The 72,089-nt window shown below is 45.3% G+C and overlaps 1 protein-coding gene and 6 non-coding genes across 7 annotated transcripts; 1 reads left to right on the top strand and 6 right to left on the bottom strand.

Moving 5' to 3' along the window:
• Positions 1 to 25,215: 25,215 nt before the first annotated feature.
• On the top strand, positions 25,216 to 29,358 carry LOC132456379 (uncharacterized). Its single transcript, XM_060050725.1, has 4 exons — positions 25,216 to 26,160; positions 26,412 to 27,474; positions 27,565 to 27,685; positions 27,814 to 29,358. Exons 1-4 carry the CDS (start codon positions 25,349 to 25,351, stop codon positions 28,869 to 28,871), a joined length of 3,054 nt encoding a protein of 1,017 aa, XP_059906708.1. The 5' UTR covers positions 25,216 to 25,348; the 3' UTR covers positions 28,872 to 29,358.
• Positions 29,359 to 33,831: 4,473 nt separating this feature from the next.
• trnag-gcc (transfer RNA glycine (anticodon GCC)) lies at positions 33,832 to 33,902 on the bottom strand. The gene has a single exon. It is a non-coding gene; the product is annotated as a tRNA-Gly (tRNA).
• A 925-nt stretch (positions 33,903 to 34,827) lies between these two features.
• Positions 34,828 to 34,898, bottom strand: trnag-gcc (transfer RNA glycine (anticodon GCC)). Its single transcript has one exon. It is a non-coding gene; the product is annotated as a tRNA-Gly (tRNA).
• A 934-nt stretch (positions 34,899 to 35,832) lies between these two features.
• Positions 35,833 to 35,903, bottom strand: trnag-acc (transfer RNA glycine (anticodon ACC)). Its single transcript has one exon. It is a non-coding gene; the product is annotated as a tRNA-Gly (tRNA).
• A 934-nt stretch (positions 35,904 to 36,837) lies between these two features.
• trnag-gcc (transfer RNA glycine (anticodon GCC)) lies at positions 36,838 to 36,908 on the bottom strand. The gene has a single exon. It is a non-coding gene; the product is annotated as a tRNA-Gly (tRNA).
• Positions 36,909 to 39,852: 2,944 nt separating this feature from the next.
• Positions 39,853 to 39,923, bottom strand: trnag-gcc (transfer RNA glycine (anticodon GCC)). Its single transcript has one exon. It is a non-coding gene; the product is annotated as a tRNA-Gly (tRNA).
• An 8,795-nt stretch (positions 39,924 to 48,718) lies between these two features.
• Positions 48,719 to 48,789, bottom strand: trnag-gcc (transfer RNA glycine (anticodon GCC)). The gene has a single exon. It is a non-coding gene; the product is annotated as a tRNA-Gly (tRNA).
• Positions 48,790 to 72,089: the final 23,300 nt, after the last annotated feature.

Below are 72,089 nucleotides of genomic sequence, written 5' to 3'. Positions count from 1 at the left end.
TATGTTTTGTGTGTATGCTATGTGAGACTGTAGGCAACTGCTGCCTGTCTTGGCCAGGAAGAGATGGAAGAGATGTTTAATCACAATGATGATTATTATTTTTCAATTAACCAATAGTAGTTGCCTTGCATTTTAAAATGTCAATGCACTTTTCAGCCCTGAATAACAGTAAATGTAATAATAATATTTAATAATTGATTTGCATGCATAGTATACTACCCTTTCCATTGAACAATTACCCCTTTAATCACAACTAGAGGTTGAGTGTGCGCAACACGTGCGCGTAAACTGTAGTTATTGTAACGAGCTACATCTTTGGGCATTTATTTTTTTTGTGGAGATTACACGTTACTGAAAAAAGTAACACTGTTAGTTACGCCATTATTTATAATGCCTTTATTCCCATCACTGATCGAGAGAAAAAACTGAACATTAATCAGGCATAATTTATTTGTGTATGTAGTTTTCTATTATTTTTCAGAAACTACAGGGAGTCTCGGATCGTTGACACGATTGACGGGTTGGCGACCACTGGTTCTAGATTAAACGGGTTACGCTACTGAGAATGTTATTTTTCATTTGAATGTTTATGCCTCGGCCAGAAAACTAACGAGCGACATCATTGCGTTATAATCGATTATGGTCGGCCACTGCATAGATGCATCGTCCATGTCCGCATCGCGATTATTTGATTAATTTAAACACCTCTAATGTGTTGTGTATCCATGAAGATAATAATCTGGAGTTTGTTTGCTGTTAGAGATAAGAGTAGTTTATTCAACCAAAATGTATACATGTATTGATTTGTTTCGCCCATATTTTTGTTTTTTGTCCTTAGATGAATTGCAACAGGCCACAGAGCCACTTACAGATTATCTGGCCAATGCTGGGTGTTTCAGGCCATTGAAAGGCATAGAGGACAAAGACCTTTTGGTGGAGGACATCCTCATGTTCCAGGTGGTCCATCGCGTCAGTGGAGCATTTGAAAGGTTTGTAACTGTGTTGTTAAGCAAACATAATTGAAGAATAACAAAAGATGTCAACATATATTTATTAGTAAAAGCCAATGTACAACCTTACAAACATTCCGAAACAAGGCTTACATGTGTCCTGTAAAAATTACTTAAAGAACATCAGGTTTTAGATAGTTGTCAAATACAAGACCTTTTTGCATAATCAAAAACTCTGTCTTTCCTTTCATGTACTGGCTGATAATTTATCCAATTTGAAAACAGTTATTTGTATCTTCTCATGATATTTTTTTTTACAGATTCAGGGAGGGGATTAAGACCCTTGGTGTTCTTGATGCAATAAGAATGCACCCAGCTGCTTTCAGACCGCTGATGTGTCACGAGCCATCCCTACTGACAGCTGATGTACTCGAAAATCTATTTGTTATTCGACTGTCTGCAGTGGGCAGCAACAGAAGAAGGGCAGAGGAATGCGTGGTTCCATTTTGGAGGGACTACCTGATGGATATTGAGGGTAAGTATTATTGCTGGATATGGAATACATACTGCACTATTTTCTCATTAAATTGCCTTCCTTCAGTTATGTGGTTTGAGTTGTATTAGTTTGTATCATCTACCTTTGTACAGTAGTTTTGTTAACTTTGAACCCTCTTTTCATATGCTCTTCTGTTTATCTCTATCTTTCCATCCTTTTTAAAAGGGCATGCTAGATTAATTTGGTTTTCTTTGGTGTATTACTTTTTCAGAGCAAGAGGGACCCTTGACCCTTGGTGGCATCCTTGCCTTCGCAATGGGAACAAATGAAATTCCACCCCTAGTCCTCTCCCCACGACCTTCAGTGGATTTTTTCCATGACCTTCCCCCCGGACAAGGCCGTCATTTGCCCACTGCAAAAACATGCATTAACTGCCTCAAGTTGCCATTAGTGAACAACTATGAGGATTTCAAGGACAGCATGGAATTTGCATTTAGAAACACGCAGGGTTTTGGTCAGGAATGACTCCCAAGAAAACAAGGAAACAAGTTATTATTATTTTTTTTCAACGTTAAAAATGTTAAATGTTCAATGTTTCAAACTAAAGCATACATTGTCAAGGTCCTTGGATTAAAGGTCACATATTATAGCACCAGGTGTGAGTGTGATTAGCCGTTACAAGCCGTTTAGAAAATCTGCCTCTTTTATCATCACAAGGGGGCGTGTCCACCTAGATTTAAGCTGGATAGATCAGTCTACCAGCCTACCCAGTGGACTGTAGCAAACAGTCCTCATCTATCCAGCACACATCTAGGTGGACACGCCCACTTGTGATGTCAAAAGAGGCAGATTTTTTAAACGGCTTGTAACGGCTAATCACACTCACACCTGGTGCTATAATGTGTGACCTTTAAAGGAGAAATCCGGTGTAAAATGTATCTGGGATATGTTAAATATGATAACGAGATGGGATGTTCGTTTAGGAGCTCAAAAGCGCATGTAGATGCATTCTTAAATTGTCTGTTTTTAGCCGATTCTACCAAAGCGCCATAAACTTGGAACCATGGGGGCATCATCTCATGGTAAAAACGAAATCGCTATTTTAAACCACTTAAAAGGCTAGAAGTAGCCCGACACTTCTAGTTTATACATTTTATACACACAATACCATCAGTAGTTCACCCGTCTACGCCAAAGTAGTATCTTGATAAGTATCAAGATAAGTATCTTGGCGAACACAGAGCTTGTGTGTTGTTCACGATGTCACAAGCTCTGTGTTCGTCAATCTACCTATCGAGTCTTGAATCCAAAATGGCTTAGACGGGTGAACTACTGATGGTATTCTGTGTATATCTTCGTCTAGAAGATAGTCTGTATGTCATCGTCTAGAAGTGTCGGGCTACTTCTAGCCTTTTAAGTGGTTTAAAATAGCGATTTCGTTTTTACCATGAGATGATGCCCCATGGTTCCAAGTTTATAGCGTTTTGGTAGAATCGGCTAAAAACAGACAATTTAAGAATGCGTCTACATGCGCTTTTGTGCTCCCAAATGAACATCCCATCTCGTTATCATATTTAACATATCCCAGATCCATTTTAAACCGGGTTTATCCTTCAACCCCCCCCCAATAGTGTCCTAATTTCCTTGACACTCCTGCTCTTTAAGAGAGTTCACCAGACTCAAAAAATAATTGAATGCCATGGTTGCCGTCATCGGTTAGTGGGTCTACATTTTGTATAATCCTGTTTACAACTGTTTCATTGAACATAAAATCATTTACTGGAACAACAACATTGTTTGAAGTCTCAAAATGTACTGGGGGGTCTTCATTCATTTCAGAGTTGTCACTCCCAGCTAAAATGTTCTGCATTGCCTCTCCACTGTTAAGAACACCTCTCAGTTGAAGAGGCGTTTGGTATCCCTGTGTAGAATATCCATGGTTGTTCCACTGGTTTCTGAATTCTGCAGTTGACCTTTGAACTCTTGGCAAATAGATGTAGTGTAGACAAAATAAGTGCAGTTAATTTGTAGAATTCAGTATGCCCTCATTTTCCATGAAGGAGAAGAGATCACTGTAGTAGAAGGAGACAACTCTGTTTGACTCTGCCCACAACGGCTCAATCCTCTGGTTGTGAACACTGCATCCAGTGATGACACTATTTAACCCTCTCCTTTCCAGCATGTACCGGGCAACGCCGGTGATCTCCATGCCATGATCACAGCGTACTCTCAAGGGAAGGCCAAAATTCTCTACACCTTGCCGAAAAAGTTCCAGTACACTTGATGCTCTATTGTTATTTAGGCACTGCAAGTATATGATGGTCCTACTAAAGCTGTCAACACATCCATGAAAGACCATTCTCCACCTGACCAGTTTGTGGTTTCCGTCTATATGCCTATGGGAAGAAAATTAAAAAAAATTACTACATTTTTATTGCAAGGGCTATGCTGTAGTACCAATATACTGTATATGAAGTTAATGTAATATAAAAAAAAAAAAAAGTACCATAATTGATTGGGATTTTGAACCGAATAAATTCTTCTGTGAATTACTCGACGCCTACGGAAGGCCCGACCAATTGGGTCAAGATGTTGCAGGCAGCGTCGCAAACGCTACTGCTGTATTCTAAGTTTGCATGTTTGAAGGCTCGAACGGACATACCTTTCCCCTGAACCTGGAGTGGTTTGAACGATCTCTCTGTTGATGTAACACAAGGCCTCATCAGACATTGCTGTATAGCTGAGGGTACCAATTTGTAGCTGCTGTCTGTGATGATAGTGTCCTCCTGCTGATTCCAAAGCATACAGCTATTCGTTCCCAATTCATGACAAATGACAAACAGTAGGCAATTTGTTGATGGAGTATATTGTATGGAGGGCGACCAGGATAACCAGTTCTGATAGTAGGTACTCCTAAGGTCAACATGTTCCTTCCCACTGACTAATTGTCAGAGTATAACCATCAAGCTCAGAAATCAATCTGTCCAAATTTACACTGTCATGTCCCAAACTGTCTGTTTCCCTCACAATTCTCTGAACACACTGCAGTGCGTCAGTGAAAAAGATCGCAATGTCTTCCTCATTACCATTTACTTCCACAAACAAAAGGTGACCGTGGAAAATAAAGTAAATAAGAAGAAATACCACTGACATCTTTTTGCCACGGTTGTTTCTGCTGCTTGATTTAAATGTTCCTGGTTACTCTTGAGTTGGTGGTGCTAGCTTTACTTTCAAAGCAGCAAGCCCGCTAGATAATATAGGCGGCGGGCGCGGAGCCACATAGGGACCAACCTGGGCCAGTGCCACTATGATTGACAGGCGGCCCACCCCATCAGGAACCGAGGAATCAAACCAACTTCCGTTTCATTCAAACTCACGTCCGTTTCATTCAAACTCACTTCCGTTTCATTCAAACTATTAAACTCCTTTTACATGTAAGTATGAGAGTCTATAGTCGTGTATGTGAGAGAGTATAGTAGTGTATGTGAGAGAGAATACTAGTGTATGTGAGAGAGTATAGTAGTGTATGTGAGAGAGAATAGTAGTGTATGTGAGAGAGTATATAAGTGTATGTGAGAGAGTATAATAGTGTATGTGAGAGAGTATAATCGTGTATGTGAGAGAGTATAATAGTGTGTGTAAGACCAAGTATGAATTCTGTCCCAGGCGGCCCCTCATAGGTTTCTGCACTTTTTGTGCAGGACATGAAAACTAAATAAATCAAAATCAAGCCATTGGCATTATTGATATGAACATGTCTAATCACAACTTGGACCCTCTATACTTAGTGAGCCAGACCCAAGCTACAACCGAACTGCTCTAGGGCACCATCCCACAGTGACACAACACCTAAGCTTTCTTTCTTTCTTTTTTTATAAGTGTATACAAAAGTAGCAAAGGCTCTTACATGGTATGTTGGCATCAGCATTAAACATGTTTGCATACAGCTTTACAGAAATACAACCAAATAGACCATACAGTGTTTCATACTTTAGTATAGTCTATAACAATCAACCTGACATAACAAATGAAATACATAAATAATAATAAAAGAGAGAAGAGAGAGAAAAAAAAAATATAATAATAATAATAAGAGGGAGTGTGTGAGTGAGGTGGGGATGGGGGGTTACATCGTTGCAAAGAAGTCCATAAACGGCTGCCACTTGTTGAAGAATTTGCTCACATTCCCCCTTCTTGAATATCTAATTTTCTCGACTTTCAAAAAGGACATAGCCTCTTTAATCCATTGTGTACTGGAGGGAGCCATTGTAGATTTCCAATTCAGAAGGAGGTGGCGTTTAGCAATTAGTGAGGTAAAAGCTATTATTTCCAATTCTTTAGTAGAATATAGAGTATAGTCTTCCGGAAGACCGAAAATGCCTATTAATGGGAAATGGGAATTGTTCTTGAGAATACTTTAGACATGGTGTGGAAGTAAATTTGCCATAAGTTCGACAGAGCTGGGCAAGAGAAAAACATATGCGTGAGATTGCAGGACGAGCCTCCACATCTATCACAGACATCTACCATATCTGAGAAAATCTGTGCCAGCTTTGTCTTCAAATAATGGCATCTAAATACAACTTTAAACTGTATCAAGGTCAGGCGTGCACAAATAGAGGTTTTGTGAATGACCCTCAGCGCAGACTCCCACCAGTCCTCCTCAAAGATCAACCCCAACTCACGCTCCCAAGTCTCCTTTGTTTTGGTAGGTAAATGTTCATCATATGATTGGATAGAACTGTAAACCTTTGAGATGAAAGACCTTTGCAAGGGATTAAATAGTAAAAGTTCACCCCATGGCTGCTTGGGCGGGAGGTGGGGGAAGTTTGTGAATAAGGATTTTGCACAGTTCCTCACCTGGAAATATCTAAAGAGATGGAAGGGTGGAAGGTTGAATTCAGTAGCTAGGTCCGCGAAACAACAAAAAATTCCTCCCCTATAAAGATCCCCAAAACATTTCAGTCCCCTATCATGCCATAAGGAGAAAGTGGGATCAGTAAATGTGGGTTTAAACACAGGGTTTTTTAACAATGGGGTTAAAGCTGTGGGGGCAGTGAATTAAAACTGTTTCCTAAACTGAAACCCTATCTTGAGCGTGTCGTTAACCACCGGGTTGCAGGTAAGGCCGGAGGGGTTGGTTGCCGCCGGGCCGGTCAGTAAAGTGTTAGATTTCAGCTTATTTCTAAACTGTTCAGACAGACTCTGCGTTGTGTATTTTCAGTCGTAGTATTAATTCTTGAAGTCGAAATCAAAGCAGCTTGACAGGTTGGATAGAGGGTTGAATAGATGGTTTATTCCAGGATGTAATACAGCGAGATACAGATTTAGGTTGAATAATCTATGGTGGACCCGGTGGTCGATGACTTGTTCCTTGGCTGTCGAACCCTCTTCTCGTCGAACCAAAGGGTTGGGGCGAGTATTATACAAAAAGGGGATACATGAATAACACGAAAACAGACGCACTCTCAGCACTGATAAGGTATCTGGCCCTGGCTATGTCCCGGAGGACCAGGTCGGTTCAACCTTGATTGCTATCTTTTTCCTCCTTCTCTGCCTTCTTTCTGCCTTTACCTTTCGTCATTGTTTCTATAATTTGTTCCTATGCAAAGCAAAAACTAGCGACCAATCGCTGCTTTAGAAAAAACAAATAAACGTCTCCCACGGAGCTCGGTATGCCAACAACAGATGATGGCACACTTTTTCCCTCTTCGATTAAAAAACAATATATGTGATTCCTCGGCGGGGATCAGAAACAATATCTGATTCCTCGGCGGGGATCAAAACAACATAGCACAAACAAAAAAACTCTAGCGATTCATGTAACCTCACCAGTGAATTCAATACAAATACGGTTTCACTCCTTGTCTGACAAGTCGTAAAACAAAACCCCTGAGCAAAACCAAACGTCTTAAGTTATATTCAGGACACGTATCAACATTGACAAACTAGGAAAGATGAACAAATCACTTGAATGACATGCTATTACAATATTCTAGGACTCTAACCCAGTTTAGGACTCTAGCCCAGCTTCTGGGACTCTAGCCCAGCTTCTAGGACTCTAGCCCAGACCAAAGGCCTTATTCAACAAACAAATTCAATAATTTCATGTGGCGTATATTCAGTGATTATTGAGCTCTTAATCACTAATACAGGTCCTCACTTCGTCAAGCTCTTAATGACACAACTTCATTACTCAGGAAATGTAGTGCAGCCTAATAGTAAAACAAATAATAATAATCACAGTTATGTGTGTGTAGATTATTTTAAGATTACTTTCTTGTTCTTTTCTCTTGGTCGAGAGTGTGGAATGAGATTCAGTCACCGTTGATTCCCACGTGGTGCATTCAGCCGCGTTGTGGATGCGGGTCCCTCAGCAGGGCAGGCGTTGATCAGACGTCTTCCCAGGCAGGGCGCGCGGTCTTCTCGATCACAGGGCAATCTTCAGAGGCAATCGTCTTCTCACTCCTCTCTCTTCAAGACGGTGTCACGGCACCAAATGTTAGATTTCAGCTTATTTCTAAACTGTTCAGACAGACTCTGCGTTGTGTATTTTCAGTCGTAGTAGTAATTCTTGAAGTCGAAATCAAAGCAGCTTGACAGGTTGGATTAAAGGGTTGAATAGATGGTTTATTCCAGGATGTAATACAGCGAGATACAGATTTAGGTTGAATAATCTATGGTGGACCCGGTGGTCGATGACTTGTTCCTTGGCTGTCGAACCCTCTTCTCGTCGAACCAAAGGGTTGGGGCGAGTATTATACAAAAAGGGGATACATGAATAACACGAAAACAGACGCACTCTCAGCACTGATAAGGTATCTGGCCCTGGCTATGTCCCGGAGGACCAGGTCGGTTCAACCTTGTTGAGACATAACAATGGCAGAATGTTGGGGATAACTCCTTGTATCAGTATGAGAGGCCCTGGCCTGTTCCTAGACTAGAAATGTGAACAAAAGAGAGACACTAAAATACACCAACATTCTACAAAAGCATAGAGAGAGACTGGGGAGCATGACCGTGCTTCCAACTGGTACCAAGGTACATCAGTTGACTTAGGCCAGAGTATAATTCTAGTTATGTTCACGGCCCAGTAGTAGAATTGAAAAGTTGGCAAAGAGAGACCGCCATAGAACTTACAGTTTTGTAATACTTTTTGTCTAACTCTAGGTATTTTGCCATTCCACAAAAAATGACAAATGATCGAATCTACCGTTTAAAAAAAACTTTTTGGCAAAAATATAGGCAAGCATTGAAAAAGAAATAGAAATTTTGGGAGGACACTCATCTTGACAGTATTTATTCTCCCAATCAAAGAGAGAGGGAGGCAACCCCATCTTTGAAAGTCTGTCTTAATCTGGGCTAAAAGGGGAGAAACATTTTCAGAGTAAAGAGATTTGAAGGACCTGGCTATGCTAACCCCAAGGTACCTAAATCCCGAAGGACTCAATTTGAAAGGAATGTCTGACTGGGAGAGCTGCATAGCTGGTTTATTGACTGGATAACATTCACTCTTGGCGACATTAACTTTTGTACCCTGAAAACCGGCCGAATCTATGCAGAAAAGAAACAATAGAAGGGCAGGCTCCTACAGGATCTGTGACATATAGTAACAGGTCGTCGGCGTATAAGGATAATTTCAACTCTGTGTGAGACCTGGTGATGCCATTAAAAGTAAGAGAGGTCTTCAGACTTATAGACAAGGGCTCTATTGCAAGTGCAAACAGGAGAGGGGATAGAGACAGCCCTGTCTGCAACCTCTATTTCGCAAAAAGTAGCCGGAATGGGCGTTATTAGTGGTAATACTAGCACAGGGAAGCGTATAGAGAAGGCGTAACCATGACATAAAGCTTTCACCGAATCCGAACTTGGCTAAAACCGCAAATAGATAGTTCCATTCAACACGATCGAAAGCCTTCTCTGCGTCAATCGCAATCACCACTTCAGGAGTGGCCCTTGTTTCCTTAGAGTAAATTGTGTTTAACAAAGTGCGAACATTATAATAGAGCTGGCGCCCCTTTATAAAACCTGTCTGTTCCTTAGAAATGATTGTCGGAAGGACCTTTTCGAGTCTGCGGGCCAAGGCCTTAGCAAGAATCTTTGTATCGACGTTCATTAAAGGAATTGGCCTATAGGAGGTACATAAATCCGCATCTTTGTCCTTTTTTAAAAGAACACTAATAGAGGCCTGTCTCAATGTAGGAGGGAGTGAGCCATGTGACAGAAATTCAAGATAGACAGAGTGGAGTAATGGAGTAAGTTTGGCTTGAAAAGCTTTGAAAAATTCGACCGGAAACCCATCAGGTCCCGGGGCTATATTATTTTGCATACTTTGTAAGGCTGAGTTTAATTCTTGAATGGTCAGAGTAGAGTCTAATTGACCAACCATTTCTGGGTTTATGGAAGGAAACTGAAGTTCGTCTAAAAACCTGTGCATATCAGTCGGATCTGATGAGAATTCAGACCTGTACAGGGATTCATAAAAAGATGAAAAGTTAATAACAACTGGGTCCTCCTGCAACGCTCCCGATCCGTCTTTAATGCGAGGTATTAAACGCGAGGCAGCTTGGCGGCGCAATTGGTGAGCTAGTAACCTACCAGACCTGTCGCCATGTTCGTAGTATCTGGAACGAGAATGAAGCAACAGGCGCTCAGCCTCGGTAGTTGTGATGAGATCTAGTTCAGTTTGTAAGACCACGCGCCTCCTTGAAAGATCGTCAGAAGGGGAGGTTGCGAGTTGCCGGTCTACTGATTCTAAATCAGATGAGAGCTTCTGAATATTTAACATCCTTAATTCCCTTATGTGTGCAGAGTATGAAGTTATCCGACCTCGCAAATACGCTTTTAAGGACTCCCATAGTAGTGCATTGGAGATAGGTTCCGAATCAGATTGGTTAAGAGCAATATAATCATCTATTGAGCTTGCAATGAATTTATGAAATTTGTCATACGATAGAAGTGAGGTATTGAATCGCCACTGGGTGGGATAGCGAGGTCCGGAGGAGATCTGAACGTCTATGGACACCGGTGAATGATCTGAAACAATGATTGGGTGATACGAGGCATTTGTCACCTTTGGCATAAGTTTAGCGTCTACAAAGAAATAATCTATTCGAGAGAAGGTCTGGTGCACATGCGAATAAAAAGAGTATTGCCTACTGCTCGGACATGAAACTGCAAAGAGCCTTAGCCATTAGTGATTGGGATGAGCCGGGTTTGGAACGGTCTAGTTGAGGATCAATAGCACAGTTCAAGTCGCCTCCAAAAATAAAAAAACAGTCACTCAGAGAGGGCAGATTTTCAAACAGCTTGTTCATAAAACCAGGATTATCAAAATTTGGTGCGTAAACATTGACTAAGAGGACAGGCACTCGAAATAGAGTACCTAAAACTATCAGATATCTGCCATCACTGTCCGAAATGATATTAGTCAGAGTAAATGAGACCGATTTACCTATCAAGATAGCCACCCCTCTGGCCTTTGAGTTGAAACTAGAATGGAACACCTCAGCAACCCAGGGAAATTTCAGTCTGACTTGATCTTTGTTCCTCATGTGGGTTTCCTGCAAGAACACAATGTCAGGTTTCAGCCGCTTCAGATGGGAGAGCACTCTACATCGCTTGACAGCACATCCTAGGCCTTTAATATTCCAACTGATGAATCTCACGTTTGGGCCCGAAACATTAGCCATGTGGAAAGTGGATGAAAATAAGAGGCAACCAGGTTCCCGTCCCACACTTCAGGGGCAAGGGGGGAAGGAGAGGGAAAGGTAGGAAAGGGGAAAGAAAGGAAGAGAGAAAAAAAAACAAGACAAAAAAACACAAAAAAAAACACACACACACAGGGCTAACCTATCGAACTCGTCCCAGAACCCACACCCTCCCCCCAGTGCACCTACCACTATCCCATCCCCAAACGATAGGATACCACAAGGAGTCATAATCCAAACAAAAAAACTCCAGGCTTTGGACCAAACAGTCATCTTACCCTCGCTCCAACTTAACTGGAGCTCCCGGTAACAATGGGAAGATAAAAAAAGCAAAAGACAGGGCGTGCATAATAAACAACACAAGGCTCAGAACCATCCGAACCATCAGAAATCTGCATGCGCCTAGGCGTAGTGACTTAGTATTTGTACTAATACTGCTTATTAGAACAACAGTAGTTATGGTGCCAACTATTTGCCAACTTGATTTATGACAAAATTTACTTAACCTGTCTACAGTAATGGTATATTACTCGGTTATTTCGTAGAACATGCTGTAGATCTATAACCGTTTCAGTTTCAATAATATATATACTTAAAAATAAAAAATAAATAATAATAATATAATTATTATTATTATGTAACCCAAATGTCCCGCTGCCTCTCTATGACCCTTGGACTCTGCGTTGTGTTGGATTGTTTGTATGATGGGTAGAGAAGGACCACGGGACACAGTTGTTCGGGATTGTGGAAGACGCTTGGCAATTTATTCCCCAACAGTGGAAATTCCTCATTAGTCGTCTTGGAACTTGCTCACCTTGGAACCTTGGAACCATTAGGGTCAAACATAAAACAAGATTTAAGAAAATACTCTTTAACCCAACAAAATGTAAAAAATAAATACATATAAACATAAACTTTATAATTAAATAAACATTCTCTTTCAAATAAAAGAAGAAAAGGACGATAACATTAAACTAAGCAGTAGACAAAATCATATTGTACGAGATCATATAAGACGCAAACACACACACCACATAACACTCAACAGGTAAACGAACATCCTATGCAACATATTGACCAAACAAACTGAACGGATGAGTGGTTTAAACTTATATTTAAAATATAGATCGTGCAAGACAACTACACACTGCTCACCTTGGAACCATTAGGGTCAAACATGAAACAAGATGGCGCACACACGAACTACGTTGGCCCGCAAGAGACACAATATTCAAATCGCGGTAAACAGCGCCACATGGTGGCCTGTCTAATTAACAACCTTACAATTACATAGAAAAGAATCTTCAATAACAATAATTACGATTATAATAATAATGGCCTAACTGTAATGTAACCTACTTATGTTTTAATAACTATGCTGTAGCAGACCTATGTTTACTTGAGTGCTTCCACAAGGCAGTGGCATCCTTCGGTGATGTAAATTCTGCTGATGCGGAGACGCGCTGGGTGTAGCAGCCCAAATCTTATGTCGGGAATGTTCCTGAGCTGGCGCCGAATGTCAGTGAAGGCTGCACAGGCTTTGGCTGTGCGTGCAGTGAAATCCGGGAAAATGGAGATGGTTGAATCCTTCACCTTGATCTGCCGTTGGGTTCTAGCACGTTGTAGGATGTCGGCACAGTCTGCATAATAGTGTAGACGTGCTTTTATGGGACGAGGGCGCTCACCGGGTTTCGGCTTGGGCTGTAGGGATCGATGCGCCCGGTCCACCACCGGCTCTTTACTTTACCTAAGGCAAAGGCGTCTTTCAGCAGGGCGGAAACCGTAGTCGCGTTAACCGCGCCGAACTCCTCGGGTAGACCTATTATCCTGATGTTGTTACGGCGAGATCTCGCCTCCAGATCTTCACATTTGCTGTCCAAAGTAACAAGTTGGGCCGAAAGTTTGGCCACATTACTTTGAAGTGAAAGCACATCGTCAGTGCATGTCGACAGCGAGCCCTCCATGTCCGTCACAGTTACCTTTAGCACATCCACCGCCGACCGGATGGCCGCCATGTTAGCATTTAGCTCCACCTTCACACTCTGTAGTTCGGACTTTATCTGAGCGAAATTATTCTTCAATGCCGCCTCCAATTCTGCCTTAAAAATGCCCACCACCTCATCTCGAAGAGTGGCGAGGAGTTCAGCCTTAAAGTCTGAGGAGGTCATGTTCGAAACAGCGGCAGTTTTCTCTGGAGTGGAGGGCTTAGCGGGCGCCCGCGGCGGGGCGGCCTCACTGCTCCCCAGGGAGGATGTAGCCTGGGGGGTAGGCCTCATTTGTGTAGGCGCCGGGTTGTTCGTATTTTAGGATTTGATCGGATCGCTCGCATGTTTCAACGTCAGGTTGTTAGGCTGCTTTCGCTAAACTAGCAGCTCACGTGCTTGCTGCGTTTGTGTTAAGCTTTTACTTATTAAGCTGTTACTTTTTGTAACTTTTAATGATATCATCTTGTTAGAAACGCGTATATCTGAGAGGCAACCCAGTCGCCAAAAGCATTCGTTGACAGTGTACGTTTCGTGAACACTGGATTACGTCGCATTTCAACATAAAATAGCGTGTTAAACACACACACACACGCACGCGCACACACACACACACACACACACACACACACACACACACACACACACCAGGGCGACGCTAACTTCCGGGTCGGCCAACATACGTCATCCCTCCACCAATCTACTGTAAAAACAAATGTTCAAGTTTAATGATAATGCAGATCTCGGGCAACAGCGCAGGGTTGCCAGGTCCTGCAAAAAACGTGCTGCCCACATACCGTTCAAAATCCACCCAAAATGTCCTAGAAGCATCCCAAATAAAAAATGATATTATTGGCCATTTTGGCCAACGTTTTGAAAGTATTAATATTTGAGGGAATATTTTGTTGTTGTTGTTTTAGCAGCGAAATGCACCGTGTGCGTGTGTGTGTGTCTGTGTGTCTGTGTGTGTCTGTGCGTGCATGTGCGTGTGTGTGCTTGTGTGTGTGTGCGTGCGTGTGCGTGTGTGTGTGTGTGTGTGTGTGTATAACACGCTATTTTATGTTGAAATGCGACGTAATCCAGTGTTCACGAAACGTACACTGTCAACATATGCTTTTGGCGACTGGGTTGGCTCAACAACAGTCTACCTCCCCCCCCCCCCCCCTAAACAATCGTGTCCACAATTTGCCGCGAAAGCCGTGAAACCCAAACCCCGAAACCCGCCTCCACAGCGGCACGCGTGGATACTGTAGGTATAACACGATGTTTTTACGTTGTAATAGTACGTCTCCAGTGTTCATGGAAACGTACACCGTCAACGTTTTTTCTTGGCGACTGGGTTGAATATTATTACTAAAGAACCGTTTTCCAAAGAACGAAATGTAAACCAATGCATTCTGAATGGGAGTGTTTCTCCGATTTTTCCATGCTACACAGAACGAAATGTAAACCCATGCAAATAAAGACTTCATGGTCATAATAATTTAAATATCATTAATCTCCTGAGTGTGTTGGGTGGTATTCTATTTTTTTCAACGGGGCTGCATCCAGTCACTTGACCGTCATGGTTGCTATGGTGATTGCTATCGACCGCCCCCTCTAATCCTTACATGGCTCTAAAAACCACGCGGCAAAGGAGCTGCCGTAAATTGTGTTGTTTTTGTCGTAAACTGTGGTCCGACGGTTAAAAAATAGACAGATATTCCGAGGTATCCTTAAAAGGCAGCTTGGATGTTTCGCTTGCAAGATTTTGGCCTGAAGTTCTTCCCAGACCTATACCCTAACAGTCCAACATGCATATCTGAGAATCAGGCCTCTCTTCAATAATGACAAAATGTTATGAGAGAAATACAGATTCACTTTTTGTTATCTCATAAGCGGCGTGGTGCCGGCTCCTTTTGACCACAGACTTCAAACATTGACTGTACTGTTGGAGGTCACGCCCCTTTTCCCTGCCTTTTCGAGATAGCTAGGGATGCTAAAATGTTTACACACATTTCCCGGGGCCCCGAGAACGACATATCCAAGATTTGTAGTTCTAGCCCATAGAGAAAAAAAGTTTTCCCAAATGGACTGTCATTTGGACAAAGCCCCTTCAGAAGTGTTGCCTGCGAGACCTAATGGTTCAGAATGTGGTGGAAAAACAGTTTTTGAGATAGGAAGGTCCTACCGCCCTGAAATTTGAATACCATATTCTAGGGCCTAACTGGGACCCCCGCACCGAAACTTGGCCCGGTCGGACCCCAAGTGCAGGAAGGGGGGGCCTGGACTTTCATAATCTTCGCTCGGTGAATGTAAAGGATGTTTGGTAGGATGTTATGACGAAGAATCATAATGTGAATGGGAATATTCTATTAATTAATTCTATTAATGTCTTGATATCATCTTTCGTTTCAACACTTCTGCTGCAGCCGCTTAAAGTCTCACTCCGAGAACCTTAAAATATGAATCAATCAATTAGAAGTATGAAAATATCTTCCCGGTCGTGCAACAGGGCAAACAAGGTGTCCTTTGACATCTACGTTTTGAGACGATTGCAACAGTGCCACACATGATCATATTTGAATATGTTTCGGGGTAGTAATTAGCTGTCGATTTTGGAGGCCTTTATCAATAATGACCAGCTATAGATTTGCTTCCCGATGGAGATTTTTGACAAATTACATGTTAATTAGCATCTACACGTTAAGCTGAGTCCAATGAGATCAAGCTCGCCCTCTTGCTACACCGAGATCATGTCCTTGACCTAGGTGTACCATGTAAAATACATGTTACCATTAGCTAGAGTGTCATGCTTGGTGTCATTGGACTCAGCTCAACGTGTAGATGCTAAATAACATGTCATTTGTCACAATTCTTTGTGATCCGATCAAATCCTAATAACTATAAAACTAAAGATCAGACACAATCACTGACTGAAGATTATGCAAGTAAAAAGTATATTTCTCGCTAGAAATGTTATTAGAAACACGTTTAACGGTGAATCGGCAGCTGTTCCGTGTTGAAGTCTCGTTCAATAAAAACCAACTCTCGTTGTCGAGCGTTCAATAAAAAACAACTCTCGTTGTCGAGCGTGCCCCCCCCCCCCCCTACAAACGTGTCTCCCCCCCCCACCTCAACAAACGTGTCGTCGTCCCCCCCTCAACAAACGTGTCTCCCCCCCCCCTCCCCGGTCAACAACAGTCTACCCCCCCCCCCCCCCTAAACAATCGTGTCCACAATTTGCCGCGAAAGCCGTGAAACCCAAACCCCGAAACCCGCCTCCACAGCGGCACGCGTGGATACTGTAGGTATAACATGCTGTTTTTACGTTGTAATAGTACGTCTCCAGTGTTCATGGAAACGTACACGTCAACGTTTTTTCTTGGCGACTGGGTTGTAATATTTGAGGGAATATTTTTTTTTTGTTGTTTTAGCAGCGAAATGCACCGTGTGCGTGTGTGTGTGTGTGTGTGTGTCTGTGTGTCTGTGTGTGTCTGTGCGTGCGTGTGTGTGCTTGTGTGTGTGTGCGTGCGTGTGTGTGTATAACACGCTATTTTATGTTGAAATGCGACGTAATCCAGTGTTCACGAAACGTACACTGTCAACGTATGCTTTTGGCGACTGGGTTGGCTCTCAGATATACGTGTTTCTAACAAGATGATATCATTAAAAGTTACATAAAGTAACAGTTTAATAACACAAACGCAGGAAGCACGTGAGCTGCTAGTTTAGCGAAAGCAGCGTCCCTAACAACCTGACGTCGTTGAAACATGCGAGCGAGCCGATCAAATCCTAATAACTATAATACTAAAGATCAGACACAATCACTGACTGAAGATTATGCAAGTAAAAAGTATATTTCTCCCTAGAAATGTTATTAGAAACACGTTTAACGGTGAATCGGTCCTAAAATATTGCATTTCCCATTCAGATAATTAAGATTAATAAAGATCATACACATTCACTGACTGAAGATTATGTAAGGAAAATGTAAATTTCTCGCTAGAAATGTCATTAGAAACGCGTTTAATGGTGTATCTGTCCTAAAATATTGCATTTCCCATTCAGATAATAACGATTAATATAAGCTACGCCGTGTTCCGGAGCCGCGGGGGATTCTGGGAATTGGGGTTGTCAGTTGACAAAAGGGGCTTTTGTTAACTTGTTTCGTTGTTAGGATTAAGTGGGTTTAATGGGTTCGGGATGTTATGTGGTTGTGTGTTGTTCTATTAACATTGTTCGTGTGTTCATTGTTGTCGACACCGTCACCGAGAGTGAGGTGACCATCGTTTCGTGCAGCTGTTCCGTGTTGAAGTCTCGTTCAATAAAAACCAACTCTCGTTGTCGAGCGTTCGATAAAAACCAACTCTCGTTGTCGAGCGTGCCCCCCCCCCCCCCCTACAAACGTGTCTCCCCCCCCCCTCAACAAACGTGTCCCCCCCCCCCCCACCCTTCAACTAACGTGTCCCCCCCCCCCCCCCCCTACAATCGTGTCGTCGTCGTCCCCCTCAACAAACGTGTCTCCCCCCCCCCCCCCTCCCCGGTCAACAACAGTCTACCTCCCCCCCCCCCCTAAACAATCGTGTCCACAATTTGCCGCGAAAGCCGTGAAACCCAAACCCCGAAACCCGCCTCCACAGCGGCACGCGTGGATACTGTCAACCCGGTCTCACGAAAAGTCGTGACACTGTCACGTTATTTAATCTATTGAAACGTGTTCAGGATCACGTATTTTCTAAATTTTCGTGTTTTAAAGCACAAATTTCAAACCCATGTATTTCAATTGGAAGTATTTGTCGTGTCACCAGCACGACTTCCTGTGCGGGAGCGTTCTCCCTAGTGTCCCTTAAGGAGCTCCGTACAGTACATTTATTGTTAAAAATTGTGAACAATATGACAGCTTTAGGCCACCCGTTTCTACTTTCACCTTTGATTCTGAGAAATTGTGACAATTCACGGATATAGGCTATTAAATGCAGGTGCGCTGCTCAGGCAAAGCGCAAAAGAAAAAAGGGTAGCTGCTTAATCTTAATCTGAATTGTATGTCTTGATGTTTTGATCTAGCCATAGATCTATTGTCTTGTTTTTGGCTATGTGAATGGAAGTCCGCGTCGATGGCTCGCAAGTCCAGTGTCGCGAGCGGACGTGACATCTAGAAGTCATACCGTATAATAATGGGTTTATCATTTATATTGTTGCGTAGGGGTTGATTATAACTCTTGTTTATTGTTTATACCACAGTCTGGGGGAATACTCGTATTCTGATTGGCTGCAGGGTGTGTATTATCTCCTGATATAGGCTACAGACACCTGCTAAGTAGTTCCAGTCAGTGTTTAGATTCTCTGCCCGAGCGTTTTTACTTTTATTTTATCATTATCATAAATTAGCCTAATCTGAGGAGAAATCTATGCCATAAACAGAAATATTATGGGTCTTTATTACACGGGTCTTCTCAATGCCGTGGAACGCTCCGTTCACTTGCATGGGTCCGGGGATATCTCGGGATTGGTTTCTTTATTAATCGAATGGGAAATGCAATAGGTCTATTTTAGGACCGAATCACCGTTGAACTTGTTTCTAATAACATTTCTAGCGAGAAATATACTTTTTACTTGCATAATCTTTAGTCAGTGATTACGTCTGATCTTTAGTTTTATAGTTATTAGGAAGATTTTATCGGCTCGCTCGCATGTTTCAATGACGTCAGGTTGCTAAGGACGCTGCTTTCGCTAAACTAGCACACACACACACACACACACACACACACACACACACACACACACACACACACACACACACACACACACACACACACACACACACACACACACACACACACAATGCATTTCGCTGCAGATATTCCCTCAATTATTATTACTTTCAAAACGTTGGCCAAGGTGGAATATCCTTTTTATTTGTGCTGCTTCTAGGACATTTTGGGTGGATTTTGAACGGCATGTGGGCGGGACGTTTTTTGCAGGACCTGGCAACCCTGCGCTGTTGCCCGGGGTGCTGAAATGCTCCGGAACAGATCTGGATCCACTATGGCCAAAAGACTTGTATGCCCCCCCCCCCCCCCTTAAATAAATTCTATGGCAGAATAAAGAATAAATTCATGCATTATCATTCAACTTGAACATGTGTTTTTACAGTATAGCGTGGTGGAGGGCTGACGTATGTTGCCCAACCCGGAAGTGAGCGTTGCCCTGGTTTCCCTTGACAAAAAGCCAACGGGTTTTTCCATTGGATTTTGGATTATTGCAGAAAAATTAGCATCTTTGAAGCACCTCCTCAAAAACTGAAAATAAATAAATAAATAAAAAGATCTGTGCTCCAAAGAACGAAATGTAAACCAATGCATTCTGAATAATAATAATAATAATAATAATAATACATTTAATTTAGAGGCGCCTTTCAAGACACCCAAGGTCACTTTACAGAGCATATAGTCATCATTCAAAACTATGTAAAACAGACTAGGAATAAAAGAAAAACAGAGGTTAAACATGAATAATAATAATAATTAATAACACTCAAAGACGCCTACAGTGAAGGGGGGACCTCACTAACCACCACCAATGAGTAGCACCCACTTGGGTGATGAATGGGAGTGTTTCTCCGATTTTTCCATGCTACACAGAACGAAATGTAAACCCATGCAAATAAAGACTTCATGTTCATAATCATTTAAATATCATTAATCTCCTGAGTGTGTCGAGTGGTATTCTATTTTTTTCAACGGGGCTGCATCCAGTCACTTGACCGTCATGGTTGCTATGGTGGTTGCTATCGACCGCCCCCTCTAATCCTTACATGGTTCTAAAAACCACGCGGCAAAGGAGCTGCCGTCCATTGTGTTGTTTTTGTCGTAAACTAGGGTCAGATGGTTAAAAAATAGACAGATATTCCAAGGTATCCTTAAAAGGCAGCTTGGATGTTTTTATTTTGTGCAGTTTAGACTTCTTCTATAACCTATTTTTGAAAGCAAAACACCAAGCTCATTGATTTAACGAGGCAGGGTTATTTGAAACAATTTATTGAATAAATATTTATGAGAGGTCATTCCTTCTCCTGAGTTTGCTTCCTATTTATGTCTAGTGTACACCCCTACTGTCAACAAGCATCACCCACCCCCCCCCCCCCCCCATATGGATTTGGAGAATTGCTGCCACGTCCCGGTGGTGGAGGTATCATATATATGAAAGAGGGCATTCAATTATACTACAATGATCAATTAGGAGGCCGAAGCCCTAAAGGAAGTGATGCAATAGGTGACTGAGTCGACAACATATAAGTAAGCCTTGGGGTCTCTTATATATCAAAGGGGGTCTCAAAGGACGCATATACGCTTCAACCTGTGGCTTACAGGAAATGACTCAGCAAGTGCTCCATCTTGTTGCACCCACCCAGCGGCTCGCTTGCAAGATTTTGGCCTGAAGTTCTTCCCAGTCCTACACCGTAGCCATCCAACCTGCATATCGGAGAATCAGGCCTCTCTTTAATAATGACAAAAAGTTATGAGAGGAATACACATAAACTTTTGTTGTCTCATAAGCGGCGTGGTGCCGGCTGCTTTTGACCTTTTGACCCCAGACTTCTGAGGGAATAGCTGCATCAATTCATTAGTCAATCAGAAGTATGTAAATATCTTCCCGGTGTCGTAAGAGGGCGAACAAGGTGTCCTTCAACATCTACGCTTCCAGGCGATTGCAATGGTGCCACACATGAGCATATTCAAACATGTTTAATGGTAGTAATTAGCTGTCAAAATTGGAGGCCTTAATCAATAATGAGCAGCTATTGATTTACTTTCCGATAGAAATTTGTGACAAATGACATATTATTTAGCATCTACACGTTGAGCTGAGTCCAATGACACCACCTTACGAAAAGTGAAATCACTGTCGTCAAGAACTATTTATTTCAGACGATCTGTTAAGTTAGGTTCGCCCGCTCAGTTTGATGTTCCATGAGATGTGACCATTCACACACTGTGTTTAAGTTGCGTTTTAAGAATTCCTAATAATTATGCACTGCATTGGCCGGGAATCAAACCCGTGCCTCCCGCGTGGCAGGCGAGAATTCTACCACTGAACCACCAATGCTCGCTTTTAGTCCCACTTTGGCTCACAAAATCCTCTCGAGACACATTTCCACCTGCAGGACTCATAGTGCTTGCTCACTTTAAGAAATACTAGAACACCACAGCCCCTCATTAGTACAGTGGTCAGTATCCATTGGCCATGCATGAAACCAGGAATGTGAAGATTCTTGGTTTAACTCAGTCCGAACGAAAAGAGCCAATTTATTTTGGTCACGCAAATGACCCAGCCTTATACCTTTGCCTGCAATCAGCCAGAGATTCAGCAGCAGGTGCACTACAATGCAGCCCAGATACTTTCCAATGTTGCAGACCAGGGCTTCATGCATGACAGGTAATTCTACCAATGAAACACCAACGCTTGTTAGCTCAAGAAGTTGTGCCCCCAGAAATGAATTGGTCAGACTCACGTTTCCACCTGTAGACCTCAAAGTTCTTGCACGTGTTGAGGAATTGGCATTTACAGAGCTCCTCGTTAGTATAGTGGTCAGTATCCCCGCCTGTCACGCGGGAGACCGGGGTTCAATTCCCCGACGTGGAGTTAGGGATTTTTACCCACAGTGCCGAACACATTCAACCTGGCGTTATTTGAGATGCATGAGGTGTCTGTGGGCAAGACGAGGCCATTGATAACTTGACAAGTTTAACGAAATTGAACCCACTATTCACTGTGTACACACTGTAAGAGCCATCTGTCAGGTCAGCGTCACACTGAAATATCTCTATCTATATATATATAAATACCCCTCATTAATCGATACTCTCTGACTACTATCTGAAGGGGGATTAGTATTGTCTCAGTTAAGAGTTGGGAAACTGAATTTACGTGGGTTAAACCCACTAGACTCATTACAAATGCTCATTAATGTTGATATGAATAATGCTGTTAATATAACAGTATTATTATATAGCTTTAATTATTACTACATTACAATATAACTTATACTAGCTACTCTTACTGTATAATCATATACAACTATGTAATATGCATTATTTTTTGCAGTGAAAATAAATCATGAATCCCGTCAGCTTCTTCCCCGGAAAGATGACGGTGACATTTAGGAGGGGACCATCTGGTCATCTGCGGCAGGACCCATCCTCTGAGGCCATGAGGATAAAACATAATCCTGGGCTTCAGGTCAATAGTCCCGCTGAGAAACCTGAGCTAGTGAAGACCAGCGCTCGCACTGTGGTCATCCAGCGAGGAGGGGATGTGTCGGACCGACAGGAGGTGATGGGAGAGTACCTGCTGCAGTTCGGCAAGTACCAGGGAAAATCGTTCAAGTGGCTCCTCGAGAACGATGTCGGCTACACCATCTACCTGATGAAAAAGGTAGACGATGAGGAGAGAGCCGGGACCTTCAACCCACAGGGAAACAGTAAGGACAGCCTGCTGTCTTTTCTGGACTATGCCAGGAGCTTCCAGGAAATACAGGACCTGAGGAACTACCTGATCTCCAGGAACCCTGCTGAACCAGTGGCGTCAGAGGGGGATAATATTGCCGGCTTTGGTCGCAGGGCCAAAACCACCTGGAGGCAGATCTGGGAGAGCAGGGCGGATGGTTATGCTGCCTACATCTCACGCCAAAAGTGCATCAAAAACAGCAAGATGTACAACCTGCAGCAGTACATCCTCAAGCAGGAAAGGGCTGAATCCTGTCCAACACCTGCAGAAGGCTCCACCACATCTACTGCCTCCACCCCAACATCAGGCACTCTAGGTCAGTTCACAACAATATTCAAATACTGACTTCATGATCTTTGAATGTACCTAAAACACAATGAATGTTTTGTTTAATCTCCTTTCCAACACCTGCAGAAGGCTCCACCACATCTACTGCCTCCATCACATCGACTGCCTCCACCCCAACATCAGGCACTCTAGGTCAGTTCACAACAATATTCAAATACTGACTTCATGATCTTTTAATGTACCTAAAACACAATGAATGTTTTGTTTAATCTCCTAGTGATGGAGGAGGACGAGGAACTGGAGAGACAGATGTTGAACCTGTCTCCATCTTTATTTGACACCGGAGTAAGTAGGTGGATCATCAAGGGTGAAACCGTAACTCTTCCGGTACTTGATCAAATGTCCCCGGTGCTTTCAGGCCCACCAGCAGCAGTCCAGGGAAGAGCAGCTGTGGATCCAACAAAAGGTTTTTCTTCATCAGTGCGGGCGGAGGATTCTGTTTACAACAGAATTCACCTGCCGTTACTATTATTTGTTATTAGTTTGTTATATTATTAACTAGTTTGTTATTTTGGCCGTGTTCTGGTCTGTTCTGATGTTTGTGTTCTCTTGCTCTCCAACTAACCAAAGGAATTAACATGCCGTTGAAGATGGTAAGTGTTTTGTGTTATATGCATGCTTCATTTAAGCTGTCGTTCAAGGATTTGGCGTGTGAAATACCACAGAGGCTTAGATACAGGTTCACATGCCACATCTTTGATTGACCAGTGATATTCTTTCTATATACTTTGTGGCAACCCGGGCCCGAGAATGTCTGGGTGAGGCAAGGAATCACCACACTGGGCGGCTGGTTCAAAGCCCGGTGGGCGTTTATTCCTCTGAACAGCGATCTCCCCGGAGGGCAATGAAAATCATACTCTAGCTCCGTGAGCTAGGAAACAGTAAATCAAGGGTAGGGCTTTCTCTGGCGGGTCCGCTCGGTCCGAGTGCGGCGCGGTTCTCCTCCCTTCGCTCGTTCGTGGGTCTGGTTACACTCCCAGCGTCTCGCACCAACTCTGCTTTGGGAACCAGGAAAGTGCAGGTTAACAGTGTGTTTCACTCCCCGCCCCAGGTGTTTCCCATCCCCCTCATTAGTGTGTCGGGGGTGCCGGCCTCTGGCTCCCTCTGTTGGCTGCCGCCGGTACACGCCCTCCACCACCACTCCCCTGGGCCCTCCAGCCCGAGGGGTTGGGGACGGGTTGCCACAACTTATATTGCTTCTGTGCTTTACCTGTTCTCAGATGCTTAAACGATTTGTGTTATTACATTTCAAATAAACAACAATTCAAAATTGAATGAAAAATGTTTAGTCTGTGCTACCAGTTAGCTGCAAAGACAACAGGTAAAGTCAGATTGCAAAGCATAAGAAACTTAAATGTGTGAGGAAAATGACACTGATTGTTTTTACAGCTCACAGGACGAAGCCACCAGCTACTGCTGCTAGACCTGCAGAACCGGATGACCCCACTGTGACTGCTGCGAAAGGTTATTATATTTGTTTCCTTCCCACTTCATCCTGGATGTCATTCAGATTGCATGACATTTATATGTTTTCCTTTTAATCCCATAGCCACAGCGAAGGCCCTGTTGCCGGTCCCTGCCCAGCTGCTCGCCATTGCCCCAGAGCTCGGGATAAGAGAGCAGGAGCCCGATGTGTTGAAACAAAGTATGACAGTAGTGCTCTTATACCTCCAGTGTATCTCACATAAATATCAGTTTCATTCTGATTAATCACATTTTCATTCATTTATATATAGTGCTCATGTTTTGTTACAACTTTTTTCCAAAGCACACAGAAAGGCAGTCTCCCGCAGTCCTTTGGAGTCTGGAATAAGAGCAGGTCCATCTCTTCCTAAAAGTAAATGTTTTATTTTCTTAAATGCTCTGAGAAATTATATCTTAAGCACATGTTGCCAACACTTTCCTGTTTGTATCTCACCATCCTAGATACATCATCCCTACTGAGTATTGCCCCTGTGGAAGCACAGGGAGACACTGTCCATGATGAAGGTAAGAATTCTTAACACTAGTTTAACCATGTCATTGATATAGAGCTCGATTTTATTTCCTTGTACTCTGAATATACTGTAGTGTTTAATATGTTTGTGTTTTACAGCTCCACCATGTCCTGCGCCTCCTGTCAGGCAGCCAGCAGCCCCAGGCTACAATCAGGATGTTGCACAGTGGAACTGCTCCCATCAGCAGCAGATCTGGATGAAGGATGAGACATTGGGTCTGTGGCCAGGGTCACGTCCAGTACGTCACCCAATGAACATGATTACCCTGTGGCGCTATCCACCTCAGCCTGAGCTCATAGACAATATTGCTGCACTGCCTTCGCCCAAATATTTTTAGCTCCACCCATTCTTCATTTGGAAGCCGGAGCATGCGATCATGGAGAGGGTGAGGAACAATTTTGTCCTGCCCTGCCTTCATGGTTGTCCCAACCCTCAGGTAGCTTCTTCTGGTGTTGGACGGCCCAGAGTGATCATCGGCACCAGTGGTCAGTACTATCTTTTTGCTTCACGGCTCACCTGTAAAGCCTGTAAGAGGTACTGGCATGCTGACAAACCCCAATGGCTGGAGATGTTGCCAAAACGCTTCAATAACATTGTGCCAGCCTTCCTGACGCACAAAAAAGCCATCTGCAAATCGGTGATGGATGAGCTGAGACGCAGTGGCAGATCACCGGAGGACATGACCAAGCAGCTGACAGAGGCGGTCCATCTTAAGTATGAGCGAGCTCATCTGGCCTACCTGCTGAGTGTGCAGAACATCAGGGATGCTGAGGAAGGAGCCTACGGCCAGAAGACCATCACTGGGCACCTCAGACAGGCAGACACTCCAGCTTCATTCGGGGGATATTCAGATGCTGATGGCTGGCGGGGAGTGTCTCTTTCTTCGCACTACCTGGTCAACTGCCAGGTCCAGGAGTATCAGAGGCAGGAGCAGCTCCTCACACTACTGCTGCAGGGGACCTTTGGACGGGCACTGAGGTCGGATCACACTCGGAAAGTGGCGAGGAAGGTCGTGCTGTCGTCTGGCACCATGTCTTCCTACGCCATCATGAATGAGAACTGGATGATCCTGAGCTGGGTGATGCTGCAGTCAGAGTGTGATCGGTCCCTTCATCTGGTGTATCAGGGACTGGCTCAACGCTACACTGCAGCTGGAGTGGAGAAGGCATGCTGCCACTGGGTGGACAGGTATAAAGTGTTTATGTTTAAAAATGTACTAGACTTACACACGTTTGTTTGATTTCACCCATTTATTCCATTTTGCACAGTTTATTGTGTCATCTGACTAATCTGAGATACAAATATAAAGAAATGGAATTCTAAAATAGAATAGAAAGATCTAGTTTTTTTAATATTGTAAATAGATGAATAGTCTAATAGTATTTCACCCAAAAATATATATTTTTCGACTGCAATAAAATATGTTTTTAATGTTTTAGGGACTGCTGTGCTGCCTTCAAGGTCCTGGACACCAGAGCTCAGGAGCACCTGTCATGGGACTGCTGGAAGACCACAGAGGCTATAGTCACAGAGGCCACCTCTGGAAACCTCGCCAACACAAGTGCCGCAAGGAACAAGTTTAATGTAGACATTAGCATCAAGTTAGACTTGTTTCATTGTATGCGCCGGCTTACCAGAGAGTGTGTGTCAGAGCATCATCCTCTGTACAGCTCCTTCTGCCAGTTCCTCTCCGCAGCCTTTCTCGTTGTGGACCAGGGGGATCTCGAGAGGCTGAAGGACGCTTACACCTTCTGTGGAATCTCTCCTGCCAATCCAACCAAGCAGCACATGAGAGATCACTGCAGGACACAGGTGCCACAGCCCAGAGAACTGCTGCAGAGAGTGGAAGACGTCCTCCATCACTTCCACCTGGCAAAGGACGTGAATGATGTGCTCCTCTATAAGGCCTCCATGTTCAAGGTGTGGAGGATTCAGCGGATACACATCTTAAGAGGCTGCTTGAGCGACCCTGAGGTGGAGGAGGGGATCCTCTACAGATACGGTGGCACCTTGCAGCTTAATTACACCAAGGGCGAAGGAGCGGCTGTACCTGTTTGGATCCCTGTTAGAGGCACGTCTCAGCAGGAGGGCTTCCACTGTCACCAGGCCCAGTGGGTGACTGGCAACCGGGTGTCCACTGAGCTCTTCCAGGCCCAGGCCATGACTGGAGTGGTGCGCTGGAACTTTCAGAGGCTTGTGGACCTGAAGCAGCCTGGTGTGGAGCTGCCAGCTGTGTTTGACCCCCTGCTCATTTGGGAACTGAACGCAGCCTGTCAAAGGGTGACAGGGGTGCGAAAATACCCAGCTCTGCACATCTCAAACAGGGACACAGGGGAGAGATTCGGGCTGCAGTACGTGGAGTCAGGCTGTCGTACTGTGGTTTTAAACTGGGACAAACACAGGACACAGCACAACACCTCTGCTGCTGTAACCGTGGCAACACAGCTGCACTCCTCTGCCCTGGATGAAGTGCATGACATTGTTGCGGGCACAGACTCTCAGGTAATCCAGATGAATCACACACTGTCAATTTCCAACCCACTGACAGAATGACTGACTGACTCAATCATTACATTTGATGCTGTATTTCAGGAGACCAGTGATGGCACTGTCCAGGACAACCCAGTGGGAGCAGTGCCGATCCTCAGTTTCCAGCCACCTATGCCAGCATCTGCCACGGCCAAAGAAGAGCCTCACCCTTTGATGGATACAGGTTACCCACCTACCATTCCTCATGCACAACAGTTAACTGTTAAAAACAACTTCACACATGGCTACTGTATACAATTAGCTTGTAATAATAACATAAACAATATAATAAACATATGCTTTATTCCTTAGACCTGCGAGGGGTAGCGCCACTGCCCATATCCTCCTCTCCTCGAGCCGCCCGCACTGGACCCATTAAGACGGGAGGCCTGGTTCAAGTCCTGGACCACGGCCGGTGGACGGCCCCCATGAGAGCAGCCATCGATGGGCTTCTGGCTAAACATCATGGAGCCAAAGCTCTTCTGAAGAGGGTGGATGCGGAATATGCTGCCATGGTGCAGAGGGCGTGCACGGATCCCAACAGCCTCCTTCATCCGACCACAGGCCAGCATATCTCCAGATATGTCAAGCATCTGGCCAAGCTGAAAAACACCAGCTCCTCTCTCAACACCAGCCCAGAGAAGGTTTTGGAGACTCAGCAGCTGTGGCAGAGTTTGACCACAGGCAGCAAAACAGTCTGTGTACCCGTCACAGCCCTGCCTCCTGCGACCGTCAACCCTCCAGCTGTGGCTCCCCCCCCGGAGGAGTCACTGAGCCGGGCCACAGTGGAGAAGATCGTGTCAGAGATCCTCCAGAAACAACAGCAGCAACAACCAAGGCAGGAGAGAAAGGTGCCCAGAAACTGTTTGTCCTGTGGTCAGCCAAAGTCCAGGTACCTTGGCGATGGATCCACTGTTCACTTTTTTTTTCAGTCCCCTGAGGTGAAGTACTTTTACTGCTCCGAACGGGTCTTTAAAATGTATAGAGAGGAAGGCCTCAAAGACCCCAGGATGTATTTTGTGGACTTTGCTGCCTCCCCCTTTTTTGCCAGGGAGCTTGAGGCTGTAAAAGAGAGGAGTGCAGCGTGGAAGAAGGTGGCAGAGGAGAGGACAAAGCAAAAGTCTGCAGTGCAGCTTCCAACAGGTCGCCTGTGCAGATTCTGTCACCAACCACTAAAGCAGGGTCCTGGCAGCCCTCATGTCCATGCCTGTTTCCCTGACATCCCAGGGAAATACATTTACTGCCCCTCCAGAGTGTTGTCCCTTTACAAGGACAAGGGCATGGTCAAGGAGATGACCTGGATGGAGTTCCAGCAGTCAGACTTTTTTGAGGCAGAAAGGGTCCGATGGGTTTCAGAGAAGAGGAGTTGAGGAGGAATAATAGTCCTCTTTTCTGAAATTAAATGATTAGACCTTGACTAATCATTTCATAATATCATATATGTTTACACTTTCTATTAAATATATTCTGTACATTTGTGTTGTTCCTTTGCTTATATATTATCTCAGTTTGGACTTTGGGTGTTTAATAACTAATAGTCCACTTTTCTATAATATTGTATATGTTTACACTTTTTTATAAATATATTCTGTACATTTGAATTGTTCCTTTGCTTACATATTATCTTGATTTATCTTCAATATCAGTTTGGACTTTGGGTGTTTAATAACTAATAGTCCTCTTTTCTATAATATTGTATATGTTTACACTTTTTAGTAAATATGTTCTGTACATTTGCATTGTTCCTTTGCTTGCATATTAACTTTATTTATCTTCAATGTCAGTTTGGATTTTGGGTGTTTAATTATTCAGCTCGTGTTCATGTACAATTAAATATGACACTTTCATCGAAGGGCAGCAACTTGTTTCTGGATTATTTGCTTCGTGGAGCATATTGTGGTGCCTTTCATGCATAATTTATATAATATAAATATTTTTAATGATGAATTGTTTTTATTATCATTAAGTTCAATTCAAACGTTTCAAGAAACAGTAAGTAAAAGTAGAATTATTATTTATCCTTTAATAACAAGGTCTTATTATCATATTATCGTCAAAGATTAATTATTTCCACATGTCCAAAAAGTGATTAAAATTCACATAGGCCTACAAAGTAGAAAATAGTTGTAAAGGAATTGTTTCGGATCATCTACACATGCTGTAGAAAGAATACAAGAGTGTTCTAAATCAAATAAGAGTTTGGTTTGTTTGGCTAACGTGGGATTCGAACCACCTCCTCTGGGAGACGCTCCTGCTCGACAAAGAGTTCTTCGACCGATCCGCGGCATTTTCTTCCTCGCTTCTGATTGGCTAGTAAGCGTTCTACGGCTATACGCGGCTGGCCCCCGCGTGGCAGGCGAGAATTCTACCACTGAACCACCAATGCTCGCTTTTAGTCCCACTTTGGCTCACAAAATCCTCTCGAGTCACATTTCCACCTGCAGGACTCATAGTGCTTGCTCACTTTAAGAAATACTAGAACACCACAGCCCCTCATTAGTACAGTGGTCAGTATCCATTGGCCATGCATGAAACCAGGAATGTGAAGATTCTTGGTTTAACTCAGTCCGAACGAAAAGAGCCAATTTATTTTGGTCACGCAAATGACCCAGCCTTATACCTTTGCCTGCAATCAGCCAGAGATTCAGCAGCAGGTGCACTACAATGCCGCCCAGATACTTTCCAATGTTGCAGACCAGGGCTTCATGCATGACAGGTAATTCTACCATTGAAACACCAACGCTTGTTAGCTCAAGAAAATGTGCCCCCAGAAATGAATTGGTCAGAATCACGTTTCCACCTGTAGTCTTCAAAGTTCTTGGACGTGTTGAGGAACGTATATTCACAGAGTTCCTCGTTAGTATAGTGGTCAGTATCCCCGCCTGTCATGCGGGAGACCGGGGTTCAATTCCCCGACGGGGAGTAAGGGAATTTTACCCACAGTGCCGGACACATTCAACCTGGCGTTATTTGAGATGCATGAGGTGTCTGTGGGCAAGACGAGGCCATTGATAACTTGACAAGTTTAACGAAATTGCACCCACTATTCACTCTGGGACACTTTTTAGTTTGTGTCAGGATGGCCGGTCTAAGGTGCTGCGATCAGGTCACAGTCTCGTCTGGAAGTGTGGGTTTGAGTCCCACTTCTGAAGGGAGTTTTGAGGTCACCTTACGAAAAGTGAAATCACTGTCGTCAAGAACTATTTATTTCAGACGATCTGTTAAGTTAGGTTCGCCCGCTCAGTTTGATGTTCCATGAGATGTGACCATTCACACACTGTGTTTAAGTTGCGTTTTAAGAATTCAAAATAATTATGCACTTCATTGGCCGGGAAACGAACCCGGGCCTCCCGCGTGGCAGGCGAGAATTCTACCACTGAACCACCAATGCTCGCTTATAGTCCCACTTTGGCTCACAAAATCCTCTCGAGACACATTTCCACCTGCAGGACTCGTAGTGCTTGCTCACTTTAAGAAATACTAGAACACCACAGCCCCTCATTAGTACAGTGGTCAGTATCCATTGGCCATGCATGAAACCAGGAATGTGAAGATTCTTGGTTTAACTCAGTCCGAACGAAAAGAGCCAATTTATTTTGGTCACGCAAATGACCCAGCCTTATACCTTTGCCTGCAATCAGCCAGAGATTCAGCAGCAGGTGTACTACAATGCAGCCCAGATACTTTCCAATGTTGCAGACCAGGGCTTCATGCATGACAGGTAATTCTACCAATGAAACACCAACGCTTGTTAGCTCAAGAATTTGTGCCCCCAGAAATGAATTGGTCAGACTCACGTTTCCACCTGTAGACGTCAAAGTTCTTGGACGTGTTGAGGAATTGGCATTTACAGGGCTCATCGTTAGTATAGTGGTCAGTATCCCCGCCTGTCACGCGGGAGACCGGGGTTCAATTCCCCGACGGGGAGTAAGGGAATTTTACCCACAGTGCCGAACACATTCAACCTGGCGTTATTTGAGATGCATGAGGTGTCTGTGGGCAAGACGAGGCCATTGATAACTTGACAAGTTTAACGAAATTGCACCCACTATTCACTCTGCGACACTATTTAGTTTGTGTCAGGATGGCCGGTCTAAGGTGCTGCGATCAGGTCACAGTCTCGTCTGGAAGTGTGGGTTTGAGTCCCACTTCTGAAGGGAGTTTTGAGGTCACCTTACGAAAAGTGAAATCACTGTCGTCAAGAACTATATATTTCAGACGATCTGTTAAGTTGGGTTCGCCCGCTCAGTTTGATGTTCCATGAGATGTGACCATTAACACACTGTGTTTAAGTTGCGTTTTAAGAATTCATAATAATTATGCACTGCATTGGCCGGGAATCAAACCCGGGCCTCCCGCGTGGCAGGCGAGAATTCTACCACTGAACCACCAATGCTCGCTTTTAGTCCCACTTTGGCTCACAAAATCCTCTCGAGACACATTTCCACCTGCAGGACTCATAGTGCTTGCTCACTTTAAGAAATACTAGAACACCACAGCCCCTCATTAGTACAGTGGTCAGTATCCATTGGCCATGCATGAAACCAGGAATGTGAAGATTCTTGGTTTCACTCAGTCCGAACGAAAAGAGCCAATTTATTTTGGTCACGCAAATGACCCAGCCTTATACCTTTGCCTGCAATCAGCCAGAGATTCAGCAGCAGGTGTACTACAATGCAGCCCAGATACTTTCCAATGTTGCAGACCAGGGCTTCATGCATGACAGGTAATTCTACCAATGAAACGCCAACGCTTGTTAGCTCAAGAATTTGTGCCCCCAGAAATGAATTGGTCAGACTCACGTTTCCACCTGTAGACGTCAAAGTTCTTGGACGTGTTGAGGAATTGGCATTTACAGGGCTCATCGTTAGTATAGTGGTCAGTATCCCCGCCTGTCACGCGGGAGACCGGGGTTCAATTCCCCGACGGGGATTTAGGGATATTTACCCACAGTGCCGAACACATTCAACCTGGCGTTATTTGAGATGCATGAGGTGTCTGTGGGCAAGACGAGGCCATTGATAACTTGACAAGTTTAACGAAATTGAACCCACTATTCACTCTGGTACACTTTTTAATTTGTGTCAGGATGGCCGATCGGTCTAAGGTGCTGCGATCAGGTCGCAGTCTCGTCTGGAAGTGTGGGTTTGAGTCCCACTTCTGAAGGGAGTTTTGAGGTCACCTTACGAAAAGTGAAATCACTGTCGTCAAGAACTATATATTTCAGACGATCTGTTAAGTTAGGTTCGCCCGCTCAGTTTGATGTTCCATGAGATGTGACCATTCACACACTGTGTTTAAGTTGCGTTTTAAGAATTCATAATAATTATGCACTGCATTGCCCGGGAATCAAACCCGGGCCTCCCGCGTGGCAGGCGAGAATTCTACCACTGAACCACCAATGCTCGCTTTTAGTCCCACTTTGGCTCACAAAATCCTCTCGAGACACATTTCCACCTGCAGGACTCATAGTGCTTGCTCACTTTAAGAAATACTAGAACACCACAGCCCCTCATTAGTACAGTGGTCAGTATCCATTGGCCATGCATGAAACCAGGAATGTGAAGATTCTTGGTTTCACTCAGTCCGAACGAAAAGAGCCAATTTATTTTGGTCACGCAAATGACCCAGCCTTATACCTTTGCCTGCAATCAGCCAGAGATTCAGCAGCAGGTGTACTACAATGCAGCCCAGATACTTTCCAATGTTGCAGACCAGGGCTTCATGCATGACAGGTAATTCTACCAATGAAACACCAACGCTTGTTAGCTCAAGAATTTGTGCCCCCAGAAATGAATTGGTCAGATTCACGTTTCCACCTGTAGTCTTCAAAGTTCTTGGACGTGTTGAGGAACGTATATTCACAGAGTTCCTCGTTAGTATAGTGGTCAGTATCCCCGCCTGTCACGCGGGAGTCCGGGGTTCAATTCCCCGACGGGGAGTAAGGGAATTTTACCCACAGTGCCGAACACATTCAACCTGGCGTTATATGAGGTGTCTGTGGGCAAGACGAGGCCATTGATAACTTGACAAGTTTAACGAAATTGCACCCACTATTCACTCTGGGACACTTTTTAGTTTGTGTCAGGATGGCCGGTCCAAGGTGCTGCGATCAGGTCACAGTCTCGTCTGGAAGTGTGGGTTTGAGTCCCACTTCTGAAGGGAGTTTTGAGGTCACCTTACGAAAAGTGAAATCACTGTCGTCAAGAACTATTTATTTCAGACGATCTGTTAAGTTAGGTTCGCCCGCTCAGTTTGCTGTTCCATGAGATGTGACCATTCACACACTGTGTTTAAGTTGCGTTTTAAGAATTCCTAATAATTATGCACTGCATTGGCCGGGAATCGAACCCGGGCCTCCCGCGTGGCAGGCGAGAATTCTACCACTGAACCACCAATGCTCGCTTTTAGTCCCACTTTGGCTCACAAAATCCTCTCGAGACACATTTCCACCTGCAGGACTCATAGTGCTTGCTCACTTTAAGAAATACTAGAACACCACAGCCCCTCATTAGTACAGTGGTCAGTATCCATTGGCCATGCATGAAACCAGGAATGTGAAGATTCTTGGTTTAACTCAGTCCGAACGAAAAGAGCCAATTTATTTTGGTCACGCAAATGACCCAGCCTTATACCTTTGCCTGCAATCAGCCAGAGATTCAGCAGCAGGTGCACTACAATGCAGCCCAGATACTTTCCAATGTTGCAGACCAGGGCTTCATGCATGACAGGTAATTCTACCAATGAAACACCAACGCTTGTTAGCTCAAGAAAATGTGCCCCCAGAAATGAATTCGTCAGATTCACGTTTCCACCTGTAGTCTTCAAAGTTCTTGGACGTGTTGAGGAATTGGAATTTGCAGAGCTCCTCGTTAGTATAGTGGTCAGTATCCCCGCCTGTCACGCGGGAGACCGGGGTTCAATTCCCCGACGGGGAGTAAGGGAATTTTACCCACAGTGCCGAACACATTCAACCTGGCGTTATATGAGGTGTCTGTGGGCAAGACGAGGCCATTGATAACTTGATAAGTTTAACGAAATTGCACCCACTATTCACTCTGGGACACTTTTTAGTTCGTGTCAGGATGGCCGGTCCAAGGTGCTGCGATCAGGTCACAGTCTCGTCTGGAAGTGCGGGTTTGAGTCCCACTTCTGAAGGGAGTTTTGAGGTCACCTTACGAAAAGTGAAATCACTGTCGTCAAGAACTATTTATTTCAGACGATCTGTTAAGTTAGGTTCGCCCGCTCAGTTTGATGTTCCATGAGATGTGACAATAAACACACTGTGTTTAAGTTGCGTTTTAAGAATTCATAATAATTATGCACTGCATTGGCCGGGAATCGAACCCGGGCCTCCCGCGTGGCAGGCGAGAATTCTACCACTGAACCACCAATGCTCGCTTTTAGTCCCACTTTGGCTCACAAAATCCTCTCAAGACACATTTCCACCTGCAGGACTCATAGTGCTTGCTCACTTTAAGAAATACTAGAACACCACAGCCCCTCATTAGTACAGTGGTCAGTATCCATTGGCCATGCATGAAACCAGGAATGTGAAGATTCTTGGTTTAACTCAGTCCGAACGAAAAGAGCCAATTTATTTTGGTCACGCAAATGACCCAGCCTTATACCTTTGCCTGCAATCAGCCAGAGATTCAGCAGCAGGTGCACTACAATGCAGCCCAGATACTTTCCAATGTTGCAGACCAGGGCTTCATGCATGACAGGTAATTCTACCAATGAAACACCAACGCTTGTTAGCTCAAGAAAATGTGCCCCCAGAAATGAATTGGTCAGACTCACGTTTCCACCTGTAGACGTCAAAGTTCTTGGACGTGTTGAGGAATTGGAATTGACAGAGCTCCTCGTTAGTATAGTGGTCAGTATCCCCGCCTGTCACGCGGGAAACCGGGGTTCAATTCCCCGACGGGGAGTTAGGGATTTTTACCCACAGTGCCGAACACATTCAACCTGGCGTTATTTGAGATGCATGAGGTGTCTGTGGGCAAGACGAGGCCATTGATAACTTGACAAGTTTAACGAAATTGAACCCACTATTCACTCTGGTACACTTTTTAGTTTGTGTCAGGATGGCCGGTCTTAGGTGCTGCGATCAGGTCGCAGTCTCGTCTGGAAGTGTGGGTTTGAGTCCCACTTCTGAAGGGAGTTTTGAGGTCACCTTACGAAAAGTGAAATCACTGTCATCAAGAACTATTTATTTCAGACGATCTGTTAAGTTAGGTTCGCCCGCTCAGTTTGATGTTCCATGAGATGTGACCATTCACACACTGTGTTTAAGTTGCGTTTTAAGAATTCATAATAATTATGCACTGCATTGGCCGGGAATCGAATCCGGGCCTCCCGCGTGGTAGGCGAGAATTCTACCACTGAACCACCAATGCTCGCTTTTAGTCCCACTTTGGCTCACAAAATCCTCTCAAGACACATTTCCACCTGCAGGACTCATAGTGCTTGCTCACTTTAAGAAATACTAGAACACCACAGCCCCTCATTAGTACAGTGGTCAGTATCCATTGGCCATGCATGAAACCAGGAATGTGAAGATTCTTGGTTTAACTCAGTCCGAACGAAAAGAGCCAATTTGTTTTGGTCACGCAAATGACCCAGCCTTATACCTTTGCCTGCAATCAGCCAGAGATTCAGCAGCAGGTGCACTACAATGCAGCCCAGATACTTTCCAATGTTGCAGACCAGGGCTTCATGCATGACAGGTAATTCTACCAATGAAACACCAACGCTTGTTAGCTCAAGAAAATGTGCCCCCAGAAATGAATTGGTCAGATTCACGTTTCCACCTGTAGTCTTCAAAGTTCTTGGACGTGTTGAGGAACGTATATTCACAGAGTTCCTCGTTAGTATAGTGGTCAGTATCCCCGCCTGTCACGCGGGAGACCGGGGTTCAATTCACCGACGGGGAGTAAGGGAATTTTACCCACAGTGCCGAACACATTCAACCTGGCGTTATTTGAGATGCATGAGGTGTCTGTGGGCAAGACGAGGCCATTGATAACTTGACAAGTTTAACGAAATTGCACCCACTATTCACTCTGGGACACTTTTTAGTTTGTGTCAGGATGGCCGGTCTAAGGTGCTGCGATCAGGTCACAGTCTCGTCTGGAAGTGTGGGTTTGAGTCCCACTTCTGAAGGGAGTTTTGAGGTCACCTTACGAAAAGTGAAATCACTGTCGTCAAGAACTATTTATTTCAGACGATCTGTTAAGTTAGGTTCGCCCGCTCAGTTTGATGTTCCATGAGATGTGACCATTCACACACTGTGTTTAAGTTGCGTTTTAAGAATTCATAATAATTATGCACTGCATTGGCCGGGAATCGAACCCGGGCCTCCCGCGTGGCAGGCGAGAATTCTACCACTGAACCACCAATGCTCGCTTTTAGTCCCAATTTGGCTCACAAAATCCTCTCAAGACACATTTCCACCTGCAGGACTCATAGTGCTTGCTCACTATAAGAAATACTAGAACACCACAGCCCCTCATTAGTACAGTGGTCAGTATCCATTGGCCATGCATGAAACCAGGAATGTGAAGATTCTTGGTTTAACTCAGTCCGAACGAAAAGAGCCAATTTATTTTGGTCACGCAAATGACCCAGCCTTATAGCTTTGCCTGCAATCAGCCAGAGATTCAGCAGCAGGTGCACTACAATGCAGCCCAGATACTTTCCAATGTTGCAGACCAGGGCTTCATGCATGACAGGTAATTCTACCAATGAAACACCAACGCTTGTTAGCTCAAGAAGTTGTGCCCCCAGAAATGAATTGGTCAGACTCACGTTTCCACCTGTAGTCTTCATAGTTCTTGGACGTGTTGAGGAACGTATATTCACCGAGTTCCTCGTTAGTATAGTGGTCAGTATCCCCGCCTGTCACGCGGGAGACCGGGGTTCAATTCCCCGACGGGGAGTAAGGGAATTTTACCCACAGTGCCGAACACATTCAACCTGGCGTTATTTGAGATGCATGAGGTGTCTGTGGGCAAGACGAGGCCATTGATAACTTGACAAGTTTAACGAAATTGCACCCACTATTCACTCTGGGACACTTTTTAGTTTGTGTCAGGATGGCCGGTCTAAGGTGCTGCGATCAGGTCACAGTCTCGTCTGGAAGTGTGGGTTTGAGTCCCACTTCTGAAGGGAGTTTTGAGGTCACCTTACGAAAAGTGAAATCACTGTCGTCAAGAACTATTTATTTCAGACGATCTGTTAAGTTAGGTTCGCCCGCTCAGTTTGATGTTCCGTGAGATGTGACCATTCACACACTGTGTTTGAGTTGCGTTTTAAGAATTCATAATAATTATGCACTGCATTGGCCGGGAATCAAACCCGGTCCTCCCGCGTGGCAGGCAAGAATTCTACCACCGAACCACCAAAGCTCGCTATTAGTGTCACTTTGGCTCACAAAATCTTCTCGAGACACATTTCCACCTGCAGGACTCATAGTGCTTGCTCACTTTAAGAAATACTAGAACACCGCAGCCCCTCATTAGTACAGTGGTCAGTATCCATTGGCCATGCATGAAACCAGGAATGTGAAGATTCTTGGTTTAACTCAGTCCGAACGAAAATAGCCAATTTGTTTTGGTCACGCAAATGACCCAGCCTTATACCTTTGCCTGCAATCAGCCAGAGATTCAGCAGCAGGTGCACTACAATGCAGCCCAGATACTTTCCAATGTTGCAGACCAGGGCTTCATGCATGACAGGTAATTCTACCAATGAATCACCAACGCTTGTTAGCTCAAGAAGTTGTGCCCCCAGAAATGAATTGGTCAGACTCACGTTTCCACCTGTAGTCTTCATAGTTCTTGGACGTGTTGAGGAACGTAAATTCACAGAGTTCCTCGTTAGTATAGTGGTCAGTATCCACGCCTGTCACGCGGGAGACCGGGGTTCAAATCACCAACGGGGAGTAAGGGAATTTTACCCACAGTGCCGAACACATTCAACCTGGCGTTATTTGAGATGCATGAGGTGTCTGTGGGCAAGACGAGGCCATTGATAACTTGACAAGTTTAACGAAATTGCACCCACTATTCACTCTGGGACACTTTTTAGTTTGTGTCAGGATGGCCGGTCTAAGGTGCTGCGATCAGGTCACAGTCTCGTCTGGAAGTGTGGGTTTGAGTCCCACTTCTGAAGGGAGTTTTGAGGTCACCTTACGAAAAGTGAAATCACTGTCGTCAAGAACTATTTATTTCAGACGATCTGTTAAGTTAGGTTCGCCCGCTCAGTTTGATGTTCCATGAGATGTGACCATTCACACACTGTGTTTAAGTTGCGTTTTAAGAATTCATAATAATTATGCACTGCATTGGCCGGGAATCGAACCCGGGCCTCCAGCGTGGCAGGCGAGAATTCTACCACTGAACCACCAATGCTCGCTTTTAGTCCCACTTTGGCTCACAAAATCCTCTCAAGACACATTTCCACCTGCAGGACTCATAGTGCTTGCTCACTATAAGAAATACTAGAACACCACAGCCCCTCATTAGTACAGTGGTCAGTATCCATTGGCCATGCATGAAACCAGGAATGTGAAGATTCTTGGTTTAACTCAGTCCGAACGAAAAGAGCCAATTTATTTTGGTCACGCAAATGACCCAGCCTTATAGCTTTGCCTGCAATCAGCCAGAGATTCAGCAGCAGGTGCACTACAATGCAGCCCAGATACTTTCCAATGTTGCAGACCAGGGCTTCATGCATGACAGGTAATTCTACCAATGAAACACCAACGCTTGTTAGCTCAAGAAGTTGTGCCCCCAGAAATGAATTGGTCAGACTCACGTTTCCACCTGTAGTCTTCATAGTTCTTGGACGTGTTGAGGAACGTATATTCACAGAGTTCCTCGTTAGTATAGTGGTCAGTATCCCCGCCTGTCACGCGGGAGACCGGGGTTCAATTCCCCGACGGGGAGTAAGGGAATTTTACCCACAGTGCCGAACACATTCAACCTGGCGTTATTTGAGATGCATGAGGTGTCTGTGGGCAAGACGAGGCCATTGATAACTTGACAAGTTTAACGAAATTGCACCCACTATTCACTCTGGGACACTTTTTAGTTTGTGTCAGGATGGCCGGTCTAAGGTGCTGCGATCAGGTCACAGTCTCGTCTGGAAGTGTGGGTTTGAGTCCCACTTCTGAAGGGAGTTTTGAGGTCACCTTACGAAAAGTGAAATCACTGTCGTCAAGAACTATTTATTTCAGACGATCTGTTAAGTTAGGTTCGCCCGCTCAGTTTGATGTTCCATGAGATGTGACCATTCACACACTGTGTTTAAGTTGCGTTTTAAGAATTCATAATAATTATGCACTGCATTGGCCGGGAATCGAACCCGGGCCTCCCGCGTGGCAGGCGAGAATTCTACCACTGAACCACCAATGCTCGCTTTTAGTCCCACTTTGGCTCACAAAATCCTCTCAAGACACATTTCCACCTGCAGGACTCATAGTGCTTGCTCACTATAAGAAATACTAGAACACCACAGCCCCTCATTAGTACAGTGGTCAGTATCCATTGGCCATGCATGAAACCAGGAATGTGAAGATTCTTGGTTTAACTCAGTCCGAACGAAAAGAGCCAATTTATTTTGGTCACGCAAATGACCCAGCCTTATAGCTTTGCCTGCAATCAGCCAGAGATTCAGCAGCAGGTGCACTACAATGCAGCCCAGATACTTTCCAATGTTGCAGACCAGGGCTTCATGCATGACAGGTAATTCTACCAATGAAACACCAACGCTTGTTAGCTCAAGAAGTTGTGCCCCCAGAAATGAATTGGTCAGACTCACGTTTCCACCTGTAGTCTTCATAGTTCTTGGACGTGTTGAGGAACGTATATTCACAGAGTTCCTCGTTAGTATAGTGGTCAGTATCCCCGCCTGTCACGCGGGAGACCGGGGTTCAATTCCCCGACGGGGAGTAAGGGAATTTTACCCACAGTGCCGAACACATTCAACCTGGCGTTATTTGAGATGCATGAGGTGTCTGTGGGCAAGACGAGGCCATTGATAACTTGACAAGTTTAACGAAATTGCACCCACTATTCACTCTGGGACACTTTTTAGTTTGTGTCAGGATGGCCGGTCTAAGGTGCTGCGATCAGGTCACAGTCTCGTCTGGAAGTGTGGGTTTGAGTCCCACTTCTGAAGGGAGTTTTGAGGTCACCTTACGAAAAGTGAAATCACTGTCGTCAAGAACTATTTATTTCAGACGATCTGTTAAGTTAGGTTCGCCCGCTCAGTTTGATGTTCCGTGAGATGTGACCATTCACACACTGTGTTTGAGTTGCGTTTTAAGAATTCATAATAATTATGCACTGCATTGGCCGGGAATCAAACCCGGTCCTCCCGCGTGGCAGGCAAGAATTCTACCACCGAACCACCAAAGCTCACTATTAGTGTCACTTTGGCTCACAAAATCTTCTCGAGACACATTTCCACCTGCAGGACTCATAGTGCTTGCTCACTTTAAGAAATACTAGAACACCGCAGCCCCTCATTAGTACAGAGGTCAGTATCCATTGGCCATGCATGAAACCAGGAATGTGAAGATTCTTGGTTTAACTCAGTCCGAACGAAAAGAGCCAATTTATTTTGGTCACGCAAATGACCCAGCCTTATACCTTTGCCTGCAATCAGCCAGAGATTCAGCAGCAGGTGCACTACAATGCAGCCCAGATACTTTCCAATGTTGCAGACCAGGGCTTCATGCATGACAGGTAATTCTACCAATGAAACACCAACGCTTGTTAGCTCAAGAAGTTGTGCCCCCAGAAATGAATTGGTCAGACTCACGTTTCCACCTGAGGTGTCTGTGGGCAAGACGAGGCCATTGATAACTCGACAAGTTTAACGAAATTGCACCCACTATTCACTCAGGGACACTTTTTAGTTTGTGTCAGGATGGCCGGTCTAAGGTGCTGCGATCAGGTCACAGTCTCGTCTGGAAGACTGGGTTTGAGTCCCACTTCTGAAGGGAGTTTTGAGGTCACCTTACGAAAAGTGAAATCACTGTCGTCAAGAACTATTTATTTCAGACGATCTGTTAAGTTAGGTTCGCCCGCTCAGTTTGATGTTCCGTGAGATGTGACCATTCACACACTGTGTTTGAGTTGCGTTTTAAGAATTCATAATAATTATGCACTGCATTGGCCGGGAATCAAACCCGGTCCTCCCGCGTGGCAGGCAAGAATTCTACTACCGAACCACCAAAGCTCGCTATTAGTGTCACTTTGGCTCACAAAATCTTCTCGAGACACATTTCCACCTGCAGGACTCATAGTGCTTGCTCACTTTAAGAAATACTAGAACACCGCAGCCCCTCATTAGTACAGTGGTCAGTATCCATTGGCCATGCATGAAACCAGGAATGTGAAGATTCTTGGTTTAACTCAGTCCGAACGAAAAGAGCCAATTTATTTTGGTCATGCAAATGACCCAGCCTTATACCTTTGCCTGCAATCAGCCAGAGATTCAGCAGCAGGTGCACTACAATGCAGCCCAGATACTTTCCAATGTTGCAGACCAGGGCTTCATGCATGACAGGTAATTCTACCAATGAAACACCAACGCTTGTTAGCTCAAGAAGTTGTGCCCCCAGAAATGAATTGGTCAGACTCACGTTTCCACCTGTAGTCTTCAAAGTTCTTGGACGTGTTGAGGAACGTATATTCACAGAGTTCCTCGTTAGTATAGTGGTCAGTATCCCCGCCTGTCACGCGGGAGACCGGGGTTCAATTCCCCGACGGGGAGTAAGGGAATTTTACCCACAGTGCCGAACACATTCAACCTGGCGTTATTTGAGATGCATGAGGTGTCTGTGGGCAAGACGAGGCCATTGATAACTTGACAAGTTTAACGAAATTGCACCCACTATTCACTCTGGGACACTTTTTAGTTTGTGTCAGGATGGCCGGTCTAAGGTGCTGCGATCAGGTCACAGTCTCGTCTGGAAGTGTGGGTTTGAGTCCCACTTCTGAAGGGAGTTTTGAGGTCACCTTACGAAAAGTGAAATAACTGTCGTCAAGAACTATTTATTTCAGACGATCTGTTAAGTTAGGTTCGCCCGCTCAGTTTGATGTTCCGTGAGATGTGACCATTCACACACTGTGTTTAAGTTGCGTTTTAAGAATTCTTAATAATTATGCACTGCATTGGCCGGGAATCAAACCCGGTCCTCCCGCGTGGCAGGCAAGAATTCTACCACTGAACCACCAAAGCTCGCTTATAGTGTCACTTTGGCTCACAAAATCCTCTCGAGACACATTTCCACCTGCAGGACTCATAGTGCTTGCTCACTTTAAGAAATACTAGAACACCGCAGCCCCTCATTAGTACAGTGGTCAGTATCCATTGGCCATGCATGAAACCAGGAATGTGAAGATTCTTGGTTTAACTCAGTCCGAACGAAAAGAGCCAATTTATTTTGGTCATGCAAATGACCCAGCCTTATACCTTTGCCTGCAATCAGCCAGAGATTCAGCAGCAGGTGCACTACAATGCAGCCCAGATACTTTCCAATGTTGCAGACCAGGGCTTCATGCATGACAGGTAATTCTACCAATGAAACACCAACGCTTGTTAGCTCAAGAAGTTGTGCCCCCAGAAATGAATTGGTCAGACTCACGTTTCCACCTGTAGTCTTCAAAGTTCTTGGACGTGTTGAGGAACGTATATACACAGAGTTCCTCGTTAGTATAGTGGTCAGTATCCCCGCCTGTCACGCGGGAGACCGGGGTTCAATTCCCCGACGGGGAGTAAGGGAATTTTACCCACAGTGCCGAACACATTCAACCTGGCGTTATTTGAGATGCATGAGGTGTCTGTGGGCAAGACGAGGCCATTGATAACTTGACAAGTTTAACGAAATTGCACCCACTATTCACTCTGGGACACTTTTTAGTTTGTGTCAGGATGGCCGGTCTAAGGTGCTGCGATCAGGTCACAGTCTCGTCTGGAAGTGTGGGTTTGAGTCCCACTTCTGAAGGGAGTTTTGAGGTCACCTTACGAAAAGTGAAATAACTGTCGTCAAGAACTATTTATTTCAGACGATCTGTTAAGTTAGGTTCGCCCGCTCAGTTTGATGTTCCGTGAGATGTGACCATTCACACACTGTGTTTAAGTTGCGTTTTAAGAATTCTTAATAATTATGCACTGCATTGGCCGGGAATCAAACCCGGTCCTCCCGCGTGGCAGGCAAGAATTCTACCACTGAACCACCAAAGCTCGCTTATAGTGTCACTTTGGCTCACAAAATCCTCTCGAGACACATTTCCACCTGCAGGACTCATAGTGCTTGCTCACTTTAAGAAATACTAGAACACCGCAGCCCCTCATTAGTACAGTGGTCAGTATCCATTGGCCATGCATGAAACCAGGAATGTGAAGATTCTTGGTTTAACTCAGTCCGAACGAAAAGAGCCAATTTATTTTGGTCATGCAAATGACCCAGCCTTATACCTTTGCCTGCAATCAGCCAGAGATTCAGCAGCAGGTGCACTACAATGCAGCCCAGATACTTTCCAATGTTGCAGACCAGGGCTTCATGCATGACAGGTAATTCTACCAATGAAACACCAACGCTTGTTAGCTCAAGAAGTTGTGCCCCCAGAAATGAATTGGTCAGACTCACGTTTCCACCTGTAGTCTTCAAAGTTCTTGGACGTGTTGAGGAACGTATATTCACAGAGTTCCTCGTTAGTATAGTGGTCAGTATCCCCGCCTGTCACGTGGGAGACCGGGGTTCAATTCCCCGACGGGGAGTAAGGGAATTTTACCCACAGTGCCGAACACATTCAACTTGGCGTTATTTGAGATGCATGAGGTGTCTGTGGGCAAGACGAGGCCATTGATAACTTGACAAGTTTAACGAAATTGCACCCACTATTCACTCTGGGACACTTTTTAGTTTGTGTCAGGATGGCCGGTCTAAGGTGCTGCGATCAGGTCACAGTCTCGTCTGGAAGTGTGGGTTTGAGTCCCACTTCTGAAGGGAGTTTTGAGGTCACCTTACGAAAAGTGAAATCACTGTCATCAAGAACTATTTATTTCAGACGATCTGTTAAGTTAGGTTCGCCCGCTCAGTTTGATGTTCCATGAGATGTGACCATTCACACACTGTGTTTAAGTTGCGTTTTAAGAATTCATAATAATTATGCACTGCATTGGCCGGGAATCAAACCCGGTCCTCCCGCGTGGCAGGCAAGAATTCTACCACCGAACCACCAAAGCTCGCTATTAGTGTCACTTTGGCTCACAAAATCTTCTCGAGACACATTTCCACCTGCAGGACTCATAGTGCTTGCTCACTTTAAGAAATACTAGAACACCGCAGCCCCTCATTAGTACAGTGGTCAGTATCCATTGGCCATGCATGAAACCAGGAATGTGAAGATTCTTGGTTTAACTCAGTCCGAACGAAAAGAGCCAATTTGTTTTGGTCATGCAAATGACCCAGCCTTATACCTTTGCCTGCAATCAGCCAGAGATTCAGCAGCAGGTGCACTACAATGCAGCCCAGATACTTTCCAATGTTGCAGACCAGGGCTTCATGCATGACAGGTAATTCTACCAATGAAACACCAACGCTTGTTAGCTCAAGAAAATGTGCCCCCAGAAATGAATTGGTCAGACTCACGTTTCCACCCGTAGTCTTCAAAGTTCTTGGACGTGTTGAGGAACGTATATACACAGAGTTCCTCGTTAGTATAGTGGTCAGTATCCCCGCCTGTCACGCGGGAGACCGGGGTTCAATTCCCCGACGGGGAGTAAGGGAATTTTACCCACAGTGCCGAACACATTCAACCTGGCGTTATTTGAGATGCATGAGGTGTCTGTGGGCAAGACGAGGCCATTGATAACTTGACAAGTTTAACGAAATTGCACCCACTATTCACTCTGGGACACTTTTTAGTTTGTGTCAGGATGGCCGGTCTAAGGTGCTGCGATCAGGTCACAGTCTCGTCTGGAAGTGTGGGTTTGAGTCCCACTTCTGAAGGGAGTTTTGAGGTCACCTTACGAAAAGTGAAATCACTGTCGTCAAGAACTATTTATTTCAGACGATCTGTTAAGTTAGGTTCGCCCGCTCAGTTTGATGTTCCATGAGATGTGACCATTCACACACTGTGTTTAAGTTGCGTTTTAAGAATTCATAATAATTATGCACTGCATTGGCCGGGAATCAAACCCGGTCCTCCCGCGTGGCAGGCAAGAATTCTACCACCGAACCACCAAAGCTCGCTATTAGTGTCACTTTGGCTCACAAAATCTTCTCGAGACACATTTCCACCTGCAGGACTCATAGTGCTTGCTCACTTTAAGAAATACTAGAACACCGCAGCCCCTCATTAGTACAGTGGTCAGTATCCATTGGCCATGCATGAAACCAGGAATGTGAAGATTCTTGGTTTAACTCAGTCCGAACGAAAATAGCCAATTTGTTTTGGTCACGCAAATGACCCAGCCTTATACCTTTGCCTGCAATCAGCCAGAGATTCAGCAGCAGGTGCACTACAATGCAGCCCAGATACTTTCCAATGTTGCAGACCAGGGCTTCATGCATGACAGGTAATTCTACCAATGAAACACCAACGCTTGTTAGCTCAAGAAGTTGTGCCCCCAGAAATGAATTGGTCAGACTCACGTTTCCACCTGTAGTCTTCATAGTTCTTGGACGTGTTGAGGAACGTATATGCACAGAGTTCCTCGTTAGTATAGTGGTCAGTATCTCCGCCTGTCACGCGGGAGACCGGGGTTCAATTCCCCGACGGGGAGTAAGGGAATTTTACCCACAGTGCCGAACACATTCAACCTGGCGTTATTTGAGATGCATGAGGTGTCTGTGGGCAAGACGAGGCCATTGATAACTTGACAAGTTTAACGAAATTGCACCCACTATTCACTCTGGGACACTTTTTAGTTTGTGTCAGGATGGCCGGTCTAAGGTGCTGCGATCAGGTCACAGTCTCGTCTGGAAGTGTGGGTTTGAGTCCCACTTCTGAAGGGAGTTTTGAGGTCACCTTACGAAAAGTGAAATCACTGTCGTCAAGAACTATTTATTTCAGACGATCTGTTAAGTTAGGTTCGCCCGCTCAGTTTGATGTTCCATGAGATGTGACCATTCACACACTGTGTTTGAGTTGCGTTTTAAGAATTCATAATAATTATGCACTGCATTGGCCGGGAATCAAACCCGGTCCTCCCGCGTGGCAGGCAAGAATTCTACCACCGAACCACCAAAGCTCGCTATTAGTGTCACTTTGGCTCACAAAATCTTCTCGAGACACATTTCCACCTGCAGGACTCATAGTGCTTGCTCACTTTAAGAAATACTAGAACACCGCAGCCCCTCATTAGTACAGTGGTCAGTATCCATTGGCCATGCATGAAACCAGGAATGTGAAGATTCTTGGTTTAACTCAGTCCGAACGAAAAGAGCCAATTTATTTTGGTCACGCAAATGACCCTGCCTTATACCTTTGCCTGCAATCAGCCAGAGATTCAGCAGCAGGTGCACTACAATGCAGCCCAGATACTTTCCAATGTTGCAGACCAGGGCTTCATGCATGACAGGTAATTCTACCAATGAAACACCAACGCTTGTTAGCTCAAGAAGTTGTGCCCCCAGAAATGAATTGGTCAGACTCACGTTTCCACCTGTAGTCTTCAAAGTTCTTGGACGTGTTGAGGAACGTATATTCACAGAGTTCCTCGTTAGTATAGTGGTCAGTATCCCCGCCTGTCACGCGGGAGACCGGGGTTCAATTCCCCGACGGGGAGTAAGGGAATTTTACCCACAGTGCCGAACACATTCAACCTGGCGTTATTTGAGATGCATGAGGTGTCTGTGGGCAAGACGAGGCCATTGATAACTTGACAAGTTTAACGAAATTGCACCCACTATTCACTCTGGGACACTTTTTAGTTTGTGTCAGGATGGCCGGTCTAAGGTGCTGCGATCAGGTCACAGTCTCGTCTGGAAGTGTGGGTTTGAGTCCCACTTCTGAAGGGAGTTTTGAGGTCACCTTACGAAAAGTGAAATCACTGTCGTCAAGAACTATTTATTTCAGACAATCTGTTAAGTTAGGTTCGCCCGCTCAGTTTGATGTTCCATGAGATGTGACCATTCACACACTGTGTTTAAGTTGCGTTTTAAGAATTCATAATAATTATGCACTGCATTGGCCGGGAATCAAACCCGGTCCTCCCGCGTGGCAGGCAAGAATTCTACCACCGAACCACCAAAGCTCGCTATTAGTGTCACTTTGGCTCACAAAATCTTCTCGAGACACATTTCCACCTGCAGGACTCATAGTGCTTGCTCACTTTAAGAAATACTAGAACACCGCAGCCCCTCATTAGTACAGTGGTCAGTATCCATTGGCCATGCATGAAACCAGGAATGTGAAGATTCTTGGTTTAACTCAGTCCGAACGAAAATAGCCAATTTGTTTTGGTCACGCAAATGACCCAGCCTTATACCTTTGCCTGCAATCAGCCAGAGATTCAGCAGCAGGTGCACTACAATGCAGCCCAGATACTTTCCAATGTTGCAGACCAGGGCTTCATGCATGACAGGTAATTCTACCAATGAAACACCAACGCTTGTTAGCTCAAGAAGTTGTGCCCCCAGAAATGAATTGGTCAGACTCACGTTTCCACCTGTAGTCTTCATAGTTCTTGGACGTGTTGAGGAACGTATATTCACAGAGTTCCTCGTTAGTATAGTGGTCAGTATCCCCGCCTGTCACGCGGGAGACCGGGGTTCAATTCCCCGACGGGGAGTTAGGGAATTTTACCCACAGTGCCGAACACATTCAACCTGGCGTTATTTGAGATGCATGAGGTGTCTGTGGGCAAGACGAGGCCATTGATAACTTGACAAGTTTAACGAAATTGCACCCACTATTCACTCTGGGACACTTTTTAGTTTGTGTCAGGATGGCCGGTCTAAGATGCTGCGATCAGGTCACAGTCTCGTCTGGAAGTGTGGGTTTGAGTCCCACTTCTGAAGGGAGTTTTGAGGTCACCTTACGAAAAGTGAAATCACTGTCGTCAAGAACTATTTATTTCAGACGATCTGTTAAGTTAGGTTCGCCCGCTCAGTTTGATGTTCCATGAGATGTGACCATTCACACACTGTGTTTAAGTTGCGTTTTAAGAATTCATAATAATTATGCACTGCATTGGCCGGGAATCGAACCCGGGCCTCCCGCGTGGCAGGCGAGAATTCTACCACTGAACCACCAATGCTCGCTTTTAGTCCCACTTTGGCTCACAAAATCCTCTCAAGACACATTTCCACCTGCAGGACTCATAGTGCTTGCTCACTATAAGAAATACTAGAACACCACAGCCCCTCATTAGTACAGTGGTCAGTATCCATTGGCCATGCATGAAACCAGGAATGTGAAGATTCTTGGTTTAACTCAGTCCGAACGAAAAGAGCCAATTTGTTTTGGTCACGCAAATGACCCAGCCTTATACCTTTGCCTGCAATCAGCCAGAGATTCAGCAGCAGGTGCACTACAATGCAGCCCAGATACTTTCCAATGTTGCAGACCAGGGCTTCATGCATGACAGGTAATTCTACCAATGAAACACCAACGCTTGTTAGCTCAAGAAGTTGTGCCCCCAGAAATGAATTGGTCAGACTCACGTTTCCACCTGTAGTCTTCATAGTTCTTTGACGTGTTGAGGAACGTATATTCACAGAGTTCCTCGTTAGTATAGTGGTCAGTATCCCCGCCTGTCACGCGGGAGACCGGGGTTCAATTCCCCGACGGGGAGTACGGGTATTTTACCCACAGTGCCGAACACATTCAACCTGGCGTTATTTGAGATGCATGAGGTGTCTGTGGGCAAGACGAGGCCATTGATAACTTGACAAGTTTAACGAAATTGCACCCACTATTCACTCTGGGACACTTTTTAGTTTGTGTCAGGATGGCCGGTCTAAGGTGCTGCGATCAGGTCACAGTCTCGTCTGGAAGTGTGGGTTTGAGTCCCACTTCTGAAGGGAGTTTTGAGGTCACCTTACGAAAAGTGAAATCACTGTCGTCAAGAACTATTTATTTCAGACGATCTGTTAAGTTAGGTTCGCCCGCTCAGTTTGATGTTCCATGAGATGTGACCATTCACACACTGTGTTTAAGTTGCGTTTTAAGAATTCATAATAATTATGCACTGCATTGGCCGGGAATCAAACCCGGTCCTCCCGCGTGGCAGGCAAGAATTCTACCACCGAACCACCAAAGCTCGCTATTAGTGTCACTTTGGCTCACAAAATCTTCTCGAGACACATTTCCACCTGCAGGACTCATAGTGCTTGCTCACTTTAAGAAATACTAGAACACCGCAGCCCCTCATTAGTACAGTGGTCAGTATCCATTGGCCATGCATGAAACCAGGAATGTGAAGATTCTTGGTTTAACTCAGTCCGAACGAAAAGAGCCAATTTGTTTTGGTCATGCAAATGACCCAGCCTTATACCTTTGCCTGCAATCAGCCAGAGATTCAGCAGCAGGTGCACTACAATGCAGCCCAGATACTTTCCAATGTTGCAGACCAGGGCTTCATGCATGACAGGTAATTCTACCAATGAAACACCAACGCTTGTTAGCTCAAGAAAATGTGCCCCCAGAAATGAATTGGTCAGACTCACGTTTCCACCCGTAGTCTTCAAAGTTCTTGGACGTGTTGAGGAACGTATATACACAGAGTTCCTCGTTAGTATAGTGGTCAGTATCCCCGCCTGTCACGCGGGAGACCGGGGTTCAATTCCCCGACGGGGAGTAAGGGAATTTTACCCACAGTGCCGAACACATTCAACCTGGCGTTATTTGAGATGCATGAGGTGTCTGTGGGCAAGACGAGGCCATTGATAACTTGACAAGTTTAACGAAATTGCACCCACTATTCACTCTGGGACACTTTTTAGTTTGTGTCAGGATGGCCGGTCTAAGGTGCTGCGATCAGGTCACAGTCTCGTCTGGAAGTGTGGGTTTGAGTCCCACTTCTGAAGGGAGTTTTGAGGTCACCTTACGAAAAGTGAAATCACTGTCATCAAGAACTATTTATTTCAGACGATCTGTTAAGTTAGGTTCGCCCGCTCAGTTTGATGATCCATGAGATGTGACCATTCACACACTGTGTTTAAGTTGCGTTTTAAGAATTCATAATAATTATGCACTGCATTGGCCGGGAATCAAACCCGGTCCTCCCGCGTCGCAGGCAAGAATTCTACCACCGAACCACCAAAGCTCGCTGTTAGTGTCACTTTGGCTCACAAAATCTTCTCGAGACACATTTCCACCTGCAGGACTCATAGTGCTTGCTCACTTTAAGAAATACTAGAACACCGCAGCCCCTCATTAGTACAGTGGTCAGTATCCATTGGCCATGCATGAAACCAGGAATGTGAAGATTCTTGGTTTAACTCAGTCCGAACGAAAATAGCCAATTTGTTTTGGTCACGCAAATGACCCAGCCTTATACCTTTGCCTGCAATCAGCCAGAGATTCAGCAGCAGGTGCACTACAATGCAGCCCAGATACTTTCCAATGTTGCAGACCAGGGCTTCATGCATGACAGGTAATTCTACCAATGAAACACCAACGCTTGTTAGCTCAAGAAGTTGTGCCCCCAGAAATGAATTGGTCAGACTCACGTTTCCACCTGTAGTCTTCATAGTTCTTGGACGTGTTGAGGAACGTATATTCACAGAGTTCCTCGTTAGTATAGTGGTCAGTATCCCCGCCTGTCACGCGGGAGACCGGGGTTCAATTCCCCGACGGGGAGTAAGGGAATTTTACCCACAGTGCCGAACACATTCAACCTGGCGTTATTTGAGATGCATGAGGTGTCTGTGGGCAAGACGAGGCCATTGATAACTTGACAAGTTTAACGAAATTGCACCCACTATTCACTCTGGGACACTATTTAGTTTGTGTCAGGATGGCCGGTCTAAGGTGCTGCGATCAGGTCACAGTCTCGTCTGGAAGTGTGGGTTTGAGTCCCACTTCTGAAGGGAGTTTTGAGGTCACCTTACGAAAAGTGAAATCACTGTCGTCAAGAACTATTTATTTCAGACGATCTGTTAAGTTAGGTTCGCCCGCTCAGTTTGATGTTCCATGAGATGTGACCATTCACACACTGTGTTTAAGTTGCGTTTTAAGAATTCATAATAATTATGCACTGCATTGGCCGGGAATCAAACCCGGTCCTCCCGCGTGGCAGGCAAGAATTCTACCACCGAACCACCAAAGCTCGCTGTTAGTGTCACTTTGGCTCACAAAATCTTCTCGAGACACATTTCCACCTGCAGGACTCATAGTGCTTGCTCACTTTAAGAAATACTAGAACACCGCAGCCCCTCATTAGTACAGTGGTCAGTATCCATTGGCCATGCATGAAACCAGGAATGTGAAGATTCTTGGTTTAACTCAGTCCGAACGAAAATAGCCAATTTGTTTTGGTCACGCAAATGACCCAGCCTTATACCTTTGCCTGCAATCAGCCAGAGATTCAGCAGCAGGTGCACTACAATGCAGCCCAGATACTTTCCAATGTTGCAGACCAGGGCTTCATGCATGACAGGTAATTCTACCAATGAAACACCAACGCTTGTTAGCTCAAGAAGTTGTGCCCCCAGAAATGAATTGGTCAGACTCACGTTTCCACCTGTAGTCTTCATAGTTCTTGGACGTGTTGAGGAACGTATATTCACAGAGTTCCTCGTTAGTATAGTGGTCAGTATCCCCGCCTGTCACGCGGGAGACCGGGGTTCAATTCCCCGACGGGGAGTAAGTGAATTTTACCCACAGTGCCGAACACATTCAACCTGGCGTTATTTGAGATGCATGAGGTGTCTGTGGGCAAGACGAGGCCATTGATAACTTGACAAGTTTAACGAAATTGCACCCACTATTCACTCTGGGACACTTTTTAGTTTGTGTCAGGATGGCCGGTCTAAGGTGCTGCGATCAGGTCACAGTCTCGTCTGGAAGTGTGGGTTTGAGTCCCACTTCTGAAGGGAGTTTTGAGGTCACCTTACGAAAAGTGAAATCACTGTCGTCAAGAACTATTTATTTCAGACGATCTGTTAAGTTAGGTTCGCCCGCTCAGTTTGATGTTCCGTGAGATGTGACCATTCACACACTGTGTTTGAGTTGCGTTTTAAGAATTCATAATAATTATGCACTGCATTGGCCGGGAATCAAACCCGGTCCTCCCGCGTGGCAGGCAAGAATTCTACCACCGAACCACCAAAGCTCGCTATTAGTGTCACTTTGGCTCACAAAATCTTCTCGAGACACATTTCCACCTGCAGGACTCATAGTGCTTGCTCACTTTAAGAAATACTAGAACACCGCAGCCCCTCATTAGTACAGTGGTCAGTATCCATTGGCCATGCATGAAACCAGGAATGTGAAGATTCTTGGTTTAACTCAGTCCGAACGAAAAGAGCCAATTTATTTTGTTCACGCAAATGACGCAGCCTTATACCTTTGCCTGCAATCAGCCAGAGATTCAGCAGCAGGTGCACTACAATGCAGCCCAGATACTTTCCAATGTTGCAGACCAGGGCTTCATGCATGACAGGTAATTCTACCAATGAAACACCAACGCTTGTTAGCTCAAGAAGTTGTGCCCCCAGAAATGAATTGGTCAGACTCACGTTTCCACCTGTAGTCTTCATAGTTCTTGGACGTGTTGAGGATCGTATATTCACAGAGTTCCTCGTTAGTATAGTGGTCAGTATCCCCGCCTGTCACGCGGGAGACCGGGGTTCAATTCCCCGACGGGGAGTTAGGGAATTTCACCCACAGTGCCGAACACATTCAACCTGGCGTTATTTGAGATGCATGAGGTGTCTGTGGGCAAGACGAGGCCATTGATAACTTGACAAGTTTAACGAAATTGCACCCACTATTCACTCTGGGACACTTTTTAGTTTGTGTCAGGATGGCCGGTCTAAGGTGCTGCGATCAGGTCACAGACTCGTCTGGAAGTGTGGGTTTGAGTCCCACTTCTGAAGGGAGTTTTGAGGTCACCTTACGAAAAGTGAAATCACTGTCGTCAAGAACTATTTATTTCAGACGATCTGTTAAGTTAGGTTCGCCCGCTCAGTTTGATGTTCCGTGAGATGTGACCATTCACACACTGTGTTTAAGTTGCGTTTTAAGAATTCTTATTAATTATGCACTGCATTGGCCGGGAATCAAACCCGGTCCTCCCGCGTGGCAGGCAAGAATTCTACCACTGAACCACCAAAGCTCGCTTATAGTGTCACTTTGGCTCACAAAATCCTCTCGAGACACATTTCCACCTGCAGGACTCATAGTGCTTGCTCACTTTAAGAAATACTAGAACACCACAGCCCCTCATTAGTACAGTGGTCAGTATCCATTGGCCATGCATGAAACCAGGAATGTGAAGATTCTTGGTTTAACTCAGTCCGAACGAAAAGAGCCAATTTATTTTGGTCACGCAAATGACCCAGCCTTATACCTTTGCCTGCAATCAGCCAGAGATTCAGCAGCAGGTTCACTACAATGCAGCCCAGATACTTTCCAATGTTGCAGACCAGGGCTTCATGCATGACAGGTAATTCTACCAATGAAACACCAACGCTTGTTAGCTCAAGAAGTTGTGCCCCCAGAAATGAATTGGTCAGACTCACGTTTCCACCTGTAGTCTTCATAGTTCTTGGACGTGTTGAGGAACGTATATTCACAGAGTTCCTCGTTAGTATAGTGGTCAGTATCCCCGCCTGTCACGCGGGAGACCGGGGTTCAATTCCCCGACGGGGAGTAAGGGAATTTTACCCACAGTGCCGAACACATTCAACCTGGCGTTATTTGAGATGCATGAGGTGTCTGTGGGCAAGACGAGGCCATTGATAACTTGACAAGTTTAACGAAATTGCACCCACTATTCACTCTGGGACACTATTTAGTTTGTGTCAGGATGGCCGGTCTAAGGTGCTGCGATCAGGTCACAGTCTCGTCTGGAAGTGTGGGTTTGAGTCCCACTTCTGAAGGGAGTTTTGAGGTCACCTTACGAAAAGTGAAATCACTGTCGTCAAGAACTATTTATTTCAGACGATCTGTTAAGTTAGGTTCGCCCGCTCAGTTTGATGTTCCATGAGATGTGACCATTCACACACTGTGTTTAAGTTGCGTTTTAAGAATTCATAATAATTATGCACTGCATTGGCCGGGAATCAAACCCGGTCCTCCCGCGTGGCAGGCAAGAATTCTACCACCGAACCACCAAAGCTCGCTGTTAGTGTCACTTTGGCTCACAAAATCTTCTCGAGACACATTTCCACCTGCAGGACTCATAGTGCTTGCTCACTTTAAGAAATACTAGAACACCGCAGCCCCTCATTAGTACAGTGGTCAGTATCCATTGGCCATGCATGAAACCAGGAATGTGAAGATTCTTGGTTTAACTCAGTCCGAACGAAAATAGCCAATTTGTTTTGGTCACGCAAATGACCCAGCCTTATACCTTTGCCTGCAATCAGCCAGAGATTCAGCAGCAGGTGCACTACAATGCAGCCCAGATACTTTCCAATGTTGCAGACCAGGGCTTCATGCATGACAGGTAATTCTACCAATGAAACACCAACGCTTGTTAGCTCAAGAAGTTGTGCCCCCAGAAATGAATTGGTCAGACTCACGTTTCCACCTGTAGTCTTCATAGTTCTTGGACGTGTTGAGGAACGTATATTCACAGAGTTCCTCGTTAGTATAGTGGTCAGTATCCCCGCCTGTCACGCGGGAGACCGGGGTTCAATTCCCCGACGGGGAGTAAGTGAATTTTACCCACAGTGCCGAACACATTCAACCTGGCGTTATTTGAGATGCATGAGGTGTCTGTGGGCAAGACGAGGCCATTGATAACTTGACAAGTTTAACGAAATTGCACCCACTATTCACTCTGGGACACTTTTTAGTTTGTGTCAGGATGGCCGGTCTAAGGTGCTGCGATCAGGTCACAGTCTCGTCTGGAAGTGTGGGTTTGAGTCCCACTTCTGAAGGGAGTTTTGAGGTCACCTTACGAAAAGTGAAATCACTGTCGTCAAGAACTATTTATTTCAGACGATCTGTTAAGTTAGGTTCGCCCGCTCAGTTTGATGTTCCGTGAGATGTGACCATTCACACACTGTGTTTGAGTTGCGTTTTAAGAATTCATAATAATTATGCACTGCATTGGCCGGGAATCAAACCCGGTCCTCCCGCGTGGCAGGCAAGAATTCTACCACCGAACCACCAAAGCTCGCTATTAGTGTCACTTTGGCTCACAAAATCTTCTCGAGACACATTTCCACCTGCAGGACTCATAGTGCTTGCTCACTTTAAGAAATACTAGAACACCGCAGCCCCTCATTAGTACAGTGGTCAGTATCCATTGGCCATGCATGAAACCAGGAATGTGAAGATTCTTGGTTTAACTCAGTCCGAACGAAAAGAGCCAATTTATTTTGTTCACGCAAATGACGCAGCCTTATACCTTTGCCTGCAATCAGCCAGAGATTCAGCAGCAGGTGCACTACAATGCAGCCCAGATACTTTCCAATGTTGCAGACCAGGGCTTCATGCATGACAGGTAATTCTACCAATGAAACACCAACGCTTGTTAGCTCAAGAAGTTGTGCCCCCAGAAATGAATTGGTCAGACTCACGTTTCCACCTGTAGTCTTCATAGTTCTTGGACGTGTTGAGGATCGTATATTCACAGAGTTCCTCGTTAGTATAGTGGTCAGTATCCCCGCCTGTCACGCGGGAGACCGGGGTTCAATTCCCCGACGGGGAGTTAGGGAATTTCACCCACAGTGCCGAACACATTCAACCTGGCGTTATTTGAGATGCATGAGGTGTCTGTGGGCAAGACGAGGCCATTGATAACTTGACAAGTTTAACGAAATTGCACCCACTATTCACTCTGGGACACTTTTTAGTTTGTGTCAGGATGGCCGGTCTAAGGTGCTGCGATCAGGTCACAGACTCGTCTGGAAGTGTGGGTTTGAGTCCCACTTCTGAAGGGAGTTTTGAGGTCACCTTACGAAAAGTGAAATCACTGTCGTCAAGAACTATTTATTTCAGACGATCTGTTAAGTTAGGTTCGCCCGCTCAGTTTGATGTTCCGTGAGATGTGACCATTCACACACTGTGTTTAAGTTGCGTTTTAAGAATTCTTATTAATTATGCACTGCATTGGCCGGGAATCAAACCCGGTCCTCCCGCGTGGCAGGCAAGAATTCTACCACTGAACCACCAAAGCTCGCTTATAGTGTCACTTTGGCTCACAAAATCCTCTCGAGACACATTTCCACCTGCAGGACTCATAGTGCTTGCTCACTTTAAGAAATACTAGAACACCACAGCCCCTCATTAGTACAGTGGTCAGTATCCATTGGCCATGCATGAAACCAGGAATGTGAAGATTCTTGGTTTAACTCAGTCCGAACGAAAAGAGCCAATTTATTTTGGTCACGCAAATGACCCAGCCTTATACCTTTGCCTGCAATCAGCCAGAGATTCAGCAGCAGGTTCACTACAATGCAGCCCAGATACTTTCCAATGTTGCAGACCAGGGCTTCATGCATGACAGGTAATTCTACCAATGAAACACCAACGCTTGTTAGCTCAAGAAGTTGTGCCCCCAGAAATGAATTGGTCAGACTCACGTTTCCACCTGTAGTCTTCAAAGTTCTTGGACGTGTTGAGGAACGTATATTCACAGAGTTCCTCGTTAGTATAGTGGTCAGTATCCCCGCCTGTCACGCGGGAGACCGGGGTTCAATTCCCCGACGGGGAGTAAGGGAATTTTACCCACAGTGCCGAACACATTCAACCTGGCGTTATTTGAGATGCATGAGGTGTCTGTGGGCAAGACGAGGCCATTGATAACTTGACAAGTTTAACGAAATTGCACCCACTATTCACTCAGGGACACTTTTTAGTTTGTGTCAGGATGGCCGGTCTAAGGTGCTGCGATCAGGTCACAGTCTCGTCTGGAAGTGTGGGTTTGAGTCCCACTTCTGAAGGGAGTTTTGAGGTCACCTTACGAAAAGTGAAATCACTGTCGTCAAGAACTATTTATTTCAGACGATCTGTTAAGTTAGGTTCGCCCGCTCAGTTTGATGTTCCGTGAGATGTGACCATTCACACACTGTGTTTGAGTTGCGTTTTAAGAATTCATAATAATTATGCACTGCATTGGCCGGGAATCAAACCCGGTCCTCCCGCGTGGCAGGCAAGAATTCTACTACCGAACCACCAAAGCTCGCTATTAGTGTCACTTTGGCTCACAAAATCTTCTCGAGACACATTTCCACCTGCAGGACTCATAGTGCTTGCTCACTTTAAGAAATACTAGAACACCGCAGCCCCTCATTAGTACAGTGGTCAGTATCCATTGGCCATGCATGAAACCAGGAATGTGAAGATTCTTGGTTTAACTCAGTCCGAACGAAAAGAGCCAATTTATTTTGTTCACGCAAATGACCCAGCCTTATACCTTTGCCTGCAATCAGCCAGAGATTCAGCAGCAGGTGCACTACAATGCAGCCCAGATACTTTCCAATGTTGCAGACCAGGGCTTCATGCATGACAGGTAATTCTACCAATGAAACACCAACGCTTGTTAGCTCAAGAAGTTGTGCCCCCAGAAATGAATTGGTCAGACTCACGTTTCCACCTGTAGTCTTCATAGTTCTTGGACGTGTTGAGGAACGTATATTCACAGAGTTCCTCGTTAGTATAGTGGTCAGTATCCCCGCCTGTCACGCGGGAGACCGGGGTTCAATTCCCCGACGGGGAGTAAGTGAATTTTACCCACAGTGCCGAACACATTCAACCTGGCGTTATTTGAGATGCATGAGGTGTCTGTGGGCAAGACGAGGCCATTGATAACTTGACAAGTTTAACGAAATTGCACCCACTATTCACTCTGGGACACTTTTTAGTTTGTGTCAGGATGGCCGGTCTAAGGTGCTGCGATCAGGTCACAGTCTCGTCTGGAAGTGTGGGTTTGAGTCCCACTTCTGAAGGGAGTTTTGAGGTCACCTTACGAAAAGTGAAATCACTGTCGTCAAGAACTATTTATTTCAGACGATCTGTTAAGTTAGGTTCGCCCGCTCAGTTTGATGTTCCGTGAGATGTGACCATTCACACACTGTGTTTGAGTTGCGTTTTAAGAATTCATAATAATTATGCACTGCATTGGCCGGGAATCAAACCCGGTCCTCCCGCGTGGCAGGCAAGAATTCTACCACCGAACCACCAAAGCTCGCTATTAGTGTCACTTTGGCTCACAAAATCTTCTCGAGACACATTTCCACCTGCAGGACTCATAGTGCTTGCTCACTTTAAGAAATACTAGAACACCGCAGCCCCTCATTAGTACAGTGGTCAGTATCCATTGGCCATGCATGAAACCAGGAATGTGAAGATTCTTGGTTTAACTCAGTCCGAACGAAAAGAGCCAATTTATTTTGTTCACGCAAATGACGCAGCCTTATACCTTTGCCTGCAATCAGCCAGAGATTCAGCAGCAGGTGCACTACAATGCAGCCCAGATACTTTCCAATGTTGCAGACCAGGGCTTCATGCATGACAGGTAATTCTACCAATGAAACACCAACGCTTGTTAGCTCAAGAAGTTGTGCCCCCAGAAATGAATTGGTCAGACTCACGTTTCCACCTGTAGTCTTCATAGTTCTTGGACGTGTTGAGGATCGTATATTTACAGAGTTCCTCGTTAGTATAGTGGTCAGTATCCCCGCCTGTCACGCGGGAGACCGGGGTTCAATTCCCCGACGGGGAGTTAGGGAATTTCACCCACAGTGCCGAACACATTCAACCTGGCGTTATTTGAGATGCATGAGGTGTCTGTGGGCAAGACGAGGCCATTGATAACTTGACAAGTTTAACGAAATTGCACCCACTATTCACTCTGGGACACTTTTTAGTTTGTGTCAGGATGGCCGGTCTAAGGTGCTGCGATCAGGTCACAGACTCGTCTGGAAGTGTGGGTTTGAGTCCCACTTCTGAAGGGAGTTTTGAGGTCACCTTACGAAAAGTGAAATCACTGTCGTCAAGAACTATTTATTTCAGACGATCTGTTAAGTTAGGTTCGCCCGCTCAGTTTGATGTTCCGTGAGATGTGACCATTCACACACTGTGTTTAAGTTGCGTTTTAAGAATTCTTAATAATTATGCACTGCATTGGCCGGGAATCAAACCCGGTCCTCCCGCGTGGCAGGCAAGAATTCTACCACTGAACCACCAAAGCTCGCTTATAGTGTCACTTTGGCTCACAAAATCCTCTCGAGACACATTTCCACCTGCAGGACTCATAGTGCTTGCTCACTTTAAGAAATACTAGAACACCACAGCCCCTCATTAGTACAGTGGTCAGTATCCATTGGCCATGCATGAAACCAGGAATGTGAAGATTCTTGGTTTAACTCAGTCCGAACGAAAAGAGCCAATTTATTTTGGTCACGCAAATGACCCAGCCTTATACCTTTGCCTGCAATCAGCCAGAGATTCAGCAGCAGGTTCACTACAATGCAGCCCAGATACTTTCCAATGTTGCAGACCAGGGCTTCATGCATGACAGGTAATTCTACCAATGAAACACCAACGCTTGTTAGCTCAAGAAGTTGTGCCCCCAGAAATGAATTGGTCAGACTCACGTTTCCACCTGTAGTCTTCAAAGTTCTTGGACGTGTTGAGGAACGTATATTCACAGAGTTCCTCGTTAGTATAGTGGTCAGTATCCCCGCCTGTCACGCGGGAGACCGGGGTTCAATTCCCCGACGGGGAGTAAGGGAATTTTACCCACAGTGCCGAACACATTCAACCTGGCGTTATTTGAGATGCATGAGGTGTCTGTGGGCAAGACGAGGCCATTGATAACTTGACAAGTTTAACGAAATTGCACCCACTATTCACTCAGGGACACTTTTTAGTTTGTGTCAGGATGGCCGGTCTAAGGTGCTGCGATCAGGTCACAGTCTCGTCTGGAAGTGTGGGTTTGAGTCCCACTTCTGAAGGGAGTTTTGAGGTCACCTTACGAAAAGTGAAATCACTGTCGTCAAGAACTATTTATTTCAGACGATCTGTTAAGTTAGGTTCGCCCGCTCAGTTTGATGTTCCGTGAGATGTGACCATTCACACACTGTGTTTGAGTTGCGTTTTAAGAATTCATAATAATTATGCACTGCATTGGCCGGGAATCAAACCCGGTCCTCCCGCGTGGCAGGCAAGAATTCTACTACCGAACCACCAAAGCTCGCTATTAGTGTCACTTTGGCTCACAAAATCTTCTCGAGACACATTTCCACCTGCAGGACTCATAGTGCTTGCTCACTTTAAGAAATACTAGAACACCGCAGCCCCTCATTAGTACAGTGGTCAGTATCCATTGGCCATGCATGAAACCAGGAATGTGAAGATTCTTGGTTTAACTCAGTCCGAACGAAAAGAGCCAATTTATTTTGTTCACGCAAATGACCCAGCCTTATACCTTTGCCTGCAATCAGCCAGAGATTCAGCAGCAGGTGCACTACAATGCAGCCCAGATACTTTCCAATGTTGCAGACCAGGGCTTCATGCATGACAGGTAATTCTACCAATGAAACACCAACGCTTGTTAGCTCAAGAAGTTGTGCCCCCAGAAATGAATTGGTCAGACTCACGTTTCCACCTGTAGTCTTCATAGTTCTTGGACGTGTTGAGGATCGTATATTCACAGAGTTCCTCGTTAGTATAGTGGTCAGTATCCCCGCCTGTCACGCGGGAGACCGGGGTTCAATTCCCCGACGGGGAGTTAGGGAATTTTACCCACAGTGCCGAACACATTCAACCTGGCGTTATTTGAGATGCATGAGGTGTCTGTGGGCAAGACGAGGCCATTGATAACTTGACAAGTTTAACGAAATTGCACCCACTATTCACTCTGGGACACTTTTTAGTTTGTGTCAGGATGGCCGGTCTAAGGTGCTGCGATCAGGTCACAGACTCGTCTGGAAGTGTGGGTTTGAGTCCCACTTCTGAAGGGAGTTTTGAGGTCACCTTACGAAAAGTGAAATCACTGTCGTCAAGAACTATTTATTTCAGACGATCTGTTAAGTTAGGTTTGCCCGCTCAGTTTGATGTTCCGTGAGATGTGACCATTCACACACTGTGTTTAAGTTGCGTTTTAAGAATTCTTAATAATTATGCACTGCATTGGCCGGGAATCAAACCCGGTCCTCCCGCGTGGCAGGCAAGAATTCTACCACTGAACCACCAAAGCTCGCTTATAGTGTCACTTTGGCTCACAAAATCCTCTCGAGACACATTTCCACCTGCAGGACTCATAGTGCTTGCTCACTTTAAGAAATACTAGAACACCACAGCCCCTCATTAGTACAGTGGTCAGTATCCATTGGCCATGCATGAAACCAGGAATGTGAAGATTCTTGGTTTAACTCAGTCCGAACGAAAAGAGCCAATTTATTTTGGTCACGCAAATGACCCAGCCTTATACCTTTGCCTGCAATCAGCCAGAGATTCAGCAGCAGGTTCACTACAATGCAGCCCAGATACTTTCCAATGTTGCAGACCAGGGCTTCATGCATGACAGGTAATTCTACCAATGAAACACCAACGCTTGTTAGCTCAAGAAGTTGTGCCCCCAGAAATGAATTGGTCAGACTCACGTTTCCACCTGTAGTCTTCAAAGTTCTTGGACGTGTTGAGGAACGTATATTCACAGAGTTCCTCGTTAGTATAGTGGTCAGTATCCCCGCCTGTCACGCGGGAGACCGGGGTTCAATTCCCCGACGGGGAGTAAGGGAATTTTACCCACAGTGCCGAACACATTCAACCTGGCGTTATTTGAGATGCATGAGGTGTCTGTGGGCAAGACGAGGCCATTGATAACTTGACAAGTTTAACGAAATTGCACCCACTATTCACTCTGGGACACTATTTAGTTTGTGTCAGGATGGCCGGTCTAAGGTGCTGCGATCAGGTCACAGTCTCGTCTGGAAGTGTGGGTTTGAGTCCCACTTCTGAAGGGAGTTTTGAGGTCACCTTACGAAAAGTGAAATCACTGTCGTCAAGAACTATTTATTTCAGACGATCTGTTAAGTTAGGTTCGCCCGCTCAGTTTGATGTTCCATGAGATGTGACCATTCACACACTGTGTTTAAGTTGCGTTTTAAGAATTCATAATAATTATGCACTGCATTGGCCGGGAATCAAACCCGGTCCTCCCGCGTGGCAGGCAAGAATTCTACCACCGAACCACCAAAGCTCGCTGTTAGTGTCACTTTGGCTCACAAAATCTTCTCGAGACACATTTCCACCTGCAGGACTCATAGTGCTTGCTCACTTTAAGAAATACTAGAACACCGCAGCCCCTCATTAGTACAGTGGTCAGTATCCATTGGCCATGCATGAAACCAGGAATGTGAAGATTCTTGGTTTAACTCAGTCCGAACGAAAATAGCCAATTTGTTTTGGTCACGCAAATGACCCAGCCTTATACCTTTGCCTGCAATCAGCCAGAGATTCAGCAGCAGGTGCACTACAATGCAGCCCAGATACTTTCCAATGTTGCAGACCAGGGCTTCATGCATGACAGGTAATTCTACCAATGAAACACCAACGCTTGTTAGCTCAAGAAGTTGTGCCCCCAGAAATGAATTGGTCAGACTCACGTTTCCACCTGTAGTCTTCATAGTTCTTGGACGTGTTGAGGAACGTATATTCACAGAGTTCCTCGTTAGTATAGTGGTCAGTATCCCCGCCTGTCACGCGGGAGACCGGGGTTCAATTCCCCGACGGGGAGTAAGTGAATTTTACCCACAGTGCCGAACACATTCAACCTGGCGTTATTTGAGATGCATGAGGTGTCTGTGGGCAAGACGAGGCCATTGATAACTTGACAAGTTTAACGAAATTGCACCCACTATTCACTCTGGGACACTTTTTAGTTTGTGTCAGGATGGCCGGTCTAAGGTGCTGCGATCAGGTCACAGTCTCGTCTGGAAGTGTGGGTTTGAGTCCCACTTCTGAAGGGAGTTTTGAGGTCACCTTACGAAAAGTGAAATCACTGTCGTCAAGAACTATTTATTTCAGACGATCTGTTAAGTTAGGTTCGCCCGCTCAGTTTGATGTTCCGTGAGATGTGACCATTCACACACTGTGTTTGAGTTGCGTTTTAAGAATTCATAATAATTATGCACTGCATTGGCCGGGAATCAAACCCGGTCCTCCCGCGTGGCAGGCAAGAATTCTACCACCGAACCACCAAAGCTCGCTATTAGTGTCACTTTGGCTCACAAAATCTTCTCGAGACACATTTCCACCTGCAGGACTCATAGTGCTTGCTCACTTTAAGAAATACTAGAACACCGCAGCCCCTCATTAGTACAGTGGTCAGTATCCATTGGCCATGCATGAAACCAGGAATGTGAAGATTCTTGGTTTAACTCAGTCCGAACGAAAAGAGCCAATTTATTTTGTTCACGCAAATGACGCAGCCTTATACCTTTGCCTGCAATCAGCCAGAGATTCAGCAGCAGGTGCACTACAATGCAGCCCAGATACTTTCCAATGTTGCAGACCAGGGCTTCATGCATGACAGGTAATTCTACCAATGAAACACCAACGCTTGTTAGCTCAAGAAGTTGTGCCCCCAGAAATGAATTGGTCAGACTCACGTTTCCACCTGTAGTCTTCATAGTTCTTGGACGTGTTGAGGATCGTATATTCACAGAGTTCCTCGTTAGTATAGTGGTCAGTATCCCCGCCTGTCACGCGGGAGACCGGGGTTCAATTCCCCGACGGGGAGTTAGGGAATTTCACCCACAGTGCCGAACACATTCAACCTGGCGTTATTTGAGATGCATGAGGTGTCTGTGGGCAAGACGAGGCCATTGATAACTTGACAAGTTTAACGAAATTGCACCCACTATTCACTCTGGGACACTTTTTAGTTTGTGTCAGGATGGCCGGTCTAAGGTGCTGCGATCAGGTCACAGACTCGTCTGGAAGTGTGGGTTTGAGTCCCACTTCTGAAGGGAGTTTTGAGGTCACCTTACGAAAAGTGAAATCACTGTCGTCAAGAACTATTTATTTCAGACGATCTGTTAAGTTAGGTTCGCCCGCTCAGTTTGATGTTCCGTGAGATGTGACCATTCACACACTGTGTTTAAGTTGCGTTTTAAGAATTCTTATTAATTATGCACTGCATTGGCCGGGAATCAAACCCGGTCCTCCCGCGTGGCAGGCAAGAATTCTACCACTGAACCACCAAAGCTCGCTTATAGTGTCACTTTGGCTCACAAAATCCTCTCGAGACACATTTCCACCTGCAGGACTCATAGTGCTTGCTCACTTTAAGAAATACTAGAACACCACAGCCCCTCATTAGTACAGTGGTCAGTATCCATTGGCCATGCATGAAACCAGGAATGTGAAGATTCTTGGTTTAACTCAGTCCGAACGAAAAGAGCCAATTTATTTTGGTCACGCAAATGACCCAGCCTTATACCTTTGCCTGCAATCAGCCAGAGATTCAGCAGCAGGTTCACTACAATGCAGCCCAGATACTTTCCAATGTTGCAGACCAGGGCTTCATGCATGACAGGTAATTCTACCAATGAAACACCAACGCTTGTTAGCTCAAGAAGTTGTGCCCCCAGAAATGAATTGGTCAGACTCACGTTTCCACCTGTAGTCTTCATAGTTCTTGGACGTGTTGAGGAACGTATATTCACAGAGTTCCTCGTTAGTATAGTGGTCAGTATCCCCGCCTGTCACGCGGGAGACCGGGGTTCAATTCCCCGACGGGGAGTAAGGGAATTTTACCCACAGTGCCGAACACATTCAACCTGGCGTTATTTGAGATGCATGAGGTGTCTGTGGGCAAGACGAGGCCATTGATAACTTGACAAGTTTAACGAAATTGCACCCACTATTCACTCTGGGACACTATTTAGTTTGTGTCAGGATGGCCGGTCTAAGGTGCTGCGATCAGGTCACAGTCTCGTCTGGAAGTGTGGGTTTGAGTCCCACTTCTGAAGGGAGTTTTGAGGTCACCTTACGAAAAGTGAAATCACTGTCGTCAAGAACTATTTATTTCAGACGATCTGTTAAGTTAGGTTCGCCCGCTCAGTTTGATGTTCCATGAGATGTGACCATTCACACACTGTGTTTAAGTTGCGTTTTAAGAATTCATAATAATTATGCACTGCATTGGCCGGGAATCAAACCCGGTCCTCCCGCGTGGCAGGCAAGAATTCTACCACCGAACCACCAAAGCTCGCTGTTAGTGTCACTTTGGCTCACAAAATCTTCTCGAGACACATTTCCACCTGCAGGACTCATAGTGCTTGCTCACTTTAAGAAATACTAGAACACCGCAGCCCCTCATTAGTACAGTGGTCAGTATCCATTGGCCATGCATGAAACCAGGAATGTGAAGATTCTTGGTTTAACTCAGTCCGAACGAAAATAGCCAATTTGTTTTGGTCACGCAAATGACCCAGCCTTATACCTTTGCCTGCAATCAGCCAGAGATTCAGCAGCAGGTGCACTACAATGCAGCCCAGATACTTTCCAATGTTGCAGACCAGGGCTTCATGCATGACAGGTAATTCTACCAATGAAACACCAACGCTTGTTAGCTCAAGAAGTTGTGCCCCCAGAAATGAATTGGTCAGACTCACGTTTCCACCTGTAGTCTTCATAGTTCTTGGACGTGTTGAGGAACGTATATTCACAGAGTTCCTCGTTAGTATAGTGGTCAGTATCCCCGCCTGTCACGCGGGAGACCGGGGTTCAATTCCCCGACGGGGAGTAAGTGAATTTTACCCACAGTGCCGAACACATTCAACCTGGCGTTATTTGAGATGCATGAGGTGTCTGTGGGCAAGACGAGGCCATTGATAACTTGACAAGTTTAACGAAATTGCACCCACTATTCACTCTGGGACACTTTTTAGTTTGTGTCAGGATGGCCGGTCTAAGGTGCTGCGATCAGGTCACAGTCTCGTCTGGAAGTGTGGGTTTGAGTCCCACTTCTGAAGGGAGTTTTGAGGTCACCTTACGAAAAGTGAAATCACTGTCGTCAAGAACTATTTATTTCAGACGATCTGTTAAGTTAGGTTCGCCCGCTCAGTTTGATGTTCCGTGAGATGTGACCATTCACACACTGTGTTTGAGTTGCGTTTTAAGAATTCATAATAATTATGCACTGCATTGGCCGGGAATCAAACCCGGTCCTCCCGCGTGGCAGGCAAGAATTCTACCACCGAACCACCAAAGCTCGCTATTAGTGTCACTTTGGCTCACAAAATCTTCTCGAGACACATTTCCACCTGCAGGACTCATAGTGCTTGCTCACTTTAAGAAATACTAGAACACCGCAGCCCCTCATTAGTACAGTGGTCAGTATCCATTGGCCATGCATGAAACCAGGAATGTGAAGATTCTTGGTTTAACTCAGTCCGAACGAAAAGAGCCAATTTATTTTGTTCACGCAAATGACGCAGCCTTATACCTTTGCCTGCAATCAGCCAGAGATTCAGCAGCAGGTGCACTACAATGCAGCCCAGATACTTTCCAATGTTGCAGACCAGGGCTTCATGCATGACAGGTAATTCTACCAATGAAACACCAACGCTTGTTAGCTCAAGAAGTTGTGCCCCCAGAAATGAATTGGTCAGACTCACGTTTCCACCTGTAGTCTTCATAGTTCTTGGACGTGTTGAGGATCGTATATTCACAGAGTTCCTCGTTAGTATAGTGGTCAGTATCCCCGCCTGTCACGCGGGAGACCGGGGTTCAATTCCCCGACGGGGAGTTAGGGAATTTCACCCACAGTGCCGAACACATTCAACCTGGCGTTATTTGAGATGCATGAGGTGTCTGTGGGCAAGACGAGGCCATTGATAACTTGACAAGTTTAACGAAATTGCACCCACTATTCACTCTGGGACACTTTTTAGTTTGTGTCAGGATGGCCGGTCTAAGGTGCTGCGATCAGGTCACAGACTCGTCTGGAAGTGTGGGTTTGAGTCCCACTTCTGAAGGGAGTTTTGAGGTCACCTTACGAAAAGTGAAATCACTGTCGTCAAGAACTATTTATTTCAGACGATCTGTTAAGTTAGGTTCGCCCGCTCAGTTTGATGTTCCGTGAGATGTGACCATTCACACACTGTGTTTAAGTTGCGTTTTAAGAATTCTTATTAATTATGCACTGCATTGGCCGGGAATCAAACCCGGTCCTCCCGCGTGGCAGGCAAGAATTCTACCACTGAACCACCAAAGCTCGCTTATAGTGTCACTTTGGCTCACAAAATCCTCTCGAGACACATTTCCACCTGCAGGACTCATAGTGCTTGCTCACTTTAAGAAATACTAGAACACCACAGCCCCTCATTAGTACAGTGGTCAGTATCCATTGGCCATGCATGAAACCAGGAATGTGAAGATTCTTGGTTTAACTCAGTCCGAACGAAAAGAGCCAATTTATTTTGGTCACGCAAATGACCCAGCCTTATACCTTTGCCTGCAATCAGCCAGAGATTCAGCAGCAGGTTCACTACAATGCAGCCCAGATACTTTCCAATGTTGCAGACCAGGGCTTCATGCATGACAGGTAATTCTACCAATGAAACACCAACGCTTGTTAGCTCAAGAAGTTGTGCCCCCAGAAATGAATTGGTCAGACTCACGTTTCCACCTGTAGTCTTCAAAGTTCTTGGACGTGTTGAGGAACGTATATTCACAGAGTTCCTCGTTAGTATAGTGGTCAGTATCCCCGCCTGTCACGCGGGAGACCGGGGTTCAATTCCCCGACGGGGAGTAAGGGAATTTTACCCACAGTGCCGAACACATTCAACCTGGCGTTATTTGAGATGCATGAGGTGTCTGTGGGCAAGACGAGGCCATTGATAACTTGACAAGTTTAACGAAATTGCACCCACTATTCACTCAGGGACACTTTTTAGTTTGTGTCAGGATGGCCGGTCTAAGGTGCTGCGATCAGGTCACAGTCTCGTCTGGAAGTGTGGGTTTGAGTCCCACTTCTGAAGGGAGTTTTGAGGTCACCTTACGAAAAGTGAAATCACTGTCGTCAAGAACTATTTATTTCAGACGATCTGTTAAGTTAGGTTCGCCCGCTCAGTTTGATGTTCCGTGAGATGTGACCATTCACACACTGTGTTTGAGTTGCGTTTTAAGAATTCATAATAATTATGCACTGCATTGGCCGGGAATCAAACCCGGTCCTCCCGCGTGGCAGGCAAGAATTCTACTACCGAACCACCAAAGCTCGCTATTAGTGTCACTTTGGCTCACAAAATCTTCTCGAGACACATTTCCACCTGCAGGACTCATAGTGCTTGCTCACTTTAAGAAATACTAGAACACCGCAGCCCCTCATTAGTACAGTGGTCAGTATCCATTGGCCATGCATGAAACCAGGAATGTGAAGATTCTTGGTTTAACTCAGTCCGAACGAAAAGAGCCAATTTATTTTGTTCACGCAAATGACCCAGCCTTATACCTTTGCCTGCAATCAGCCAGAGATTCAGCAGCAGGTGCACTACAATGCAGCCCAGATACTTTCCAATGTTGCAGACCAGGGCTTCATGCATGACAGGTAATTCTACCAATGAAACACCAACGCTTGTTAGCTCAAGAAGTTGTGCCCCCAGAAATGAATTGGTCAGACTCACGTTTCCACCTGTAGTCTTCATAGTTCTTGGACGTGTTGAGGAACGTATATTCACAGAGTTCCTCGTTAGTATAGTGGTCAGTATCCCCGCCTGTCACGCGGGAGACCGGGGTTCAATTCCCCGACGGGGAGTAAGTGAATTTTACCCACAGTGCCGAACACATTCAACCTGGCGTTATTTGAGATGCATGAGGTGTCTGTGGGCAAGACGAGGCCATTGATAACTTGACAAGTTTAACGAAATTGCACCCACTATTCACTCTGGGACACTTTTTAGTTTGTGTCAGGATGGCCGGTCTAAGGTGCTGCGATCAGGTCACAGTCTCGTCTGGAAGTGTGGGTTTGAGTCCCACTTCTGAAGGGAGTTTTGAGGTCACCTTACGAAAAGTGAAATCACTGTCGTCAAGAACTATTTATTTCAGACGATCTGTTAAGTTAGGTTCGCCCGCTCAGTTTGATGTTCCGTGAGATGTGACCATTCACACACTGTGTTTGAGTTGCGTTTTAAGAATTCATAATAATTATGCACTGCATTGGCCGGGAATCAAACCCGGTCCTCCCGCGTGGCAGGCAAGAATTCTACCACCGAACCACCAAAGCTCGCTATTAGTGTCACTTTGGCTCACAAAATCTTCTCGAGACACATTTCCACCTGCAGGACTCATAGTGCTTGCTCACTTTAAGAAATACTAGAACACCGCAGCCCCTCATTAGTACAGTGGTCAGTATCCATTGGCCATGCATGAAACCAGGAATGTGAAGATTCTTGGTTTAACTCAGTCCGAACGAAAAGAGCCAATTTATTTTGTTCACGCAAATGACGCAGCCTTATACCTTTGCCTGCAATCAGCCAGAGATTCAGCAGCAGGTGCACTACAATGCAGCCCAGATACTTTCCAATGTTGCAGACCAGGGCTTCATGCATGACAGGTAATTCTACCAATGAAACACCAACGCTTGTTAGCTCAAGAAGTTGTGCCCCCAGAAATGAATTGGTCAGACTCACGTTTCCACCTGTAGTCTTCATAGTTCTTGGACGTGTTGAGGATCGTATATTTACAGAGTTCCTCGTTAGTATAGTGGTCAGTATCCCCGCCTGTCACGCGGGAGACCGGGGTTCAATTCCCCGACGGGGAGTTAGGGAATTTCACCCACAGTGCCGAACACATTCAACCTGGCGTTATTTGAGATGCATGAGGTGTCTGTGGGCAAGACGAGGCCATTGATAACTTGACAAGTTTAACGAAATTGCACCCACTATTCACTCTGGGACACTTTTTAGTTTGTGTCAGGATGGCCGGTCTAAGGTGCTGCGATCAGGTCACAGACTCGTCTGGAAGTGTGGGTTTGAGTCCCACTTCTGAAGGGAGTTTTGAGGTCACCTTACGAAAAGTGAAATCACTGTCGTCAAGAACTATTTATTTCAGACGATCTGTTAAGTTAGGTTCGCCCGCTCAGTTTGATGTTCCGTGAGATGTGACCATTCACACACTGTGTTTAAGTTGCGTTTTAAGAATTCTTAATAATTATGCACTGCATTGGCCGGGAATCAAACCCGGTCCTCCCGCGTGGCAGGCAAGAATTCTACCACTGAACCACCAAAGCTCGCTTATAGTGTCACTTTGGCTCACAAAATCCTCTCGAGACACATTTCCACCTGCAGGACTCATAGTGCTTGCTCACTTTAAGAAATACTAGAACACCACAGCCCCTCATTAGTACAGTGGTCAGTATCCATTGGCCATGCATGAAACCAGGAATGTGAAGATTCTTGGTTTAACTCAGTCCGAACGAAAAGAGCCAATTTATTTTGGTCACGCAAATGACCCAGCCTTATACCTTTGCCTGCAATCAGCCAGAGATTCAGCAGCAGGTTCACTACAATGCAGCCCAGATACTTTCCAATGTTGCAGACCAGGGCTTCATGCATGACAGGTAATTCTACCAATGAAACACCAACGCTTGTTAGCTCAAGAAGTTGTGCCCCCAGAAATGAATTGGTCAGACTCACGTTTCCACCTGTAGTCTTCAAAGTTCTTGGACGTGTTGAGGAACGTATATTCACAGAGTTCCTCGTTAGTATAGTGGTCAGTATCCCCGCCTGTCACGCGGGAGACCGGGGTTCAATTCCCCGACGGGGAGTAAGGGAATTTTACCCACAGTGCCGAACACATTCAACCTGGCGTTATTTGAGATGCATGAGGTGTCTGTGGGCAAGACGAGGCCATTGATAACTTGACAAGTTTAACGAAATTGCACCCACTATTCACTCAGGGACACTTTTTAGTTTGTGTCAGGATGGCCGGTCTAAGGTGCTGCGATCAGGTCACAGTCTCGTCTGGAAGTGTGGGTTTGAGTCCCACTTCTGAAGGGAGTTTTGAGGTCACCTTACGAAAAGTGAAATCACTGTCGTCAAGAACTATTTATTTCAGACGATCTGTTAAGTTAGGTTCGCCCGCTCAGTTTGATGTTCCGTGAGATGTGACCATTCACACACTGTGTTTGAGTTGCGTTTTAAGAATTCATAATAATTATGCACTGCATTGGCCGGGAATCAAACCCGGTCCTCCCGCGTGGCAGGCAAGAATTCTACTACCGAACCACCAAAGCTCGCTATTAGTGTCACTTTGGCTCACAAAATCTTCTCGAGACACATTTCCACCTGCAGGACTCATAGTGCTTGCTCACTTTAAGAAATACTAGAACACCGCAGCCCCTCATTAGTACAGTGGTCAGTATCCATTGGCCATGCATGAAACCAGGAATGTGAAGATTCTTGGTTTAACTCAGTCCGA

This window comes from Gadus macrocephalus, chromosome 4 (assembly GCF_031168955.1).
Source record: "Gadus macrocephalus chromosome 4, ASM3116895v1".
Taxonomy (NCBI): Eukaryota; Metazoa; Chordata; class Actinopteri; order Gadiformes; family Gadidae; genus Gadus; species Gadus macrocephalus.
Note: the sequence above shows the minus strand (reverse complement) of the source record. Positions and strands in the feature narration are given on the sequence as shown.

Excerpts from the sequence above, each read along its gene's own strand:
- LOC132456379 (XM_060050725.1), top strand. The coding sequence starts at position 25,349 with ATGGAGAGGGTGAGGAACAATTTTGTCCTGCCCTGCCTTCATGGTTGT. Across the intron at positions 27,475-27,564 it reads TTGCGGGCACAGACTCTCAG|GAGACCAGTGATGGCACTGT; the intron begins GTAATCCAGATG and ends GCTGTATTTCAG. Across the intron at positions 27,686-27,813 it reads TCACCCTTTGATGGATACAG|ACCTGCGAGGGGTAGCGCCA; the intron begins GTTACCCACCTA and ends TTTATTCCTTAG.